Below are 72089 nucleotides of genomic sequence, written 5' to 3' on the forward strand. Positions count from 1 at the left end.
GCAAACTAACACAAACCTCTCTATTATTTTTTTTTCCTTTGAATCAATTTTAAAATACTTGTTTTATATTCCTTGGCTGATAATTCAATATCTGAAACTTTTTGAAAGCTGCATCCCTTGTCTGTTTTTTCAGCTGTATTATGCTTATGGACCTGCTATCTTTGTGAATTTTGTGATCTGTGCTGATGAGCTCATATTTTTTGAAAGTTTTATGTATGGCAATTCTTTGAGGCAAATCTGAGAGGATTTGCTTTTCCATGAGCCTAGGACTACTTCCAGCCCAGCAGCACTCTATACTAATTCTGTACTTCAGTTTTTGGGGACTACCCAGATAGTGTGGATTGAAGTTGGAAAATTATACGATAGCCTTGTGTTTATGAATAATCAAGGCAGAGATTTTGTTCCTCTACCCAAGTACTAAGGTTGGAGAAAGGCAGTTTGCCTTGATGTCTGGGTGGTCGTGGGGAGGGACAGCATATATCCAATTCATGTGCACACCGAAAATATAACCTATTGGGGTCTCTTCACTGTGTGAAGATCTTCTACCAGACCCTGTGCTTTGTGAGGTCCCAAGCCTTTTTCTTTTTTTGTGTGTGGCTGCACTGCCGAGCGGCTTGTAGGATCTTAGTTTCCAGACCAGGGATCAAATCCGTGCCCCCTGAAGTGGAGACTCTGAGTTCTAACCACTGGACCACCAGGGGATTCCTGGAGGCTTTTTCCTCATGTGGCCCGACCACTGGAGTTTGACAGACGCCCTCAGGATGAAAGTCAGCTTTAGGGTTCCAAAGATAGTTCTAGAAGGAGAGGTCATTTTTAGCCCAGAGCCTCTGTCGGTTCTCCAGAAGGGTTAGGCTGGCCTGTGATGCGAAACATTCAATGCTGCCATCACCTCTATTCTGCTACTTTCCTGACCAGCTCAGTGAATCTTGCCTCTTATGAGAGCTGGGTCCAGAAGGAAAGCATCTTCTGGAAGCCAGCTCTAGATCGCCCAGCCTTTTGTGTCAAGTCCTTATCCATGCACGACTGTCCTGTGCTTCAGCCCTCCCCCCCACACAATCACAGAGTGCCTCAGAGACCATGGATTCCCACCACCATCTCTCTGGTCACTTCTTCTCCATTTCCCACCCACTCCTTTGAAAAAATAAGTAGAAGAGTCATCTGTCTTGAAAGATATCTTGGTGACACTGTCCTCTTTCAGAAAGGGCTAGCAAGAGAGGCTAAATTCAAAGATACTACATCCCCCAAAACTGTATGGAGACAGGGCATCTGCCACGTCCCCTCAAGGAGAGCCTGCCAACTCTTATTGCAGGAGGATTTTTTTTTTTTTTTTTTTTTAATTTTAAAAGCCTGAGCCAGTGTATGGAGTGGGTATCTGGCTTGAAGCCATTTTGAAGCATCATAACACAAGGCAGGTGGCTAAAAAGTGTCTACACACTCACCTGGCACTGCCTTTGGTTTCCCCAAGAGGGGAGTTGGATTGGTCTCCAAGCTCTCTCTGGAAGCTCAGGGCATCCAGCACAGGATGAGGGAGGCCAGCAACACAGAGCAAAAGTCTGCCTGAGAGACGCTGTACTCCGTCTGACAATTTTCCGGCTGTATGTAAAACCTCCAGTGTGATGTATGATTAGCTTCTTTTTTATGAAAAACATATTTTATTCCTTAAAAAGAAAGCATTTTATTAAATAGGTAGTGGGGTAATATCTATAAACTTCCTCCACATCTTACTTAATGCATTTGTGTTTCATCCTTACTGCTGGTCAGACTTCCATAACCACCTTTCACTCAGGGATCAAGAAAGGGCATTGCTATTACACTAGAGGAAATAATTTATGAATTTTTAAGTGTGTATGACTTATTAATTTGTTCCCTAAATACTAAAATACCATTTTTTTAATGATTAGGTTTTGAATCTCTTTCTTTGGGGTTGGTCTTGTCCAGGGGAGCCATAGGAACTGTGTGACCTGAGGACTGAGGATCCCTCTTACTGGGTCTCACTGTGGACCAATTTGTGCAGGTTGAAGAAAAAAAAAGTTCTGACAATGGGCTTACTGACACACCTCTGACCTTCCTCATTAGCTGTTGTTGCCAGGCTCCCCCCTACCCCAGTAGACAGCCTCGGGCAGTGACAAGAGAAGCTAAGCACATTTTCAAATTCAAAGTCAGGTCTGCAAAGAGCTGGGAGTTTGGGCTTTCTCCTTGGACAAGGGCAGGACTCAGCCCTCTCACATTGTTACCAGCCGGGCCTCGTGTTTTCAGCAGGATAGATCAGGCCAATAAATTCTGCTGCTTGATGGAAGGTAAAAGGCATAAAGGTGAATATTATTTAGGAGACGAAAGATCAGTTAGTGCTTGGGAAATGCTTAAGTCAAGAGAATTCTTTTTCTATTCCTGAAGGTGGTCACTTGGAAATTAAGCTTAAGCTGACTATGAGTCCCATAGGTCTAAAAAACGTTTCAAGTATTGGTCAACAAATTAACTACTGACATATTTGACAAAAGATGGTGGAATAAAATGCTATCTGTCTCTTTCTTTTTCTGGAACATACAGAAAATAATATCTATAATCCCCAAACCATTCTGAAGAATATTTGGCACTAATTGAACTAGAGTAGCAGGAGCAAGGGGTGCCAGCAACCAGACCAGTGCCTGACACGCGACAAACGTTGATTGAATGTATAATGAAGCATCCCCTCTTTAGATCTAAAGCAGGATGCTAACATCTCTGAAAGTAAGTGAAAGAATTCTATAAAACCCAACCTGGGGTGCTATACTTGGAACAATTAAGTTTAAATTCCTGGAGAGGACACAGGAGAAAGAAGGGCCGTTTCTGTAGTGGGATTCTAAAGTTTGTCGTTTCAGAATGGCGGGGGATGTGTGGATGGCATAGGATGGAGTCCTAGAATCAGCCCTCTGTGTGTTCTAAGACCCCTGCTCCCCCAGCCTTTCTCACTGCAAAAGAGAGGAAAGCCCCAAACTTAAAGTAGGTAGATATTCAGAGCAGAGAGCCCAGCCCATTTAAGCAGAAAACCTAGATAATAATAATTATGAATAAATTTAAAAGCTGTGCTTCATAACCTAAGACTATGATTAAAGCAATGCTCGAGGAAAATTGTTAGGTTTAAGCACTTAACATTAATAAATAAAAAATAATCAAAATAATGCATTGATTATTCAACTCAAGAAGTCTGAAAAAGAACCCAAGCTAATTACAGAAAGCAAAAGGAAGACATAATGTTGAGAGTTGAAATGAATAAATTTAAAAAAATAGATATTTGGCAGAAAAAAAATGAATCCAAAGTCTAATGCTTTTAAATGAAAGAGATAAACCATTAATATCCCACCCCCCCAAAAACTGAGGGACAAAATACAAGTCCATAAAATTAGAAAGGAGAATGGGGAAATAACACAAAGATGGATGAAATTTTGAAAAAACTTTATGCTCAATTCTAAGCAAACACATGGGAAAACCTAAGGAATTACCATATATGATGTTGGGAAGTTGTCTAGATGGCAGACCCAGATAATTTCACAAATGAATTATTTTAAATCTTTAAGAAATAGGTCACTCTAACACTTTAAGAACCTGTCTAGAGTAAGGAAAAAAAATGCTTCCAACGTCGTCTTAAACAGCCAGCATAACGCTGATGCCAAAATTTGACACTGATGGTATATCATGCACACACAGAACTCACAAACAGAAGACCAGTTTTGCTAATAAATCTAATGCAAAAATCTTAAATAAAATATTGATACATTAGTTAGCATTTTCCTTTTTGCAACTGACACACTTTCTAATAGCTCCTTGACCAGAGAGGAAAATATAGCTCTATTAGAAAAGAAAAGAATTTAAATATTTCAATGCTACAGAAGGGCACTGTGGGAAAACCGACTTTTGATCATGACCTTTGGCTCCAGGGTCGGTGTTAGAACCAACAGAGGAAAGAACATTAGATCAGAATCGAGAGGTGGCCTGCGGGTCGAGGTTGCTCACGAACACAGACTTTCACCCTGCTTTCTCCAGTCAGAAGTTTCTTTTGATTTTGCTACGCTTAAGGGCGGTGGCATGGGCGCTTAAGGTTGTGGATGTCAGCAAGGCCACGTTCAGTTCCAGCGCGAAGATCATGAAGCCCAACAGCGAGAAGCTGGACGAGTATGAGTTGGGCATCTCCCAGGCCCTCCTGCAGCTGGAGATGAACCCGGACCTCAAGGCCCAGCTGCGGGAGCTGAACATCACGGCCGCCAAGGAAATTGCATTTGGTGGTCGTCGGAGAGCTATCATAATCTTTGTTCCCGTTCCGCAACTGAGATCTTTCCAGAAACTCCAGGTCCAGCTAGTGCGTGAGTTGGAGAAGAAGTTCAGCAGGAAGCACGTTGTCTTTATCGCTCAGAGGAGAATTCTGCCTAAGCCAACTCGAAAAAGCCACACAAACAATAAGCAAAAGCGTCCCAGGAGCCGCATTCTGACTGCCGTGCACGACGCCATCCTGGAGGACTTGGTTTTCCCTAGTGAGATTGTGGGCAAGAGAGTGGATGGCAGCCAACTCATAAAGGTTCATTTGGATAAAGCACAGCAGAACGATGTGGAACACGAGGTTGAAACATTTTCTGGTGTCTGTAAGAAGCTCACCGGCAAGGACGTTAATTTTGAATTCCTAGAGTTTCAGTTGTAAACAAAAATGACTAAATAAAATATTATTCACAATTAAACAAAAAAGTTTCTTTTGAAAAAAGTGAATGTTCTGGGCTTCCCTGCTGGCGCAGTGGTTAAGAATCCGCCTGCCAATGCAGGGGACACGGGTTCGAGCCCTGGTCCAGGAAGAGCCCACATGCCATGGAGCAAGTAAGCCCGTGCGCCACAACTACTGAGCCCACATGCCACAACTACTGAAGCCCATGCGCCTAGAGCCCATGCTCTGCAACAAGAGAAGCCACTGCAATGAGAAGCCCGCGCACCGCAACGAAGAGCAGCCCCTGCTCACCGCAACTAGAGAAAGCCTGCACAGCAACGAAAACCCAACGCAGCCAAAAATAAATAAATAAAATAAATTAATTAAAAAAGAAAAGTGAATGTTCTGTTTAGGTAAGTTCTTCGGAAAGGAGGATGTGAGCCTGTGACTACCGTTCCTCTTCCTGTTCAGTGAGATGGGCAGCCTGGTGTGTGAGAGAAACGGGGTGAGGAGAGGGAGGGAGATGGGGCCATTCTTTGGAAGAATAAAAATGGAGTTTGTAGAGGAGAAGTAAAGGCGACAGCAAAGAGATGGGCTGTGACATTCTTGGAGTGGCGTCGACGAGCAACACCAGCCATAAAGAGAGGCCGTGGCGGCTGGTCGTTGCTGGCAAGACCCTCACTAGTAAGAGGTTAGAGCTGAAGTCCTTTAGCCGGCTCCGTGGAAGCTTAGCCGACTGCGCTCTGTTTAATCCTCTCAGGCAAACAAGCCCTTCTCACCAGGCCTTGGACGGCGGCTCGTGCCAATTTTGGCCTGAAGTGCCGGCCAGCTTTGGAAATTAGACCATTCTTCTGCGAGCCCTGGGGGGAAGTACATGAATCGGTTTCTGAAGTGTGGAAAGCCAGTCTGCAAATGGCACAAGGCTTCAGGATAATGCAGCCAAGCACAGAGTGGTAATAACAATCTCCAAGGTAAGTATTCAGTGTGGAGCCAGGAAAGAACAAGGCTGCAACCCAACCTTGGCTCTGACTCTCCCAGACTGGCCAGGCCCCTGAGGGGACATGGGGAGAAGTGGTTCTAGTACAGGACCTGCGGGATCGGAGATTGAAACTGGCCTTTTGAAAATTAAAACTAGAGCTACCATATGATCCAGCAATCCCATTCCTGGGCATAAGTCGGGAGAAAACCACAATTCGAAAAGATACATGCACCCCAATGTTCATTGCAGCACTATTTACAAGAGCCAGGACATGGAAGAAACCTAAATGTCCATCAACAGAGGAATGGATAAAGAAGATGTGATACATATATACAATGGAATATTACTCAGCCATAAAAAAGGACGAAATAATGCCCTTTGCAGTACCATGGATGGACCTAGAGATTGTCATACTGAGTGAAGTAAGTCAGACAGAGAAAGACAAATATCATATGATATCACATGTGGAATCTAAAAAAAGGCAACAAGTGAATTTATCTACAAAACAGAAGTAGAGTTTCAGATATAGAAAATAAACTTATGGTTACCAGGGGCGGGAGGGGGGTAAGAGAGGGGGAATAAATTGGAAGATTGGGATTGACATAGACACACTACTGTATATAAAATAGATAACTAATAAGGACCTACTGTATAGCACGGGGAACTCTACTCAATACTCTGTATTGGCCTATATGGGAAAAGAATCTAAAACAGAGTGGATATATCTATATGTATAACAGTTTCACTTTGCTATACACCTGAAACTAACACAAAATATTGTGTGTTACACAGCATTTTTAAAAAAAAAAGAAAGAAAGAAAGAAACTGGCCTTTTGAGAGAACAGCACCAGAAGCTAGAAACCCCCAGAAACACTTGAAACATTTTCCCAGAGGGATGCCCATCTCAGCTCCCCGAGCCACAGCAAGCTGCTGCTGATTGTCAAATTCCAAGAGTGGGTAGAAAGTGAGTCTGGCTCTGAGACAAGACTTTCAGTTGACAGAGTACTATAAATGAAGATCTTCCTCTAAGTAATTTCTTTCCTAACTGGCTAGAAAAAGAAGGGACAAAGGTTAGCTTTTAATCGGGTTAAGATCTCAAAGTCTGGATCAGTCTATTTTGTATAAGTATGTGTTTATCATCCAAAGTATTTAAGGGTCTTTGTTTTGGATTGCCACCAGGAAAGGTATAAAGCAGTGCTCCCCCAAATAAATATAATGCCTCAAATGGAGTTTTAAATTTTTGAGTAACCACATTAAGGAGTTAGAGGATGTGAACTTTGGGTGATAACAGTATGTCACTGTAGGTTCATCAATGGTAATAAATGTTTTGTCCAGCTGCGGGGTGTTGACAGTGGGGCAGCGTCGGGTGTGGGACGGAGAGGGTAGACGGGAACTCTCTCTCCTTTCTGCTCAGCTTTGCTGTGACGCTAAATCTGCTCTAAAAAATAAAGCCTATTTTTTTTTTAAATAAAAGGAAATAGAAGAAATTAATTTTAATAATATGTTTTATGTAACCAAATTATTATCACTTCAACAGATAATTAAAAACATAATAATGAGCTCATTTACCTTCTATTTTCATGTTAAGCCTTGGAATTCAGCTCATCTCAATTCAGAGTAGCCACTTTGAAGTGCTCAGTAGTCACATGGGGGCTGGTGGCTACCGTATTAGACAATGAACGTAAAGGGTTATATCACATGGTCCCTGGGAGCTTATAAACATGCACCCTTATCCTGTATTCAGTGCAGTGCAGCAGGGGAGGATGGAGAGATTTACCTGTTCAGACCCCACTGGAAAGAGATGGGAACTTCGCTAGAGTTTGGTGCCAGCTACTAGTACTAGGTGGGTTTTACAAAGCTCTCGCCTCTTTTCAGGTTCCGGTTAACTAACAACTTGGCTACCCAACCAGACCGTTCAGAGCTAATCCCTGATGGCTCACAAAACAGATCCCACAGGACCAGTTGGGCCAACCCAAATTCACATAGCTCCTCTTAGAGTATTTGCAAGGTCTCCATTCAGCCCAGATTTAGGGGGATGACACAAGGTAGGGGCAGAATGAAACTGACCCTCTGGATGATCCCTGTAGATTTCCTTAGCTTAAGGATTCATGTGAATGCTTAGCCAGGACCAAGGCCAGTAGCAGGTCTGGTTCAGACACACCACTCTTGCCACTCCTGGAGGGAAGTTTGGCCTAAACATCCACAGTTTAGGGGTGCAGTTCCTAAAGCGCCTCCGCCCTTCACATGCAGCTAGCGCCTCACCCCGCCACCCCCTTCCCGGAGGCAGCTGCAGCCGGCACACCTCAGGCCGCACTGGCTCGGATGCCTGCTCTGTATATTCATCTAGCCCTGGCCTCCCACTCATCCTCCAGACCTCTGATCCCCAGGCTCTGATCCCTGGCTTAAAATCCACATCTAGATCCCTTCAGAGATTCCTGTCTGGTTCTCTGACCTTTAACTTCTTGCTCAACTCTGCTTTCCTGATCCTGCCGTCTCTTAAGTGTGGGCAGAAGTTCTTCTCTGCCGCAGGGACCCTGGGGAGCCCTCACCAGCCAGGCTGGCCCAGGCTTTCCCTGCCTCCCCTCCCCACTCATTGGCATTAGAGAGCCATTTGGGTGCAGTGAAGTCCAAGGCTAACCCCTGTCGCCAAGGTCCCGGGAAGCCCCTGATAGAAGGGCCAAGGGTGGGTCTCACAGCCCGACCCTCGTCAAGGCCTCTCCGCTCCCACCATCTGCCCCACCTCCGTGTTGGAGCTACTGTGCTCATTTCAGAATGCTCAACTTCTACATCGGCAGAGTCTCAAAATTCAGCGCCTAGAACGCATTGATGTTAACGTCCATTCTTTCTGTCAGTATTGACACTGCACAAACCCATGCAACACAAGAATTTTTCTCTCTATGGGAGCTGAATACTACATCAGATCGCTATGTGATGACTTCTTTTGCAACTTTGGGTCTCTTTGGAGGTGAGGGCTTGAGAGAGACTCAATACATGCACAGGCGTGAATGGGATTGTTCAGATAAACCTGTACTTTCCATTATTTCTATGAAGATTTCCAGAGCATACACTTCAGGGGAGGGTAAGGAGTTCTACTATTACCTGCATTCCCTAAAAATCCACTGGTTTTGGTCTCCGTTTTTGCTCAGCCCCAAGTAAAGAAATACTTAAAAATAGAAACCCTGAGACATTTCCGTTGTTCCGAACCAGATGATCACCGACGCTGAAATGTCCCAGCTTTCCACTAGGGGGAGACTCTAACGCAGTCCGGGCGCCAGGAGGAGCGGTCATGGAAGGTACTGAACTGGTGGCGCAGTGGTTAAGAGTCCGCCTGCCAATTCAGGGAACACAGGTTCGAGCCCCGGTCCGGGAAGATCCCACATGCCGCGGAGCAACTAAGCTCGTGCGCCACAACTACTGAAGCCCGCGTGCCTAGAGCCCGTGCTCTGCAACAAGAGAAGCCACCGCAGTGAGAAGCCCACGCACCACTCGAAGAGTAGCCCCCGCTCACCACAACTAGAGAAAGCCCGTGTGCAGCAACAAAGACCCCGCGCAGACAAAAATAATAAATAAATTTATAAAAAAAAAAAAAGAAAAGAAATGGGATTATCGGGTGTGTGTCTTCTAACTGGAAACACAACTCTTTTCTGTATATTGGCTTTGATATGACTTTGTGGTTAGTTTTAATTTGGCTGCTGTCAGAGTGGACGTCCAGCCCCTATTTTTTTGTAATTTAAAAAGCTTAAACACTTTCTCTGCAGCCCAGGGCTTTTTTCCCCCTCACTCTCTATTACCAAATAATACATATAATTGTCCCTTCTCTCTGGCTGAGCTGGGTACACACATAGTCAAACGAGTGGGTGGGCCCATTCCTCTTAGTGTTGGCCAACTGAGTGTCAACCTCACAAGAGCCCAGTGTCCGCCAGGCCTCTCTGGAAACTGTGACCTTCTCATTCAGTCTGACCAGCCGTGTACTGCAAAGCCTACTCAATGCCAAGTCTACTCGGTACATTTATCACTTTGCCTGTATTAAAAATGCTTAAGAAGAAATGGGGTCATCCTTGCATTTTGAATTTTTTCTTTTCTTTTTACTTACTGTTTGAAAACCAGTGAGTAAAATGTATTTGCTTCTAGGGCAGTGACGTGGAGATGCTCTATTCCGACGGTAGGAGGTGCTGGGGTGGTGGGAAGAGCATCACTCTGGAGCCAGAAGCTGTGTTTGAATCCCTGCAAAGCCTTACTTAGTGGTCCAAGGTTCTCGGTCTAACATAACCTCTCAGGCTTCAATTTCCATCAGTTAAATAAGGATAATAATGCTCACGTCCTAGGATGTTTAGCAGTATGGAGAAAGATATGCAGGTGAAAAGACACAGCACAGCAGCCAGCACATAGTAGATGCTCAGCCCATTACTTCTCCCCTTTGGTCATGAAGTCTCTTTGCTATCTCATCAGTTTTAAAGACTATCACTCTCTAATGTCATTTTTCCTCATATTACTGAATGGCCTGTTGTCTCGATCCCTGTGAGAGAAGGATGGTCTTGTGTGGAGAGATGGGGAGTGGGCAAATCAGAAAGAGAAAGCCATTTGTTAGGAACAGAGAACAGGATGTTTTTGTAATCGAAATGGATTAAAACTTCTTCCCAAACCAGGTGGCCAACGGCCCGCTGCCTCTGCCAGAGCCCCAGGTGCGTTTCTGCCCATCTCTTGCTCGCCTAGGTGTGCTACAGAACCTAGTGCCACCCCACCAGGAGGGCCTTCGTGCTCTCTTGATTTAGGATCTTCAGCTTCATCCCAAAATGACAGACGTCACAGTGCTTTGGTAGATGGTATTAAATTGAGGCTCTACTTCCATAGAACTAAATTTTAATCTTACACATTTCTTTGGAAACTCCTGAGATTTGATAACTCCTGAGATGTAGATTTGAGCATCTACATCCAACATTTATCTACCCTCGGGGGCCTGGTTTACTGGTACCTGGCTGCAAAATCCCAACAACAACATAGCTTTAAGTTCAAGATTTATTTCCCTCTGCCTTCTTGGCTTCCCAGTTGGTACAGGACATGCATTCCAATGGAAATACAATGCCAAGCGTGGTTAGGCTGCCTATGGCTTTATTGCCTCGGTTCAGCTACGTTTTGGATAAGTAGGCTTTTGCGGGCTGGCCTGGGGACTTTGCCATTATGTATCATTTTCTGGCTATGGGAGGTGAGGCCCAAATTCTAAATGACTGGCTTACCAACTTACTTTCAGAATTTACATTGGGAAAAGCCAGTTCTTTTGTGAATGGCTGGAACTGGAAGCATGATTCAGATTAAAGAAGGGAATTTCTAAATGACAAGAGGGCCCACAGGAAATCTGTTTGCAAGAGGAGCTGACGTGCTTAGGAAGACAAGCAGGGCACACTTAGGTTCTTAGAGCAAGAGTCAAGGTCAGAGAGCCTGGTGACTCTGAGTAGAGAGCACTGTCCTTCAGGCCAGCCCATGGACCATTGCCCATGTCTCAGAGCAAAGAGAGGCAAAAACAGAGAGCCTATAATCGTTTCAAAATAAAAAGTTTTTTTAAAAAAAGGATTTAGAATATCCAAGGAAGGGTTTTCACCATGAGACCCTGTGTTCCTGCGGCATTGGGCAGGATTAGTGTTCTATAGCACACACGCTGGGAGATGCACATCAAAGAAGCTGGATTCTGGACCAACAATCTTTTTCCCCATTGCCCTGACATCCCAGTCCCAGACCTGACCTGCCCGGCTTTGCCTCCATCTGTGGCCAAGCTTGCCCTGAAGTCGTATCTCACAGAGTTGGTTGTATTTGAGAAGGTTTTCTAGAAAAGTTATGTCTTGGTTTATTTCTAATTTTTGCTTTTCTTAGCCTGTCCTGTCAAACTTCTGTCAGTCTGTGACAAGTGCCATGCCTCATCCACAGCACCTAATGGGATGTGACACAGGTGGCAGGTCAGGATAATGATAACCAAGAGTCTGGAGGAAACAGATTCATTGTTGTAACAATAACTGAATACTCTCAAAAGGTATCATGACATGAACAGAATAGATCTGGAAGAAAGAAGTAATTGTTTCTGGTGCAGCTGACCTGCAGTGTGTGCACACTTGGGTTGATATCTGTATCTCTAGTGACGCACAGCCTAGATCAATGGTTCTTAAATTTCCGTGGCCATAAGAATCACCCGAGGAAGCCCTGTTAATGCTGAGTTACATTAGCATCTAGGGGAAGGGCCTCACCAGGTGATACTGAGGCAGGAGATTCTAGGAGCACACTTTCTACTATGATATCACTTTTAAAAAAATCATGTTAGTTGAGAGTCTTGTTACTTGCAATTCATATTACATGAAATATTTAAAACAGATAACCTCTACCCACTCACACTAGCTCATACATTTATCAAATGATTTTTTAATTCCCTTGCACATCATTCAGAAACAAACCAATGTAGGGGTGTGTGTGTGTGTGTGTGTGTGTGTGTATGTATTGAAAAATAAAGGGTAATAATCATTTCCAACTTTCTGGAACCTCAACATAATTTGTGATATTCCTAGGGCTCTGGGAAACCGATTTTTGTTTTGTTTTGTTTATTTTGCATAGTCATAGTCAAGGAATCAAGAGAGAGAGTGTGAATATTACCTTTATGAGCCCTGTAAAAGCCTCTATGAGTGCTTTGAAAAGCTTTTTTTTTTTTTAATTGACCAAAAAGAAATCCTAACAAATGAATCTGATAGACTTGGGAACTTGTTTGCTATTGGATATTCTGGCTGATCTTTAGAAGCCCCAGCTGGAGCCATAACCCAAGGACAAAACAGTTTTAGGAAAATACAATAAGACTCAGTGATTCGAGGGTATATAACAGATATAGTCTCAGTAATACACAATCCCGGACGTAACCCAGATGCCTTGCTGTGAGTTTCTTTGACTGGACAATGGTGATCCACATCACCCTGGTGTCTCCCAAAACTATTGTAAGCAACATGGCAGACTCTAATAAAAAGTATCAAAGGATTTTATAGCCCTTCCAACAAGGAGGTTTCTAAGTTTCTCTGAGTCCTGTGATTTTGTTGTACTGATGTAGTTCAGTGATCTCCAAAGTGGGGTGTCCAGAATTGACCCACTGGGTATAGAAGAAAATGTTGGAGCTTTTCATATCAGTTTTATCTAAAATTAAAGAAGTTTAACATAACTAACACTAATACATCTGTTGGAGTTTGGTATCCTCACAGGCAATATGTCCCAAATACAATCATGGGACCCCTGTAGTATTCCCAGGATCTTAAGAAAAGAGTAGAGACTTTTTAATCAAGGAGGTTGGTGACAGCCCCTCATTCAGCAATGAGCTGTCGGTTATTGGAAGATATTGCAGTGGACATGTTCCTGGCTATTATGGATCATGTTATTTAGATTTCACTAAACTAATCCTCACAGAATGAACATGTGGCTTAAAACAATTCCTACAAGGAACTGCCCATGCCTTTACTACAGAAAACCCAGAAAATGTCCAAATAACCTAAATAATCAGTTGATGATAATAATAATTCAAACACAAGAGAATGCCAAGAAAGTGAAAAAGCTGATATTTTTTCTACTCCCCAAGTGGACTCTTTATCTGCCCACATCATGGGCTATTTTAAAAATAGGAGATAGCCTATTGGATTTGGAAAGAAGTTGGCCAATCTGTGAGAAAGTGCTTTTTGAAGAGTTGCATGCTATGAAAAGAACAATTTGAAAGTGGATATTTGGAAACATTTCTATGTTTATGTGATTTTTTTTTACATGAAAAAAAATCTCTGTGTCACTTATAAAAACTCTCATATCAGTACACTTAAAGAAAGTATCAAAAATCTGTTGAAAATTCTTCCAAAATGAGTTTTGGTGAGTTTTGACCCTATTTATTAACTGTACAAAAGTGAAAATCATTAGTTAGAAAAAGTAACTGAGTGATGTCAGGGAAGATGAAATGTACTAGCAGAATTTAAACAAAAACCTTTGCATAATCAATAGGATGAAATGAAAATGTGCACTTGGGATGTGAAAAGGGACACTTCTTCCATCTGGTTCTGTGCATTTTTGCAAGGGAACTTTTTCAGCTGTAATAAGCAATAAACCCAAGTATCAAAGAAAAGGAAGGAAGGGAGGAAGGAAGGATGAAAGGAAGGAAGGGGAGCAAACCCATAACCTGAATTAGAACCACTGTATCACAAGTATTAAACCAATGCATTCTAATATAACAAAGTATATTCAATCATACTGCTCTCACTAAAAATTATTAATAGGTTTCATAGTGAGAGCAAAGTTTTAACTTAATAAATAACAAATTACTTTTAAATATATATATATAGAGAGAGAGATACAAATATGAACTCTGTCTCAAACTTTAAAATTTTCTTCTATGTACATTTTATAATGAATAAAATATATACATTGATAGTACCTGAATATTTTAAATCTCTCTCTCTCACTCTCTCTGTGTCTGTCTCTCCCTCTCGTTTTTTTTTACGGCTCAGATAAACAGTCAAAAAAGTTTGAAGACCATTGATTTAAATAGGAGTGAAAATGACATCTGGAAACATCCAAGAGAGGTGGAATTAATTTCGTGGATAATAATGTCGGCCTGAGAGCAGTGGCTAAGAGAGGGATCCATGGGGGTGAGTTGCTGGGAATGGGGAAGAGAGGCAGACTGGACTTGTTCTTTGTCAGTTTGTCTGTGTGTCAGGCTGCGTGAGAGAGATGAAGAAGAGAAGGAAAGCACTGCTGTGGGGAGAACTTTCTACTGTGTTACTCTATGACATTCAGTGTATTGTACTTTCCACTTTGATGCCTTTTCAAGAGCCTTAAACAAAGGTCTGAATGACTTTTCCATGCTTTTAGGATAACTGACTTGTGATTCTGTTTGTGACACTGAGCCAAGATTGTCATGATGAGACCTAGCTGTCTATGGGCAATAGAGGCATCACCCATGTCTTTACCATAGAAAACTCTGGTCCAAAAATCCCAAATAGTCAAAGAGTATGGCTCACCAGACTGATCACAAGAACAAATCTTTTAGTTCCAACATTGCCAACTTAGTGAATATGTGTAAATATAGAAATACAAATTTATCAAAATAAAATGTTTAATTTGCTCAACATAAAAATAATTTGGGAAAGAAATGATACTTCAAAGGTGCATGGGGTCAGACTGTGAGGGTAAAATGCAAAAACATCCAAACTTAGAATGCACTTGCTATTTGAGACTTGGAAATGGGCCAGCAAAAGGAAATCTATGGCTCCCTTAAAAGCAAACGTGATACGTAAACAGAAAAGCATGGGGTGCCTATTGACCTGTCATCTCACTAGAGTCCCCAGACCCCTTCCGACAACTGGGACCATGCAAGTGATAAGACCACATCCAGCTCCCTACGGAAATCACATGGACCTTTCCATTATAAACCCAAAGACATACAGACTTCTAGAAACAGCGGAAGTGTGTAAGGAGCTCTTCAAGATAGGCAGAAAGGTGAGCGGATATGGAAACCAAGGTGAGGCATGTAATAAGGAATCCGGGATGTGATATTTTAAGGTGATAGAACTGAGATGCCAAGATTCTTAAGCCTTTGGAGAAGTTTCCCAAGGCTGAGTATAGGAATCCCAAATATAAGGAATCAGGAAATAGAGAAAGACGCTATGAATCATATACAAATCTACACGTGTACATGAGGAGTATATGTGAGCAATAGTGTAGAAATCATGATATTAAGAAACATTTCTAATCATAAATGCTTTGAAAATAAAATTGCCCCTTTAGATATTACAGCTTCTACGACTATGCAAAACAATGCAGGGTGCTGGATGCTTGCAATATGACCATTTTATTAGTCAGGTCAAGCTGCCACAACAAAGCTCCACAAACTGGGTGGCTTCAACAACAGAAATTTATTTTCTCAAAGTTCTGGTGGCTAGAAGTTCGATATTAAGGTGTCCATAGGGTTGGTTCCTTCTGAGGGCTGTGAGGTGTTAAAAAACAAAATCTCCTAGTAAATTTTAAAGATCTTATCGGCTTTATTCAACAACTCGTGAATTGGGCAGCACCCAATCTAGCAGATAGAAAGGAGCTCCAAGGAGCTGTACAACATGATACAAGCGGAAGGGAAAAGGAACAAGGAAGTTGTACTAGGCAAAAAAGCAGGCTGGTTATTGCAAGGTTACTTTCCTTTAGGGGACAGTAGGGGTCTACCAGGCAGATCACCTAACTAGTGCTGATCAAGTGATTCCTCATTGACTGGTTTAAGATTCCATTTCTGGGACAGCTAAAACCGTTAACTAAGTTAAGTCTTGGTTTGGTGATGTAGGGATTAGCATAAGCGACTCCATATTGGGCGTGTTGTCTTGTTTTCAACACAGGGAAAGAGCTGTTCCATGTTTCTTTCCTAGCTTCTGATGGTTTGTTGGCAATCTTTGGTGTTCCTTGTAACTGGCTGACTTCTCCCTGTGTCTTCACATCATTTTCCCTCTCTGTGTCTCTCTCTGTGTCCAAATTTCCTCTCTTAGTCACATTGGATTAGGGGCCCATTCTATTCCAGTATGACCTCATCTTAACTAATTACATTTGCAATGACCTTATTTCCAAATAAAGTCACATTTTGAGGTACTGGGGGTTAGGACTTCAACATATGAATTTGGGAGGGACACAATTCAATCCATACCAACCATGATTATGTAAAAACACTGTGGTTTGGGTCAAGGGCTGGAACTTGCCAAGCTTGCAGTTCTGCATGACTATCACGCATCACATCTGCCCTCAATTGCCCCATATGCAGCCTCCATCCTGTACCCAGTGTGTGGTACCCCAGAGATAGAAACCAACCAGAAATATTTTGAGGCAAGAATCAGTTCTATAATTTACATTCCTGTCCCTGTCGCTAGCCATGCCTTCCCACGGCTGTTTGCTCCTTTCCATATGTCATACCCTTTGCTCTTCTAAAGCTGCAGATAAAAGATTTCAGACCAGGCAACATTTCAGGGTGTCTGTACCATCTGTGAAATCTCTTCCCAAATGAACAGTGAAAGGAAACACTTTAAAGGTCTTATTTCAATAAACTTTTCATTCTGAACATACTGAAAGTGGGATTTAAAAAAAAAATTCTTGCCCTTTACTTGCTTTCATTTTCAATATGAATAAAGAATTTGTCCTTACCTCAGGGCAGGATGCTTTCCTTCAGAATACAGCGGCTAGAAATACAACACTTAGATAGTCATAAATCCTTAGTGTAAGTGATAAACAGAAACTATTCACGACCTGTGAGGATAAAAATCTTCCACAGCCATGAAGTGTTGCTTTTGGTATTCCTGTGGCCATTATTCATGGTGTGAATAACGAGGAAGGCCTTGGAAACAGCCAGCAGGCTCCAGGAGCGAGGTGAGGTGGGTGACTCAGCTGCCATAGGTAATTTCCAGCTAGAAATTACAAGTAGAAAATCTGAATTGAACTGAAGTTTCTCAACCGAAAAACATCTTCCTGGAATATTAAAATAACCCAATCTGAACCCAATACAGAAAACTATAAGTCTCTGGATTGGTGGAAGATACTTTATTTATTTATTTGATGTGGACCATTTTTAAAGTCTTCACTGAATTTGTTACAGTACTGCTTCTGTTTTATGTTTTGGTTTTTTGGCCTTGAGGCATGTGGGATCTTAGTTCCCCGACCAGGGATCGAACCCGCACCCCCTGCATTGGAAGTGAAGTCTTAACCACTGGACTGCCAGGGAAGTCCCAGAAAATACCTTAAAAATGTGTCTATGTCTGCAATTTTAAGGGGCTCTCTGAGAAGAAAGGGTGAGTAATGGTTACAGGGTACGACCTTTCTCAAAGATAGAAGCCACACCTGTGTGTGATCATTTGACAGGGGACCTTTTGAGCCTCTTCCAACCATGGGTAGTAAACAGGGGACCTTTTGAGCCTCTTCCAACCTTGTGATTCTATTAGTCTTTGAACTCTGGGTGGTGAAGACATTCATAAGCCCAAATAGGGCAGAGTGAAGTGAGTTTGGGCCACAAATCCAAAAACCTTTACCTATTCCAGCTCTGAACTAAAGTATTCAGTCCTGGAAGTGAGAGAAAAAGGGGGAGCCGGCAACAGCATTCCAAAAAATGTACTGAGTACCTATACTCAATGATAATCGTTATCATTTCCATAGGAAATGAAGGACAGTCTACCCCAGAGACAAACTCTTAGGTCCATCTTTTGGGGGATAAAAGGCATTCAAGCCATTCCAATACTTAAGTGTTTAAGTCTTAGGAGTTAGGGAAGCTCCATTTGCTCTCAGATGCACCAGGATTAGACTGAGCATAAGCATCTGCATGGTTCCTACAACAAGAGGCAGCTTTGGTCACTGCTCCCAGGATAAGTCAACGCTACAGAAGGGACAGAGGTCATTGAGCCAGCTGAAATCAAGAGGGAACAAGATGGCAGCTGTTTGTTAATTACCCCCCTCCCTATGATAATCTATGGATAAGCCCAGCCCACTTCCTTAAAAAAAAACTGTGGTAAAATATACATACCATAAAATTTACCCCCCAAATTTTAACTATTTTAAGTGTATAATTCAGTGGCATTAAGTACATTCAACAATACTGTGCACCCATCACCACTACCCATATCCAAAACTTTGTCATCATCCCAAATAGAAACTCTCCACTTCCTCTTTAATCCAAAAGAAATAAATGTGCAAATTGTCTTCTCTCTCCTCTTCGACTCCAAGCACTGCTTCAGTCTTGCAGTGCCTTCTATGGAGAAACAGTAATGCTGAGAATAGGCCATGACCACCATAACTGCACAACTGTCCTCGCTAAGATTCCATGCCCTGCATGGGACCAGAGACTGGGCTGCACCACGCTGATGAAGAGAACACACTCAGACCCTCCACCAGTATTTTTCCAGGAAAACTGCGTCCCCCACATGGTCTGCTCGTTATGTGCCGAGATAAGCACTCAATTAATTTAAAAAATGCCATAAACTCGATAATCGGAAAATGAAGTGGACCAGTCTGCTTTCACTCTTAGGGGCTAATGACAAAGGACACACGATAAACAAATAGTGTTAAGGCTGAAAAATGACTCCTTTCTCTTGGTCATCTGTCTGGACTGGGCTCTTAAAGCTCCCATAGTTTTGTTTATTTAGGAGGTAGCAGTAAATCTCTGGAATTAAAATGGCCAGAGCACGAGGGCCAGGGCATAGAGCTGCCCAGCCTTGCTTTCCTCTACTCCTCAAGCTGTTCCACCCCAATCACTGGGAACGGCTGACACCAATTCTGCCCCTGGGGTGAGGAAAGGTTACGGGCAACAAAGCTTCTTTGAGTCATTCAGGTCTCCTTCTAGAATACAGGATCAGCTTTGATGAGATATCAGTTCTATCTGTGCCACCGCCTCCTGGGATCTTCTCCCCTTCAGGTACTCAAGGCCACCTGATAACACGTGCATATTTTGTCTCTGGTGGCTTCTCTGCTGTGATAATATTCTAAGTCTGTTTCTTTCATCTCTAGGAGATAAATTGAGTGGCTGGGGCTTGTGAGTTACAGCCCTCATTACGAATGGCGAAACTCTAAAAGAACCATTAGCTAAAACCCCAAAACTTACCTGTTGGCCAATTTCTAGGTGCTCCCTTTCCCAGAGGAAGAGCATCAGAAGACCAGAACTTGGGGCTGACGATGGTAAGAACCAGCAGAGGCAGTAAGCTGGGAGCTTGAGACCATGGAACCAGACACTGGACTCAATACTCTGAATAATAGAATTCCATAAGTGGAAACAACTGTAAGGATATTTTTAGACCAGTGAGCCTCAAACAATTCATACTGGTTAAAATATAGGTCCCAAGGCTCTTTCCTAACCTATTCATACAGAGTTTCTTGGAGGTGGCATCCAGAAATCTGTATCTTTTAACAGTGTGCCAGGTTATTCTGGTGTTGTGTCAATTCTAGGAAACAGTGGTTGCATTGATCAAACCTCCCACAGAAGATGCATCTGGAAGACCCATGAGACAATCCCTTCTTTGTTCTGGACTTGCACTCCTGTTAATGCAGCCTGAGATGGCATTGAATCATAGTGGAGAATCATTACTGAGCTTAGGGTCAGCGAATATTCTCAAGTCCTCTACCCCTGAATCACCATCATATTTATTCTTGAATCTCGAAAGGCACAAGGCAAGGATGAGATGTGACAAATTGGAAGCATAATTTAAGCCTAGTTAGTTTACTCTGCCCTTCTTTCCTATGTCCATCTTTCATTGTTAAAATCGATGGTTTCCATCCCATCATGGGTATCAAATTATAACACAAATAGAGAGTAGACCTCATTCTATAGCATGGTTCACATTTCAATTCAATTCCACAGATATTTAATGAGCAAATAACTCAGCAAAGTATTAAAGTGCTAGGCAGTTCATATATAAATCTATAACTCAGATACAAGATAGAATTGATGTCTGCCCCAAGAGAGATGCGAAATGTTATGCATGTTCAAAAAAGGCAAAGATCACATCTCATTGAGAGTGGGCTGAAGACACAGAGGGGCCTTTTGGGGAGAGGTCCTATTTGAGCTGGAGCTTAAAGTACCATCTGCATAGAGGTGCTAAGGAAGGCCTATCATACATAGAAAATCTTGTGAGTCAAGTAATGAATGTAGAAAACATGTGTGTTGAGGGTGGGAGTGATCATAGAATAGTCAACTTTAAGGCTAAAAAAAAGTGGGTTAGGCTAGTGCATGGAGGGCCTTTGCACTAAAGAATTTGGATTTCATTTCCAAAAGTGGGGAGTCAAGGAGTGGCCATAGGGGGCAGAGTGAAGCCAGGTCAGATTGGAGTCAAGGGTTCCTGTCAAGAGGTAAGAGGTACTAAAATGTTTACAAGTCCAAAAATTTGGAAACAACCTGTATTAGTCTCCTATGGCTGCTGTAACAAATTACCACAAATTTCATGGCTTAAAAAAACAGACATTTATTCTCTTTGAGTTCTGGAGGTCAGACATCCAAAAATCTGTTTCTCTAGGCCAAAATCAAGGTGGCTCTAGAGGAGAATTTGTTTGCTTGCCTTTTCCAGCTTCTAGAGCTGCATTCCTTGCATTTCTTGGCTCTTGGCTTCTTCTGAAACAAGCATGTGACATTTTTGTAATTAAAATAAAGACAAGGGGAGTGAATGAGGGCCAGAAATAGTCCAGTGAAGATGAAAAGGGAAGAACTGATGCAGAGATGAAGTCTCTAAGATTCACCAACCCATCAGATCTCAGAGACAATGGAGGAAAGACCGCTCTCAGGCAGTAAGCCTGGGTGACAGAATGGCTAGGCTGCCAGCAGACATCTGTGCAGGAGGAGATAGTTTGGGGAAGAGGAGGCATCTTTCAGATTCGTTTGTCCTTTGGGTCTCATTGTAAATCTACAAAATCAGACTTTTTACTGGAGGGATCTGGCAATTAGTATTTTAAAAAGTGTTCCATGTGGATCATAGCATCCTAGACCTAGAGCAGTGGCTCTAAAAGTGTGGTGCTGGAACCAGCATCACCTACAACGTCTGCGAACTTGTTGGAAATGCAAAGTCTCAGGCTTCCTCCCAGACCTACAGGATCAGAAACTCTAGGGTTGGGGTCCCGAGATCTGAGATTGAACAAGCCCTCCAGAGGATTCTGATGCATGCTCAGTTGGAAAAACCACTGACCTAGAGAGCTTCTAAGGATCCAGATGACACTGATAATTTCAGTCTAAATCTTGCATGGGCAATTTTATTCCCTCTCTCCTGTGGACCCAATAAAAGATAAAACCCTGTGGTCAATCCTGAGACCTTACTCTCCACTGAGACTGACTGGGTAACTCATGCACACTGTCCCCAAGCCAAAAGTCAGGATGGTAACCCTTTCCACTATTAACTGCAAAAAACCCAGCTTTCCAGAAGAAAAATATCCACTCTCTTGATGGGACCTCCTCATTGTAGAAGCTGCTTGGGCACTATATTATTCGCTAGACAGGTAAAAATACTTTCGGACTTATCTGATCTGAGTCTTATAGACTCTTTAAAGCTCATAGACTCATGTTATTGGAAGAGAATGGAACGGAGCATCTAGTCTAATCCCATTTTACCAATTAAGAAATGGAGGGGCCCAGAGCTAGTTGGTACCTTTGTATTGTAACCGAGATCATAACACAGTTTGTGACAAACCTGGACTCAGACTTTCAGACTCATTTCACTGACCCCATTGCTTCAGCTTGGAAGGGACAGGTGCCTCATCTTCTAACCCTAAGACGCTGCAAGCCCAGTGTAGCTGCCAGGGCCATCCATACATGTTCAGGGAATTCAGGGTCTCCAGGAACGGTGTGGATTTGGATTCCTATTGGCACAGAGGAGGCAAATAAAGGGAACAAGGAGAAATGTTTTTTCTAGGCGTGCTACATTAATAACAGCTCTTGCTACAGAGGTTCCCCCATGTACCAGGTAGATCTTTACCTCAAAACAACTTTGTAAAATGGGCACAACTATCCCAATTTTACCCATGAGGAAATGAGGCACAGAGAGGCCAAGTACATGATCAAGTCCAAACAGTGGGCAATGAGTGGAGGTAGTATTAAAACCTCAACTCTGAATCCTGGGCTTTCCCCATGTAGCCATACTGCTTTCCGGTGAGTTGCTTTTGAACTGGGGGTGTGATTTCTTTCAGCCTCTAAAGCAGTGAATCCTAAGCCCGACTGCAGGGTAAAATCGTGGGGATCTTTAAAAAGTACTAATAGCTGCTGCCCTTCCTCCCACTCCCATTAAAACAGAACCTCTGGGTTCTGATACCAAAATACCAGGATTATTGGTATTCTTTTTTAAAGCTCCCCAGATAATGCTAATTGCTGATGGGATGCAAACCACTTTTCTAAATGTTTAATTTGCTTCAATATAATTTAGCTAACCAGGAATAGACACCGTTCTTTAGGCAAGTGGTGGATAGTTAATTCATTAAATTACTCAAACCGATGATTGAATTATATTTAGAAGTTAGATAAAGAAAGGAAATGGGGGAAAGGAGAGTTGAGTTTTTAGGAAATAGTTTATTTGTGGGCAGGCATGCAAGACTGTTGCTGGACGTCAGAAATATCAGCTCATCTCGGGGACCCCCACTGGTACCCCCGGCCCCCAAGATTCCGTGGAACACAGCGTTATCCTGGTGTTTGAAAATGTATATGTGTTTAAAAGTAATTAAAGCATATTGGAAGTTAATTATTCTGAACATTACTTTACCAAGAGAAAGTCCTTTTTAAATTTAACAAGCTTTCTATTTAAAGCATTTTGGGTCATGTTCCTAGGTTAAACGTAGAAGACAGTAATCTCATGGTAATTCCTTGGGTCTTATCCAATAGAATTTTTAATTAATAGCATATTCATTAAGGTTAAAAATACATCTTGAACAGAGGTCTTTCTTTAAGGAAATCTATACCTCCCACTCTTTTTTTTTTTTTTAATTAATAGCTACTTATTTATTTATTTATAGCTGTGTTGGGTCTTCGTTTCGTGCGAGGGCTTTCTCTAGTTGCAGCAAGCGGGGGCCACTCTTCATCGCGGTGCGCGGGCCTCTCACCATTGCATCCCCTCCCGCCGCGGGGCACAGGCTCCAGACGCGCAGGCTCAGCAGCTGTGGCTCACGGGCCCAGCCGCTCCGCATGTGGGATCCTCCCAGACCAGGGCTCGAACCCGTGTCCCCTGCACCAGCAGGCAGACTCTCAACCACTGCGCCACCAGGGAAGCCCCCTCCCACTCTTTAATTAAAGCTTCCTGGTAGGAGCCATGCTCCCAGAAATTCTAGTCCTTTTGATTTTTTAAAAGCTTATATCCCCTGAGACTCGGAGTAACCAAGCTTCTATTTTTGAGTGTTAATACTCAGGCAGTGACGAATCCCAGAAAGCCTCCACGTGTAGCCATCAATGCCTCCCTCACCTCCTTCTTCACATGGACAAGACATCAACCCGGATGGCAAAACCCAACCACGAACTGCATCCCCAGAAAACTGCCATCTGCTTTTAAACTCTTTTAAAACTGAACCCAAAACTGGTTTATAGACTACATATTTACTTTTATTTTCCTGCCTGAAAATTTTCATACCTTATTTACTTATACATTTATTTAATCTTGAAACTTCAGTAATAGAATTTCTTATGATTGGAGTAAATTTTTTTTCAATAAAGACCTCTACAAGTTTCTGGAGCATTCCTCCACCTCTCCAGGTCAGATGAAAACGTCCAAAATTCTGGAATTTAGAGAGAAAGGTGCTGGGAAAAAATCTTTGCAATAGACTTAAGTTAGTAGGATTTCTTAGCCTGGAGGAAACTGGCTTCAAGGTAACCCATTAATTGTCTAAATGTATACAAAGATGGCTCTACCATCTTTGCATGGTAGAAGGGGTAACCAGCTATTTCGCACATTCACTGAGAAAAGAACAAAGGAAGCCTAGTTAAACTGCCAGGGGAGGGATTTAGAGGGATCGTAAGAGGAGGACTTTTGCACTGAAAGAGATGAAAGAGCAAGGACTCTTTTTTTAAAGCCTCAAAGAAAAAGCAACATACTCCCTTGTATTGACTGGAGTTTAGCTATTCTTGAAGGGAGGAGAATTCATTGAGAACTTTTCACTGAACTGTAACAGAAATCCAACAACTAGCTCCTTTTTAAAAGACGAAATCGTTGGTTCACGTACATACAAGTCCAAGGGGTGGACTCCAGGCACTGCTGGATTCAGGGGTTTGAACAATAAGATGGGCACTCTGTCTCTTTTCATCTCCCACTCTGCTTGGCTTTATGCGCTGAAAGAATTTCTTCTTGTGACAGCCAGATTGCTGCAGGCAGCTTTGGGCTTATTCTGCCCTTAAAGCTCCTTTTCCAATATCTATATCAGTAAAGGATTCTGATTAGCCTTGACTCTGTCCCTAGGCCATTCACTGGTTCCAGAATAATTGAATCCGTCAGACTGGGTTGCCTGCCCATCCTCACGGCAGAGGCAGTGAGACCCCTCAGGTGGCAGAACCCACAGATCATATGGAGTGCAGGAAAGAGAGTTCCAAAAGGCAAAGAGGCAAGACGGGCAGAGAAATAACGTGGTTACTGCAGAGATAATTTGGGAAGAATTCTTGTTTTCCTGCAATCACAGGATGACTACTGTGAACTGAGATTTTAACAGACTACCCTGATGTCCCAAACTCCAAAGCTAAACACTAATTTTTTTTTTGGCTAAACTTTAAGCTTGGAGTATCTTTCATTGTTTTTGTATTTTGGTTTTGGCTTTTTTGAGGGGGAGGGGGTGGGTGGAGGCAAAATAATAAGCTCCTGATGAACTAGTTAGAATAGGAAGCCATGTAACTTCCCTTAATCTTTGGATCACTATTACCCAATCTGAATTTGATTTGGTTTGAGTTCATCGGCCATGACCTTCCACTATCACCATGTCACAGGGGCCAGATAACTGCCCACCAATGGAACCCTGGCCCTCTTTCTCAGAGTCTAGACCGCAAACTTTCCCTGGCTTCAGAGTACAGGGAGTCCAAAGCGATTGATAGTGACCTTGCTCCCAGGGCACAGGGAAGACAATTGCTGACAGTACATTTACCAAAGTTTGGGCTGTTTGGTCTTTATTAAAACCCTGTATATCATTCAGGGTCCTGGGAGGATACAGAATTCATCTCAGGTGGCTTGAATGAAGAGATTTTATGAAGAACTATCTACAGATGGATGAGCAGGATTAAGGAAACAAACCAGAGAACAAAGATATCCAGAGACTAGTAGTGTTGGAAGCCATTATCACCCTTAAGGCAGAGAGACAAGGAGGAAATAGAGGTACCAGGGCTGGGTGAGAGCTAAAGGTAGAGACAGGACCACCTGGCAGGAACAGAAGTCATGGAGGGGGTTAGCCATTTGCTGCCTCTCTGATACCCTGGCACTATCCCCCTGGACCAAATCCGCTTGCAGCCAGTCAGCAAAGGGCCAGGGATTCAGTCCACAGGGATCGGTGTCTCAGGGCATGGAGTGGGGCAGAGAAGGGAGAGAATGGATTGGAAAAACTAGGTCTGGCTTCCCAACAAGGGAAGTGACACCTAAGAAAACTCAAGGAAGAGGAGGATGCATTGGTCAAGTCTATCTCCTAAAAATCTAGAGAAAGTATAGCTCTAATCCCATGATGCGACGAGTCTCTCAGTGGCCCTAAGGAATTTTGTTCTCAAAGCTTTGAGATTTGTTTCTTCCAAATTTTATCCCAGGTAGGCAGGCAGTGACATCCATAATAGACTACTGCAACCATTACACCTGGGCTTCCCTGAGAATTAGTACTCAGGAACAAATTCAAATTAATTATCTGGCTACACAATGGCAGGATTAACCTTTAAAGTGGATGCAACGACCATGATTTACATAATCTGTTTAATCATTTTTCAATAGAGTTAATATTTAGAACGCAAGAGGGGAGAAATAAATTACATTTTATAGCTTTTTGTGAACACCACGTTCAGCTCACAAAGAATAAAATTAACATTATCTAAGGTATAGAACATATCAGGTGCCCGGAGCAATAAATTAGATTACAGGGATCATTAACAACCCTTCCAGAATCTCCTTGTAATATGAATTCATCCAGAAAGTAAACAGTGACACACAAAAGGAGCAGATTTTATTCATCACTTTTCTTTCGGATCCAAACAGAGATAGTCTGATCTGATAGGACCTTATGAGATATTTGACAGGTGTGTGTAATAAACATCAACAACATTTATTTAAGGATCTATTGGAAATATATCTAGAATAGAAGGAACAGGCTGAAAATGAGGCAAATAAAATTTAATTTGAATCTGGATTCATTTCTTATCTGATCATTTTCTTCATTTAAGTTCCATTCTGGGTGGAACATGTGTGTTTTATTCTTTCTAAAGAAACAAAGGCCTAAGAACTGAGCACTGGAATGGTCAGTTCTCTGGTCCTAAGGAACCTGGTGCTTGAGAGCTATTCTTTGAGGAATCCAGAGAGTTCTTGGGGAAAGTGTTTAGGGAGAGATGCCTTATTTAAAGTGAACTTCCTACAGAGAAAGACAAATACTGAATGATATCACTTATATGTGGAATCTAAAAAATACAACAAACCAGTGAATATAACAAAAAAGAAGCAGACTCACAGACACAGAGAACAAACCAGTGGTTACCAGTGGGGACGGGGGGGAGCAAGATGGGGGAGGGGAGTGGGAGGTACAAACTATTGGGTATGAGATAGGCTATAAGGATGTATTACACAATATGGGGAATAGAGCCAATCTTTTGTAATAACTGTAAATGGAAAGTAACCTTTATAAATTGTATTAAAAATTGTTTTAATCTTAAAAACAAAGTGAACTTCCTGAATCTAAAACTTCTAAAAATTTAAATTGCCCCAAGAGAATGAGACTGGAAGAAGAGTCATGGAAAAACAGAAACCGTGTCAATTTAAAAGGGACTTTACATAAAAAATTAATTTTCAATTAAAGTACTCACTGTGAATTTTGAGAACACAGGAATAAAAGGAGAGTTCCAAATGGATCCAGGAGCTCTCCCTCTTGGTAGAATATGAGAGGTAGAATCAAGTATACACTAGAGGAAGCAGGGGCCTGGGGGCCAAAGAAGCAGGTTCCAGCCCAGCCTGTCACTAACTAGATGGTTCTGAGCAAGCTCACATTACTCCTCTGGTGTCCAGGATCCTCATCTGAAATATAAGACCCATATCACATACTAGTAAGTGTGGGTATAGACTCAGTCCAGCCTGCGTTTGAGTTTAAGCCCTACTAGCTGCATAGCTCTGAGCAAGACATTTACATCTTCAGCCTCAGTTTCCTCATTTGCAAAATAGAGAGATTAGTAGAACCTACCTCATAGGATTATTGGGATGATTAAATAAAATAAATGCATAAAGCACTTAGCACACAGAGCCTGGCACATAGTAAGGGTGTGATAAAAATTGGTTCTTATTACATATAATATAGCTCTAAAATCTCTCCAGCTATATTATTCTATAATTCTAGTTTTATAGCACAAAGAGAGAAAACCCATAGTTGAACACCATTACAAATGATGAGTCTGTAAGCTATGTCAGTTCATGAAAACATACATATACCATCATCTTAAGTAGAAGAAGGAAGTTGGGAATAGTTGTCCCCAGTGTAGATTTGCTGGTAAAAAACAAGGGGAATATTGAGAAGCAATGGAAGGAAATCATCATTGAAACAGTTGAAATGTCATATTATCCTTTTTTCTAAAGTTGTTCAGGAGTTCAGTACAGAGTTAATAAGGAGCTGAAGCTCTATGAAAAGTGGTTTTGCTTGTCTTCTTTTTCTATGAAATTGTCCTAGATACGTAGAGATTACCATTTAGGGTTACAGTCAGTGCTCGAGGGCCCTTGGATAACCATCCTGCCAAGGTGATGGATCTAGTTGTTTTGTGGCTCGTCTGTAGCTTCTCACAAAAAGCTTTTCAAAATAGAAAGATGGTCCAATCTCTTTTAGTGAAGCTGGCTGAACATCTCTCCTCAGAAAACGTTCTTATTAGCTTTTCTCCAACTCAGCCTCCAGGCTAATCCATAAATTACGCAGACACACTCTTCATCAAACTTGGACTTTTTACTTCTTGAACTTTAGTGGGAAGAGAGGATTTAATTAACTTTGGAGCGTGAGAAATCACAAGCGAACTCCTGAAGGTCTCTGGGTTACTTGGATAGTTATAAAAATAACAACAACAGGAGCTCAATTATTGAGTGTTATCTAGATGCCAGGTGCCATGCGAAGCACCACACACATCATTTGATTCTTACAACAGCTCTATGAAGTAAGTAGTAATATCATCTCCAGTTTACAGATGAAGACATGGAGGCTTAGAAAATTTAAGTAACTTGTTCATGGTTACAGCGTTAGTAAACAACAGAGATAGGATTCGAATTGTCTTTGACGTGGTTCCAAAGCTCATGATCTGAACAGTTACTCCATAAGGGCTGTCCGCTGACTGAGTCATTGCTCATCCTTAACCGTCTTTCCCAAATTACTGTGGTGTCTCTTCTTCTTTAAGAATAAGACATCTTACTGTACGTGGCTTCAAGAGAGTTTTCCCCAGAGTGGGTGCCCAATTAGCCAATAGTTGGTCTGTTTTATGCCCAGCATTGTGCTAAGCTAAAAAAAGCCTTTGAACTTCCAGCTTAATCATTTTCTAAAGAAAATGTATTGGAGGAGAATTAATAGACAGATGAGATTGTAAAAAATTAAAAGTCCAGCCTTAAGAGACTCCTTCAAAAGTAAGCTAGAGGGCAAAAAAATTCTAAACCAGAATCTGTGTGTGTGTGTCTTTTTGTGTGTCTTTGTGTGTGTCTGCATAAGGGGAGTTGAAGAGAAATGTTGTCCATTTATTCCACAAAATGCCAACAGAAAAGATGAGCTAGACCAAGGCAAGAGAAAACTATAGCTATTTATTCTCCCAAAGAAGAGCATTCGAAGAGATTCATCGGCTTGACATTAGCAATCCTCCCAAACATTTACACATGAATTCTTGAAGACAAGAAAAGGACAAATCAATCAGGAGCCCACCATTTGAAACTATCACACTATCCAGTTCTGTAATAAGACATCGACTGTGGATACAGGGTCACTCGCCTCCCCTCCACTTGGCTTCCTCATCTTTCACCTCCAAGTATGAAAATACAGCTGGGAATCAGCCAAATCAAGGCAACTGTACTACACATGGGCTCTTTCCAGTCAATGAGCAGGAAACAAAATGGAAAAAGCCCACTTTTAAATCAACATAGTCATTCGTAAAGAGAGAGCTCCATCTCTTCCTGTATATGGCTACAGCACCCCTCAGAGAAGGGCGAGGGCTGATTTCTCTTTCTCTTTTCAAGGGTTAATTCTCCTGTTGTCATTCACAGAATAGAACATAATATCAAATTGGAGGAAAGATCCTTTTGTTTCTCTGTGTCAGTAATAGATGTTTCTTTCAGATCAGGGAGCTGCAGGGAGGAAGAAATTTCGTCTTGTGCAAACTTAAAATGAGCTACCCAACACTGCAGAGTTATGTCTCTGCCAGGTTCTTTGGGAAGATTCCTGACCTTAAGATCAGCTCTGTTGGAGCCATAAAAAAGTGTTCCTTCTCTTTATAGGAAGCAACTTATTCACATCGATTTGGAACACACCAGTTCTTGGGCTAAAAGCCCTGTCTCCCACAGCACCGTGTGAGGCCGTGGAGTTTGGCTCTATGATCCTGAACTCTGAAGATGTGCAGACCTGAATTCAAGCCCTCAATTTCTTCTCAGCATCAATATCTACTGCGATTCGGGGAGAGAGAATAGAGGCGTCAAGTCCAGAACTATTGTTTACAGGATAAATTATAGATCTTTGGGAACTGTTGTCAAGGTTTGAGGAAAGAGAAGAGGATTCTCACATCAATCTTTTAAAGGCTTTATTATATATTTGAGAGAGAGAAATTCACCAAGTTTTTCTGAAATTTGGTTTCTTCTTTTGTAAAATGGAAATAACCTCTTCTGCTTACTGCATAAGAACAATCTACTACAGGAAGAGTTTCTTGTGCGTAAGGACAGTGTCCCCTAAAACTTTGCTCTCCAATTTTTGAGCAGTGCCTGGCATAGAGAAAATGCAGAAAAATGTCATCGTTGAGTGAATGAGTAAATGAAAGAATGAGTACATCAATGGATTGACAGTAATAAAATATGAAAATTTATGAAGTCCTCTACACTAGTTGTAAGCACTCTTCTCCAAATGAAATAAACTACTGGCACTTCTTTGGCATAGTTCAAAGTCTCTAAAGCATCTCAACCTTTGATTCGGAGCTCTTTGAATTATCGGTCTTTTAAATTCTGTTTTATCTTTGGCAAGCCAATGGGAATACAAACATGGCTTTTCCTCTAAAGACTGTGTGATTCATCAAATAGCCTTCACCTGAGCTCTGTCTAATCTGACTGGTCTCCAGGTAGCCAGAGGTGTTTTCATTTGTGACAGCTCAGTGGGAGGTTTTAGGAAGTCACTTCCTCCCCTAAGCTGCATTTCTAGAAAGCAATTCCCCTCCAAATATGAGTGGGAAATGGTGCTTTTAGTGGAAAATATTAATGAAATTTGAGGTCCTAGTCTCAGGTGTGGTTTCCCCACAAGGCAGGCAGCAAGATCCGCCGGGTTCCTCACATTCAAGACATGCCAGCTGGGTTCATGCTCTTTGTCACATCCCTAGAGGAGGTGTTAGCCATCAACCTGTTCTGACAATGGTCCAGGCCCACGCGAGGCTCTGTGGGGAAACCCAGGTATGTTGCATCCACCTCTTCCAGAGAGACAGACATGAACACATAAAAGCTATCCAGTAATCCAAGCCAGCCCATCTTAAGGGCCACCTGAGTGAGCTAGAGTCACCAAAAACAAGAAAGCCTTAGGGCCAGAGTATTCAGGAAGATTTCATGGAGAAGTGGGCCTTGAATCAGGAAGACTCCGCATCTGCACTGACCTGGCATGGAGCCAGTAGGACTCTGCATGGGTCCTGGGAAAAGTCAGCAGGCCGCCGGGACTCCGGGTTTTCCTTTCTTGACAACATTTTCTCCCTCATACGGTCCTTGGAAGGACCAAATTAAATAGTGGATGTGAAAGTTACATGAAAATTCTAAACTGCTACTATCATTGTTATTTAGGAAAAATATGGCCTGAAAAGCAGGTCAGGCACAGATCAGGAAGGACATTAAAAGTTTGGCTAAGGGGCTCCCCTGGTGGTGCAGTGGTTGAGAATCTGCCTGCCAATGCAGGGGACATGGGTTCGAGCCCTGGTCTGGGAAGATCCCCCATGCCGCGGAGCAACTGGGCCCGTGAGCCACAACTACTGAGCCTGCGCGTCTGGAGCCTGTGCTCCGCAACAAGAGAGGCCGCGACAGTGAGAGGCCCGCGCACCGCGATGAAGAGTGGCCCCCGCTTGCCGCAACTAGAGAAAGCCCTCGCACGGAAACGAAGACCCAACACAGCCAAAAATAAATTAATTAATTAATTTAAAAAAAAAAAAAAAGTTTGGCTAAGGAGCCGTGTTGGTTAAAATTGAACTTCATAAGCAAGAAAGGGCAACAAAAAACCCTGGGCAGGCCCTTGGGCTCCTCTCTCCCTGCAGCAGCCTCCTTCTCTCCCCTCACTGGGTACGGCCCACTGCAGCACAAACGTCTGCCACAAACTTGGTGGGAATGAAAGCTTATCTCTAAGAGTGTTGATGAAGTGTTAACTCACCCATTTCAGCTCTCCCCTCTCCCCTCCACAAAGCTAAAAATGAGCAAATCAATTAACGTGGTCTATTTTAGAATTTCGGCAAACTTTGAATGTTGGAGGCAGCGCTGCGTAGCAACAAGAGAGGATGTAGGGATCACCTGAGATCTGATGCTCTGATTCGGAGTGTCCCACAGGCTAGCTGCTTAACTTTGGCTTAACTTTCCTTGTCTGAACCTCATTTTCTTCCTCTGTGAAATGGGTGGTGTGGGGGGGGGGGCGTCTTCCACGTTCCCTAAGGACTTGTCAAATCCTCTTTGAGATGTTTCTGTACCTGCGGACAGGGGAGGGGAGAAGCTCCAGGGAGAGTGTTAGGGGCTCTAGGAAAAGCAGGTAAACCATGTGAAGGATACACTGTCAACCACATATCCTGTCTAGAGCCAGGCTGACATGGTCTATTCTTCCAACAGACACTGCGGATGTGCCCAGTAGGTCTGTGGATGAGTGACACAGAGCTTCTGACATCACGAAGCTCACAATCTAGTGGCAAAATCAGACAAATAAGCACACCATTACTCGGAAGCATGGTAAGTGTCAGGATGCAGCAGTGCTGGGAACTATGGGAGACAGAGGAGGGACCACTGCACCAGACTGATTTCCCAATATTTTTGTCCTGTGCTCCCTGCCATGCTTTCTCGGTCTGTTTCCTGAACAGCTTCACCAATCAAGAAGACTTGGATACATTTGATCTGTGTTTTAAGAATTACAACGATATTAAGTATATCAAATATGCCCAACGATCAGTTTTGGATCCTCCCCCATCCTCCATGGTGAATCATAAATTACCTAAGGACCTTTTCCTGTGCCATCATCCCATGATTCCCTATCTTGGTCTCTGCCGGCTGTTTCTGTATGGCATTTTTTGAACTCACTTCGAGAAGCATGCCCTTCCTTTTCCTTGCTCTGTACCTGCCACTTGGCTGTGTTACGCCTTTCACTGGGTGTCGGAATTTTGTTGGGCAAATTCCCTATATCCTAGGGCAGATACCAGGATACAGACTCAGCACTGACAGAGAAACAAATTATTAACCACCTGCTTGGATTTAATCAGGAGAGTTCATGCCCAAAGCCAATGAGAGTCAATGGGGTCGTGATTAGTGGTGTTTAGCAAACATGTACAAGTTTCCACTAGAAAAATTCATGCTTTATTTCTTTTTTCCTAAAATGGCCTTTCTAAACCCTAGAGGGTTTGATATCCAAGAATCTTGTGACCACACACATAATCTCCATCCTTACCCTTCCCCCGTTTCAGAGATCCGTCTCCCGCCCCACCACCCGCTTTGCCTCTGCCCCTTTGGACTGAAGATCCCAGCGTTTCCCTTCTGCCCAGTCCTCCAACCCCTTGATCACTTCACTGGCCCATCCTTGAGTCTTCTCCTCTTCCATTAGGGTTTTCTTGAAGTGCAGAGATGAGAATACGCATAGCATCCCTCAAGTAAAAGCAAGTGTTTGTTATTTCCAAAGAGTTTCCAAAACTCTTCCTGGAGCCCCCAGTCTCATGCTGGCCATTGTGGCCACATCAACCTGTGTCAGCAGATAAGCCAAAAGATAACCTCTCGGCTTTCTTTCCTCCTCTATTCTCAGGGACAGACTCTTTCCAAGGCTCTCTGAAAATGACCCCCTGGCCAGACAATAGCAATTTCTCCTTGCTGTATGGCTGCTCTCTGCCACAGGTAAGAATAGGTAAGAAGCAAAACCCATTTTGCAGCCAGGAGAATTCTAACCCTGGGCTAAGCGTGTTCGCATCCCACACGCATGCAGGGCACGGATTCTGACAAACAGAACTGACGCAGCCACAGTTGTGGAAACAGAGCTGTTCAGAATCTGCCAGCTTCCTCCTGGAGCGGTGGGAGAAGCTCTCCATCAATGCCAGTCCCTCTGATTACACCCCTAAAGCACAGCCGCGGTGTGAACTCTCCTTCCAAACAGTGTGAGCCTAAATCCATGTGAAATGAGCTGGACCGTGTTCATCAAAATAGCTTCAGCAGCGATGTGAGCCATTCCATTTCTTATGTTCGGATACAGGACTCTTCTCTGTTTTGACTAAAAAGTCTAACCTAGGATTTACTTTTGTTCCCCTAGAGACACACACGTGTGTGTGTTTGTGTACCCGCCTCCTCTTCCCCTCTCTGGTACTGTTTCCATATTTCTATTTTCTTCTCTTTTTATATATTTAAGTATCTCCTTTATTTCCTTCCTCCATCCCTTCTCCTCGTCCTTCTCCTCCTCCTTCTTTCTTTCCTTCTCTCCTCTCTCTCTCCCTTCCTTCCTCTCTCCCTCCTTCTCTCTTTATCTCCCCTCCCCTCATTCCCTTCCTCCCCCCCTTTCTCTTCTCCCATCTTCTCCCCCTGTGCTTCTCTCCCCACAATTCTGCTAATTCTCCTAATGCCTTTAACTGCACAAGCAAAAGAGTTCAGCCCGCTCTCCTGAAATTGCAAACTGTTGCGTGGCTTTGTGACGGTAGTATCATCTACTCAGTCCCTCTCACTATATCCCGGTGTCTAAAGATTTTCTTTAATACGTACTCGATAAGCACCAACATAAAAAATAAAGTAGAAAAAAGCCGTAAAAATCAGACTGTACTGAGCTTAACTTTTCTGCATTCATTAAAACTTGTTGATACCATGGATTCTATTAGGCTAATCCCAGCTACAGCGTGACATGATCTTTATTATGCCAATGCAGAGCCCTGAAGTGCTTTCTAAAATATAAAAGATAAAATGAACAGGAATAGGGGGGTGGTGTTTGAAGGGGTATTATATTACACCTTGATTTTTAGAAAACTGGTAATTTGTCTATGGTATAATTTATATACTAACTTATAACCAACCAGCACATGTGATGGACCTAAACTCTTTCTTCCCTAATGGTGTCACATGGCAGAGAAGCACCATGGAAATAGCTATACAAATTCTTTGTGTAACATATTGGAAGATAATACAGAAATGTGTGTAAATGTCTCAGAGTATACTGGAGTATGATCCAGAAGTGTGTATAAATGTCAACAGACCTCGAATATCATTCATTCCTATCCTTGGAGTTCCAATGGCAATAGCAGCTGCTTCTGACAAATCCTGATTGTGAATCTGTCCCTGCTGACCCACACCTTTTGATGCCTTTGCTCTGGGAAGGTCACCCACTCCTGTTGGCTTTATCTCCCTGGCCTCTCAGCCTTAGTGCTGTCAGGTCTCAGCCTCTAAGCTGCATGTGTTTGTCATTTCAGCTTCCCTGAGAGTAGGTGATGTCTAAACAACTCTGTCCTGCACGCATTTGGAATGAAAACATATTTTGTACTTGTCCCAGCAGTCATGAATTATAGACTCATAACTCTGAAAGGAACCTCAGAGTTGTCTACTCCAATCTCTCATTTGACTAATGAGTAGGGTGACTGGTTTGTCTGGACAGTTTCAATTTATGCCTCTTGTCCCGACATAGTTATTAATAGCTCCCTCTTTTACTCTCAGATGTATCCTGATGTGGACGATAAATTGTATGGTATCCCTACTAATGAGAGAAGCAATGTAACTGAGGCCAGAACCCACACCCAGGTATCCAGAGTTTCTATTTTTTAAAAATAATTATTACTGTGCTGCCTCTTTCACCTTAGAGATATTCCTTTAGAGCAATGCTTCTTAATCAAAATCACCTGGAGAGCTCTTCCAAAACACAAATGCTTTAGCTCTAATAAACTCTCAGGGTAGGGGTTGGACATACATCTTATGGCAGAATTCCCACGGCAATCCTGATGTACATCTCTGATTCAGAGCCACTGCTTAGAGAAAAGAGGTGGTTAAGAGAGATTGCTACACCCCCCAAACCACGTGGCAAGATGTACTATTTCAGCACTAACAAATCTGACGAACAATTCACCAGACTCTAAGGCTTCATCATTGATCGCTCCATTTTGTTTTTGTATATGCCGTGTGACTTTGAAATTAGGCTAAACAAGAAGCTAAAAAGCCCGAAGGTGACTTCTCTCTTGGGTCCAACTCTAGGAGACATACAGAAAGACTTCTTTGATCCATAGAGGTTTCCGTTAGTTTGACTTTCTGCTTCGTATTGACCACGCCATGAAATCAGAGGTCAAAGAGCTGGACAAGGATAGATTTTCTTCATGCCATAACAGATGAAGTTTATAGCCTAAGGGTGGCTGTAAGCTAAAAAGCAATGCCAACCACCAGCAATGTGGAGCTGATGACCAAAGAGATTTAGTAAAAGACAGGAGTACTTCTCACATTTGGCCAGGAAGAAAAGAAACCAGCAGAAATGACTCCATGCCAGCAAGGAGAAGTGAATCACAGCTGGAAATCTGAGTGAAGGAAGAGCAGTGATTAATCAGTGTTTGAAAGCCATCTGCTTTCTTTGGCTCTGGAATTCAGGCCAGCAGCACTGGCTATACAGATGCTTGAAAGTGGGCTGGGTGCCAGAGAAGGGACAGTGTTTTCCTGTTCAGTGAAGGTGTAAAGGTTTATCTTCTGCAAGACTGGAGCTGTGAAAGGGCATGTTCATTTGGGGCAACACGGGTCGGTCCCACCCACCAGCCCATCTGGTTGACTTTCTTTTATTTCAAGTTTTTGTGTTATGATTTTACTGATTTAGTAGGGCTGTTTGAGAATGAAATGAGATAATGCATGGGGAGGGCTTTCCACAGTGACTGGAACATAGTAACCACTCAATAAATGAGAGCTCTTGCAATCAGCTTTTAAATTCCTCCCAATCCTGAAATTTCTTGATCTAGTCTATTTTAGTCTCGAAGGTCTAGGTAGGAACACCTTACAAAGAGAAGAGACAATAGCACACAGCCACCTGAGCTTTTGAGGAGGGCATATTTTGCACATGTGTCTGGTGTGGACTTGAAGATTATTATTGTTCACTCCATTCAAACCCTGTACAGGAACTATGAGATACATAAATGCTTAAAATTCACATTTCTACATGTTGGTAGCTTATTTTCTCCTTAGTTGATTAGAGCAAGGGTATGAGTCAACAAGTAATGAGATTTGTTGTAATTGCTTTTATTCTATCCCTATCTGAGAAAATGTATACTTGGATCCCATTTCCTATTCTATGAACTCTAACAAGCCAACATTTAATTGACTTATCCTTCAAAAAGAACAGTTTTCTTTTCTTTTTTTTTTTTCCGGTTTTCTTTTCTGACATAGTATTTTACTTGAAAAATAAATTTGGATGACTCACTGTAACTAATAACATATTTTGGCTGAAATAAGAACTTCCACAAATAACCTAGAAAACACGTGGGCAGGATATATCAAAGAGAAACAGTTTTTGGTGTGACTTTACCTCAAACAATAAATCCTAAACTGCTATTACAGACATATACTATTTTCCTTTAAATTGTGAAATTTAAAAAAATTTTCCCATGGATTTACTCAAAAAGATTTTCTTAAGCATAATCTGCTCAGACTAAAGGGATTTGTTTTTAAAGATTAACTTTTAAGGCGCTCTTGAGATTTGCATAAATCTTCTTTAATCATAAATTCCTGTTCAGCTATTCTGCTTCCCTCTATAATATTTGGAGCCATTCTCCTCTTTAATACCTTTTGTCTTTTCAGTCATTTTTACAGAGGGTTAAGTAATAAAACCACAAAGAACTTATTCCATTGAAATTTCGCTGAAACATTTGCCATTCTCATAACAGATTGTTTTATGAGTATATTTTATCCACTTGCATGAAACAGCAAGATAGATTTTCCTTCAAAAAGAAAATAGGTTGCACGCATCTTTAACTTTTGCAATTCAATTAGAATAAGCAATAGCATGCTTTCAAAATACTAGACGGATAGCCCAGTGTGCTGCTTGTTTCATATTGATTATTTAATTGTGCCTAATATATGGACTTATATTGATGTGTCTGTCCATTCAATATGCGTTGATACCTACCTGTGCCAAGCTCGGTGCTCGTCCTAAAGAGCTCAGACAAGGTTAGGAGGACACTGTCTCTGCCCCAAAGAGCTCACAGTTGGTCAAGGAGATAGAAGAGGCTTCAGAAGAGGGGACGCCACTTGAGCTGAGCCTTAAAGGAAAAGTAGAAGGTTGCCAGGTAGAAGAGTGATGAAGTGCTATTCCAAGCAGTGGAACAGTCTTTTCAAAGATTCTAAGGTGCAAAATTGCACGAGAGTTTCAGGAAATGATGAAGTCAGTACATATAACAAGAGGGCAGTTGTCTGTCTTTGAACAAAGGTGTGATTTTACTTGCAAATTGGTAAAAGCATTGATTGCAGATGCACTTTTCCTAATCCTATATTGTTGGCCGCTTGATCCCCGATCTCCTGGACCTTCAGCACCGGGTGGCTTGCTCCGATCACCATCCACTAGACTCCCTGGGGTCACCTTCTTCCCAAAGTTTCCTATACACATAAATATCGTGCCCACTCTAGTCAGTGAGAGCAGGATAACTCAATGATGAACGGCGTGTACTCTGAAGTCAGTTCTGCCACTTCCTGTGTGACCTCTAGCAATTGACAACCTCTTTTGCCTCAATTTCCTCACTTGTAAAACGAAGATGAAAAGCACCAACCTCATAAAGTCACAGCAAGGATTAAATGTGATAAGGTATATCTTGATTTACATAAGTGCTTGGCACATAGTAAATTTTAGCTCTTGTTTATTGATAATACTTCCCCCAAATTCCTCACTGTCTGTAAAATATAAGATTCTATTAACAGTTCCCTTTTCAGCTTCATCTATGCTTAAGGAAGGTCAAAAGCTTGTGGTATCTGCTGCTTTCAGCCTAATGAGGAACCTCCATGTCCTGGGAGGTAAAGTTCCCCTTTCCTCTACCCACCCCCATTATTATCTGTATTATTATCTGACATTTGCTGAAATTGACACAATACCTTTTTTCATCTAATCATGCGACATAAAGAAAACTCAAATAACAATATCATCTTGAGTCTCTCTTCTTTGATCTCTTCCCACAGGTTCTGTGCAAGCTTCCCTGGGTTTGTGGCTCCCCCAGTAGGTAAACATTGCTCCATACATAGGGCCACATCCCCTTCTCATATACTGGTTTCCTTTGAAAAAGGCATATTTATCCCATCCCCATACTAAAATTCTGAGTTCCATCACATAGGTCGAGGCAATCACCTCCTGAGATTATATTTTTATGTTCTAGCCACTTAATTCCAAGGCTCTGCATGGTGACACAAACATGTCAAAAGCTCTGAGTACTGTTTCTGTCTCTCCCCAGGCCCCCACTTCAGTGTTTCTCCCTGTGAATTTCCTGACCAAGCCCCTTATTCCTCTGTAGCTGGGAACTTTATCTCCTCCTGCTGTATATTCAATTCAAACTCTTCTTTACCTGGCAATTCTCCAGGCAAATAGGCTCTCCCCATTCTTCATGAGGTACAACGCATGCCTACGCAAAGGATCACTAACATAGATCGAACTATGCTTCATAAATCACATTTGGATTTTGCACAACCTTTGTAGAGCCGACCTTCTTCTCACCTCTAAAATCCCAATAGGAAAATATTTCCTGTATTTCCAGGTCCTTTCCTGTTTTATCACTATAACAATAATAAGGGTAACAGATAACATATATTGGCCCCCGCTTTATGTCAACAACTAAAATAAGCTTTTAATGAACATCAGTTCACATGATATTAATGAGTCCTGTGAGATAGGCAAAATTATTGGTCTCATTTTACAAATATAGGAAACAATGCTTGCGGGTTAAGTAATTTACCTGAGATCACACGTGTAGGAAGTGTTAGAACAAGGATTCAAGCCCCAAACTTTCTTAACACAAGACCTATGCTATTAACCATTAGATTCTACTGTCTTTCCTAAAGATACCTCAGAATATAAAGTTTTCTTATATATTCTACATCTTATGTGTAGTAGATTAAATGATTATCCCCATTTCCACCTCTCCCAATATCTACACTCTTGCCATGGCCTCACAATGGTTCAGCATGTTCTTGCTGCCCCTTGATTTGGGGTTTAGACCAGGAAATGTGGGCAGAAGTGAGAAGCTGGGGCCTTGTATTAGTTTCCTGGGGCTGCCGTAACAAATTACTACAAACGTGGTGGCTCAAAATTTAAATAATAGAAATGTATTCCCTCACGGTCCTGGAGGCCCGAAGTCCAAAATCAAGGTGAGGGCAGGGCTGGTTCCTTCTTGGCAGCTCAGAGAATGTGTTCCATGCTTCTGTCTGAGCTTCCGGAGGTTGCTGGCAATCCTTGGAGTTCCTTGGTTGTGTCAACATAACTCCAATCTCTGCCTCCATTGTCACATGACCTTCTCCTTGTGTGTCTGTGTCCAAATTTGTCTCATCTTATAAGGATGCCAGTCATTGGATTAGAGCCACCCTAACCCAGTTTGACCTCATCTTAACTTGATTACATCCCCAAAGACCTTACTTCCAAATAAGGGCATATTCACAGGTAGCAGGGGGTAGATTAGGACTTCAACATATCTTTTGGGGGCACAAATCAACACACAGTAGCCTTAAAAAGCACTTGGTTTTTCTGCTTGGTACCTAGTACTACTGCCATCACCCTGGGCCTAAATGAAGATCTACAGAGTAAGAGCTGCCCCAGCCAGACAGATCCATAGTTCAAAGCAGAGCTGCTGGGCTGAGTCCAGACTATGTGAGCCACCCCCGTCTGACCCCCAAACCATGAGAAAATATGATTGTCATTGTAATCCACAGTGTTTTCAGGTGGTTTGTTATACAGCATTTTTGTGGCAACATCTAATCAGTGCAATAGGTCTCCTACCCACTAAAAATAACTGATTAAAAGATACCGTGTGAGGGAAAAACCCATTTGCAATAGCAACAAAAGCCATAAAACACCTCAGTATACCACTCTTCAGCAGATATTGGTCATGTGAACTTAAATTTTGTATTATTCATGGAAGGCTATTTTCTAATAAAAAAATTATTGGGGACCCCACTGGAGATTCATTCAAGAAACAATGTGAACCTATCTGTGGATAGTAAGGAGGGATGAGGAGGAGAAAAAAAGGAGCTAAAGACATTAAAAGAAAATATCCCTGCCCTCAAGTTGCCCACAATTAGATGAGTGTACAAACTTCTGTAGGTGAATGGGGTAAACAATATGCCATTATAACTATGTCTAGCTATTTATTTCTTGCCCCTCAAAGGCATTTCTGAAAAAGAACAGCAGCTGCAAAGGAGCCTAACCATTTCGCCAGGAAGAAAAGCAAGCATAGGTGCCCGTAAAAGCCAGACATGTTTCTAGGCTTTTCTTTTCTATGGGCCACAGGATTTCAAGCTGCCCATTATGCTTTCCAGCTAAAGTCACTCTCAGACTTTCTCATCTCATTCAGCCCTTTCCTCCTGTCACATGTTTCCCAGTCCTGACCATACCCAAGCATCTCCAAGGAAGATTTTTTCATGCTGCTAATTAGAGTTGATGTATTCATGGGGCTCTATTTTCCCATCAGATCATCCCGTCTGAGGCCAACATTCCTTCTGAAGTCTGGAGACTCTGAAGCTTGGAGGAGCTGAAGAGCTCTCAGAGAACAGAGCCTCCGGGAATAAAACTTTAGAAAGATCTTAAGATCATTAGCACTCTTTTTCTTCCCTGCTCAAAGAGTATCTCTTTGGAAAATCTTCGGTGGTGAAAGTCATTAAGGATCACATATAAAACCCTAATTAATCAAAGTGTGAATCCAATTCTTGACGAGCTGTTTTCATCTCCATTAGATTTGGGGTTTGTAGAAATCTGGACTACTCTAGCCCATAACAAAAGGTGGTGGCCCTACAATGTTGAAGTCTAAGTCACTCGAGCTATCTTTTCATTGCGTCAAATTCCTGGTGACCTCGGATGAGTCATTGTTCAACACTGAGGATTTCTAATTCAGTCAACAAAGAGCAACGGAATGTTCATCTTTTGCTACCCATTCCTCAGTTTGAAAACGACATTTACCTGCAGTATTCAGTATTCAATTTGTTCTCTTAAATGAGCTAGAAAAGTTACCTTATACCAGGCACAATCTTCCTGTTTCTCTGGCAGACAGCTGTCTAGGAAATGCACTCTGTACTGTTGTTTATTACTTGAGAATCTGCTGCTGTAGAAGCACAGGCACATTTACAACACCATAGAGGGATGGATGGAAATGAAGCAGGGTGTAGAAATGAACTCTATGGTTTTAGCTTATTTATTAAGGCTCTCTAAGCATCAGTGTCTTCATCTGTATAATGAAGATAATAATATTTCCTGCCCATCTTACAGGATGATTATGAAAATCAGTTCATCAATGTATAAGCAGTACCTACGATATCCGACACTGTGATAGCTGTTTCTGAAAACATAAAGGCATTACTTCTTGACTCCATGGTTTTTTAATGGAAAAATAAAGTAATTTATGTAAATGGTTAACAGTCCTACAAATACAAGGTAGTAGCAGAGGTCATGGTAGTCAACTCAGAAAGTCAATATTGGAAGAGAAGTTAAAGATTCTGCAGTCTAGCCCTCTCATTTTAAACAAACTGAGTTCCAGAGGGATAAAGGACTTATGCAAGGATGTACAACTAGTAGAATCAAATATTTGTTGTTAAAATATCCCAATTTTTAAGCAGATTCCTGGAAATTCAGTATGAGCTAGTCTAGTCTGCTAAAATTTAAACACTTCTATGGGGAGAGCTGAGAACATTTAGAGAAACCATTTAGCTTCGTTGGACACTGCAGCTAAAAGGACAGGCTCAGGAGTCAGACTGATGGGTTTTGGATTCTGGCTCTGCCACCTATTAACTAGTGACCTTGGGCAAGTTACTTAGCTTTTCTGTCTAATTTCTTCATCTGTAACATGAAGATAATAATAGTACCAAACTCCACAGGATCGTTATGAAGAGTCAGTGAATTAATATATAACGGGCTTAGAATAGAGTCTGGCAAATGACAAGCCTCAGTAACTGTTATCTATTAATATATTTAAGTCAAGTAGAGGCTCACATGGGTCATTCTGTTGGGAAGAGAGGTACCTATGGAAGGGATGACTGGGAAAGACAGTCACATTAGACCAAAGGGCAGCGCCCAAAGCAGTGAATGCCCTGAACGCCACTTTCCCCGTAAACCAACCCAGAGCTGTTACGTTTAGGCTATTTCCTTCCTTTCATAAAAGTGTCAGTTAACATCCTGAGCATTTCAAATATTATGCACGAGGGCTGAGGCAGAGCATGAGCCCGTAATTCTAGAACTGTAGCACGGCTCTCTCATCAACTCGACTCCCAGCAGCAGCTCACTCTGGGTTCAATTCGGGCAGCCAGTGGTTTGCAGAGAAGAGGCAGCCCGTGTTCTGGGATAAAGGCATTGATCACCCATCATTAACAATTCATTAGCCTCCTCTGCCTGGCTGGAACTTGCCTAGATGTTGACAGGCAAAGCCTGGAGGGGTTGTTTGGTCTACACACTGATCACACGTGATTATATAAGGCTTCCTAACCTCAGCAGAGCGCGACAGGCACTGCAGACCCTTGGTTAGGGTCACTCTGGGACAACTGTCCATTTTCCAGCCTCACTAGGTAATGGGGCTGTAAGCTAGTCAGTGAAATTGGCGCAGCTGGAGAATGAACGTGTCAGCCCAGAGGTGTGGCCAGCTCGGACAAAGCAGTGTCCACGGGCTAGAGGGAGTTGGGAACGCCCAGGTCGGTGCTGGAGCAGTGTGACCTGCCACGAGAATTCAGGCGTCTGATCCCCTCTAGGTAAATCCTTTTGATAGACAGCGAAGCATCCGGCTTCCTTTAACATTCCAATCAGACAGCCACCTCCCTCTTCCCCCTCGGATTGCAGGCCGCCTGGCTGTCTGCTGATGATAATTTGACTTCCCACGTAGACTTCACGGCAGGGAGAGAAGGTGCTCGAAACAGAGTATGTGTCTGATCTCCTGGCTGATTCCACTTGTCGTTGTAAATTAATAAAATGGTGTTTTGATTTACACATCTGTCTCTTGTGAACTTGGTTAGTATGACTGAGGGCCCAGTAAACTGATCTTACCTCAGTGTGCTGACAAAACCAATTTGCTCAGTTTTTGCACCTGAAAAACAAAGGGCCAGACCCTGGGCTGTGTGGTTAAATCACCAAGGTAAATTCCTCTTTGAAGCATCTGGCAGCGGGACAGCCAGCCTTCCCTCTATTGCTTATTAAACACATTTATCTCCTGGACTTTAATGTTTCAAGGTGAACGCTCCATGCTCAAGGCCCACTAAATGATTGATTCCATGGTGATAAACACAGGAAATGGGAAGTTTGCCCCTACCCTGAGCTACCCAATCAACGTTTTGATAAATCTACAAAAGCACCTAATCACAACATAATTCTAACGAGCATGCGATTTTTAGTGTTTTACACGTCTTCTATTCAAAACTATTAAGTTATTATTCATTTATAAGCCAAACTTTCCTAAGACTTCTCAGACAGTACAGATTAGGTTATGTTATCTTTAAACCCAGCGGTGCTGGCTGGTGGCCCTCAGCCCCTTCCCCCAAGTCCCCAGTCTGCTCTGGAGTTGTCTGAGGGCATCTCACCTGTGCTCACAGCCCTCTCCTCCAGCCTCTTTTTGAATGTTGGCTGCCCACAGGTCGCTTTCAGGAGAGCCTGACCTTTGCCACCACCCCTGCTTCTGGTGTTGCAGTCATTCAGAAGATTTCGTCTTCCAAGCATACTATTTCTGGGAGTCTGCAGAGATATTTTTGCAAGTCAAGCCCATCTACAGAAAGTATGCATTTTCCATCTTCCTTTTCAAGTCAGACAAGGCAGTCTTGCATCCCATCATCAGCCTCTGGTCTTGACACATCTGTACCTCTGCTCAAGGGAAGTTTGATCTTACAGCACATCTAAACGGCAGGAAAATTCATGTATCTGAAGTATTCAGATCCCTGTTAACAGATCAACAACAGCTATATCAAAATGTCTCATATTTCCAATGGCCAAAACTGTTGGTACTCATGACCCGTCAGATAGGAAGATACTAGAGGATACAAGCTCTTTCCTACAGGCAGCCCACCAGCTACTTGCCAAGGAGCTGCAGAGTCTTTAGGAGTAGAATGGCACCTCTCAAGCCCAGACCCTATACCTGTTCTATATCTTAGTCCATTAACAGCAGGGAAGAAACTTGAAAGCTTATTAGAAAAGAAGGCAATCATGCAATAACAGTGGCAGACTTTGTAGATCATCATCCAGTTGCGTTTTGGAAACTGGTGTGGTATTTTAGGCATCTTGACTTGCCCAGTAATTACCTGGGTTGATTCTGTTTTCTGAGCATTGTAACAGATATTCAAAGATACTCCACCCCTGTAGTCTGAAGATGGTAAATATGTTTTAACACAAATGTTATGGGACATTATGAAAACACATCAGGACGCAAAGCCTCCTTTGTACATCCCCACACCCCAAAGTATACAATGGTCTCATTTTTGCAAAAAAGTGATAACTCATTTAACCAGGAGCTATCGAAAAGTATGGTGAAAAACATTAAAATGAATATCTATCGACCAATGAATCGGATTTTAGAGACACTAAGTGTCCACATTTTAAAAGACAGCAGCATTTACACTGAGAAATACTATTTCTTTCACTTGTCATATAAAGATGGCATATGATCATCTCACACAAAACTGTGACAGATCACAAGTACAAGGGTGATGGATGGGATGTGGAATAACCTTTGGATGTGTGTGCGTGTGTGTGTTCTTTTGATGTGTATTGTATAGTCAGTGTGTAAAATAGCACTTCTATAAAAAACACAAGGAAAAACTAAAGCCATAATAATAACAAACTGTCATGTATCCAAGAAAACAGCAACAAAAGACCTGGAGCAAAAACCATTAGTATGAAAAGCCACGTCAGTCTATGACAGAGCAAAGAGATGCCCCCCAAATTTAATAATGTATTTGAGCAATGTAAACTTAAAAATGATATTTTATATATTTATGTAAATGTATATGTATGTGTGTATATATGTGCATATCTATGCATGTGCATATATATATATATATATTATATATAAATGTAGATGTTTATAATCTTTCCAGGGATGGGATCCTGGGTGTAGTTTTGTACTAGCTGGTCCCTGTGTTTTCAGGAAAAAAGCAGTAGAGCATAAAGGGTAGGGTGCTCTGGGCACACACCTTACACACTTCAGTTCTCAGCTCTTCGATTCACTTAAGAGGAATGCTTCCATATGAGATGCTCAGAAGAGGCAAATCCACTGAGACTGAAAGTATATTAGTGGTTGCCAGGGTGACAAGGGAATGGGGGTGACTGCTCATGGGTATGGGATTTCTTGAGGTGATGAAAATGTTCTAAAATTGCATAGTCATTATGGCTGCATATCCTTATGAATAGCTACCCAAACCACTAAATTGTATACTTTAAAAGGGTGAGTCTAGTATGTGGATTATATCTTAAGAAAGCTATTATTAAAGAAATAGTTTAGGGAAAAAAAAAGAGGAATGCTTCATCTTCCTGAGCCTCAGCTTCCCCAGCTGTGAAATGGGATGATGATGATAGTTGACTATGACGATGCATGTAAAGTGCTGAGCACAGAGTCTGCTCCAGTCACTTCAGCAATATCATCCTGTCCTTGCCTTCCTCTGCCAGTGGCTGGTACTCAGGCCTCTCCCCTGACAGAGGAGGGGAGTTGCCTCCCGTACAATTCATACCATTATATAACTTCACTGGTATCTGTAACTTACGTTTCTGCCCTGTTGTAGCACTGATCCACCCTAGAGGTGCCCTTTCTATAGAGGAGGGAGAGAGAAAAGAAAACAGCAACATTTCCTGGGCTCTGGTGACAATTTTTCCACTTCCTAGGCTATGGAGTTATAGAGGGAGCTCCCAGGAAGGTTATTTAAACTCCAGGGCACATCGGTGTTGCTAGGTGCCTGTACCTGGTAGCACAGCCTTGCTCCAAGATCAGTTCCCCCATCAGAGAGTATGATGAGAGTCCAACCCACATGCCTGATGCTGTTCTCTCTTATGGTACCTTTATTTAACCGTCTAATTCCACCCAGCAACCTGAATGGACCCGCCAGCACCCCAATCCACTAAATGTGCATATATATGCCTAAATCCCAGTTTGGACAGATTTCAAGTTGTTGCCTATAGGGCTTCTTGCCACATATGGCATGTGGCTGGTATTGCCCAGCTTCGTGCTCTGGAATAATTGAACCTGAATTTTAATCTAGTTGGGACCCCTGAGTCTGCTCTCTTCTGCAGAAAATAGACCTTCTCTTTTTGAGAGAGCCATAGAATGTTTACCAAATGTTAATCATATGAAGATAATCTCAATAAATTCAAAGAATAGAAATTCAATAGGCCACATTCTCTAGCCATAATGCAATAAAACTAAAAACAATTTATTTAAATTATAACCAAAAAAAACAAAAAACAAAACCCTAACCATTTGGAATTCTTTTAAGTCTTCTAATAACCATTAGGCCAAAAAGGAAATCAATAATACAAGGATATATCATTTAGAAAATAATGGAAAGAATGAATACATATCAAATCATGAAATGAGGCCAAGCATAATTGAGAAATAAATTTATAAACTTCAATTGTTTAAATAAAAATGAAAAACACATGCTAAGCTGTAAAGTTAAGATTTTTGAGGAAAAAAAATAAAGGTCCCAAGGAAGGAAATAATCAAGTTAAGAGCAAAAAGAATACCATCTTTCTTATAATGAGTGCCTACGATGTGTCGGGTTCTTTTATATACATTTTCTAATCCTTCCAAAATTAGAAATTGGGTACAGTCTTCCCTTGGTATCCTCAGGGGATTGATTCCAGGATGTGGGTACCAAAATCCTCCAGTGCTCAAGTCCCTTATACAAAATGGCTCAGTATTTGCATATAACCTATACACACTCTCCCATATAATTTAAACCATTTCTATTTTACTTATAATACCTAACACAATATAAATGCTATGTAAGTAGTTGCTGGCACACAGCAGATTCAAGTTTTGCTTTTTGGAATCTCTGAAATTCTTTTTAATATTTTTGATCTGAGGTTGGTTGAATCCACAGATGTGGAACCCACAGATACAGAGGGCAGATTTTACTATTATTTCATTTTGCAAATGAGATTACTGAGTATCAGAGAAGATGAGGAACTTGTTCAAGGCTTCACAGCTCTTAAGTTATGAAAGGAATTTGAGCTCAAGTCTGACTCCAAACATTGCCCTATTTCTACTATATTCCATCCACTGATATGTGCTCTTTCTAATATATCTCATTCATACAAACATACATTAAAAATTGACATGCTGGGTCATTGAGAAGGATTATACTGGGTTGGCCAAAAAGTTTGTTTGGGTTTGTCCATAAGATGGTATGGAAAAACCTGAACGAACTTTTTAGTCAAATATAATGGATAAGCCTCAGAAAGACTTAATGAACTAAAAAGATAACAATAAATATTATATCAGATGCAGAGATTTAAAAATAAAAGTTATACTCTATACAAATACATAATACTAGGCTTTCTATCAGATAGACAAAAATTCAAAGTTTAACAATATACCCTTTTGGCGAAGACTGAGGAAGAAGGTGCTCACTCTCTCTCTCTCTCTCACTCCTACATTGCTGGAAAAAATGCAAAATGGTAAACCAATGGAGGGAAATTTAGCAATACATACCAAAACTCCACATGCATTTACCTTTCAACCAGTCCAGCAATCTCACTTCTATAAACTTATCCTGAAGAGACACCAACAACAACACAAAAATACCCAAGCATAATGTTATTCATTGTAATTTCAAATTATTGGCAATTACCTAAATGCCTAAGCATAGAAAGTTGGTTAAATACTATGGAACATGCACAAAGAGGAGTACTATGTAGCTGGAAAAAAGAATAGGGACGATCTTTATAAACTTACATGGAGTGATTTCCAGGATATACTGTTAAATGAAGAAAACAAAATGCAAAAGATTTTGTATAATACAGTACCTTTTGTGTAAGAAACAAGGGAAAATCAGAAAACATACATAAATCTGCTGTTTTAGGGAAACAAATGCAAAAAGGATGAATCATAAAACAGTGAAATTTGTTACCTACAAGGGATAATGGAATGGAGTAGAAAGGCTAAGGGAAGGACAAACATCACTGAGTATCAGTATAAACTTTTATTTCAAAAATAAAAATACATATATTTCCTAGTACTATCTGCTAAAAGGACCTAGTGGCCAGATACTGGTTTCTAAATACCAAGGCTGCTCTGAAGGGGTTCTCATTGGCTAAATCTGGGATAATTTGAGCATCAGAATAAATAAGAACTATACTGGATTACATTCTGCTATTTAATATAGGAATCATGAGTCCATACTGATGGTAGATAACTAGAGAGGTAGTAGATATTAGGTAAGTAGGTAGATTGATAGATAAATAGATAGATAGATACATACACATGTACATATGAAGGGAGAGTTCATCCATGTAGCCCATTTATTTTTAAAAAATAGTGATTTGCAACTGCATCACCGCTTGCCAACTGATAAATGTGTAGGGAGTGATGGAGTTGAAAACCACTGTTTTGCAATGATCACAATGAAGATTATTTCAGGCAAGAATCATCAATAGATGTTAAATTTGAGGGAAGAAATGGGAGTAGGATATTTACTTGGTATAATGTGTCTCCCCACAGAATGTTTATTAGTTGCAAGGGGAAAATAGTAATTATACAGTGAAGAAACTGGGTAGCACCTTGATTGGGTGATCAAAATTAACATCAGTAATGAGGGGCAGATGGGCCTCCTGTGCCTCCAGATATGATACCCTGAGGACACAGTATCAGCTTTGTGGTATTCTGGCCCCCAGTGGATAACTGATGCATTTCATCATGAAGAAACACCAGACAAACCCATATTGAGGAACATTCTGTAAAATAACTGGCATGTTTTCTTCAAAAATGCCAATGCTATGAAAGATAAAGAAAGGTTGAGAAACAATCCAGATTAAAGGAGAATAAAGAGACATGACAATTTAACATGATACCTGATTCTGGATTGTATCCTAACTTGGAGGAAAAAAATATGGTCTAAAGTTCATTATTGGAACAATTGACAAAATTGGAATATGCATTTGATAAAGTATTAGTCAATGTTAAATTTCCAAATTTTATAACTGCACTGTGGTTACATAAAAGAATAAGTTTTTTCTCAGGAAACACATTGAAGTTTTAAGCACAGTGATACAGTCAACCTGCTCTAAACAATGTTTGTCTGGTGTATGTAGGTACTTGCGTGGAGAGAGAGAGAACAAATGAGGCAAAAAGTTTAAAAATTGGTGAATTTGGGTAAAGGGTATATGAGAATTCTCAGAATTATTCTTGAACTCTGGTAGATTTGAAATTATATCAAAATAATAAGTTAAATTATATATATATATAATTTATTTAAATCATATTTAAATATATAAAATTTTATTTTTAACAAAATTATACATATATATTCCTGAATGGATTAAGGGCTTTCCTGTCTTTTTTCTCATTCTCATTCACTTTGGACAATTCTCTTAAATGAAAGACAACATTTTATATTCTTATTCTCATCTTCATCTTTGACCAGATAAATCTCTTCCCCTGCTGATACCTTTATATGATGTTTCATTACACAGTTTTATTTTGAGGTAGGTAAGAAATGAGAATTTTTCTTCCCAGTTGATAAGTGAAAAAAAGAGAAAACTAGAAGTGCTAGGAAGAGAACATCCTTGCCAGGGATTAGGCAGGGGAGAGGGCAGCCCGATGTGGATTTTGCACTAGGACGCTCGGTGGCTCCCTGGAGACCTCTGGACTTAAGTGGTGGCTTGTAGTAGGATGTGAGCCCAAGGCTAGAGGAGGCCCCGTGTCCTTATGAGCAGCCCTGATGTAGTCAGCGTTTACCACTTCCTGGACTGTACCCAGGAGCACCAAGGGTCCCGTTAAAGCGGCAGAGCCCAGAGCTCAGTCTTTCAGCTCTTATTCTCACCCAGAGACCATCCTCTCTCTTCTCCCTAACAAGGCCATACAGTGATAATTATAATGATTTTTTCCCATTCTTCCTAGACTCATTTCCATTTAGTTAAAAATGCACTTCCCCAATGATTCATTTATCAGCCTGCCCCTGTATTTAATCATGCCTTCCCCAGCGCCCTTCCCAATGACGCGAAATTGTTATCCAACAAGACCCAAACCTCTCATACTCCCATATGATTGCATGGCACTCGCTCCATTTCCTTAAGTTATAGCAATAATTAAACTGTGCTTTAATTAAGTAAGCCCTACCCTCCTCTTATAACAGCCCCATTCAGGCAATTTCCTTCAGGTAATTTCCTTCATTTTGATATTATTACTCACGCCTACTGGGGTTAGAGGAATATATGTGCCGGCACAGGATGAGATTTTATGTTGTCTTTGAATGTTGATTAATTACCTTGGCAACATGTGTAATTTCTACAGCTCTATAAAATCTAGCTCCTTATTTTCTCTCTCCAAAACCTCTTCTTCTGGGGAAGTAGAAAAGCAAGCCCTTCTGCCGTTTTCCACCTGAACTGTAATCTGCATACAAATCTCCAGACCCAGGAAAGAATTGATATTTATAGCTCTTGCTATTATGCACATCAGAAAACATGACAGACTGGACAGTTCTGAGTGCATACATGAAGCACCATATTGTGGAATTCCTCAGATCCCTATTAAGTTACAGAAAACGTGAGGCAATCGGTATAATTCTGCTCTGTGTCAGCCTTGCAAACAGGAAGTGCTAGTATATTTTTCAGACCTGAGTGTCCTAAACCAACACAGTCAGGGGGTCTCTCAGTCTGAGCTTCCTACCTCAGAAGGTTAGTAAGTATGGCTGAGCCCAGGCCCCAGTTAAGCCCGTGTCTCACAACTGGGAGTCCAGCTGGGCGTTTCTGCCCAGTCTACCGGAGACCCAACCCAGTAACTATAGGGCACAAGAGGACCAACCTTTCTGGTTTACCGAGGACTGAGCGGTTTCCTAGGACCTGGCACTGATGCAGGGAGCGGGAATACCTCTGGGATCTGGGGACATCTTCAACCCAACAGGAATGCAGGTGCCCATGGCTCACAGCAGAGATTCTGGGTTTACAGCAGCAGTTCTAATCTGGACCTCACAGCTGATCTGCCCACTCTGGCAATGGACTCTTTACCCCCTTCAAGCCTGACGTGTGCAGGGGGAAGGACTGAGAGTGAATTATCTCAGCTAGGGCTGGCAGAGGCAGGGCTAACCTCTTCATTCAGCAGGCCAGTGAATTCGCTTGGAGAGAAGAAATTGCAAGGCCAGTGCGCTAAGGTGCACAGTTGAGCGTGAGCTGCCTAACTGCCTGATGTGACCCAGGACCATGACTTTCAACCCTTGGAGAGAACGTGGTTGTCTGAGTCGAAAAGTGGTGGCGGCACATGTGAACTGTCTGAAACCTGAGAAAGAAATGTTGGCACGCCTAGCATGGTTTTCAGTCAAACACAGAACCAGCCCCAAAGCTAGCCAGTTAGGCCAGATATGTGGTCTGAACAGTCCTACCTGGAAAAAACACAAAACTGTGAACCGTTCGTTCTGTCTTCCCGGGAAGATCTGAGGTTCTCAGGAAAATGGTCGCTCTGCCTCTTGCTTTAAACAAAGAATTCTCATTCCCTGGCTCTTCCCCAACATTTGGCGTTTGCGTTGCATGAAGAGCGATCAGGACCACTGTGGTTTTAGCAATGGATCCTGCTCCTCTGGCCCTGTGTGTGTGTGTGTGTGTGTGTGTGTGTGTGAGAGAGAGAGAGAGAGAGAGAGAGAGAGAAAGAGACACAGACAGACAGAGAAGTACCTTAGCTTGGGCAAAGGCCTCCTTTGCTATGGATGTTGATGCAAGTACAGCTCGAAGCCTGTTTTCTTCCCAGAAGTCATCACAGTACACATTTCAGCTTCTTTTTAATGTGCCTGTGTTCTAGAAGCTGAATGTCTCCAGTTGAGGCGAGCAGAGCCTGTTATTTTGCCCCAATCTACTGTCGAGCTCTTTGCCTTGGAGAATTGATGGAAATCATATTGGCTTTTGTTTCTTTTCTCCTACCCTCGCTGGTGGAGAGTTTTAGAGAATATGGCCACCCCGACTGACTGCTGTTCCTGATCAAAACTCCCCGGATTCTCTGGGCAGAGGGCTCACCCGCCAGCCAGCCGTTTGTAGAGGGTGAGAAAATGAAGCAAAATTAGCACCATATCCACACTCTTTCTTCTCCTAACAGGCCAGCAGCTGGCTCTTCCCACTGGGCAATTTTTCCCTTTTTCTTTGTGATTTGCCAAAGAAAAAAAAAAGGAAAGGAAGAACAATTAGGAACATCATTTAAGGTGTGTGCACCTGGTGGAGCCCTTTCAAGTGACATTCAGAAGCACTGGATCCCCGCAATTCCTGTGCCCCAGGCCAGTCTGGCCCAGATTTCTTCTTTCAATGACATCCATTCTTCAGCTTCCTCATTGTGTTCTGGTCTCTTCTCAAATGACGGTACCCAGGGGATAAAACATTGCCCTTCTTTTTTCTTTTTGTCTTTATTTTAAGGGCAATTCCCCTAGTCCTTTTTTTTTCAACCACGGAAAGGAATTCCTGTTATCAATGGCTCTGCTGGGCTAAGGCTAACCACGGGTAGATATGTGGACAGATCTTAAAGCTGGTGGCCTGAAACCTTTTACCCATTATAGGTGAGCCCCCATCTAAAAATACTCATTCTGGGGAAACCTGAACTTTCAAACAGATTATGAAAGCACTTAAGAGATTCTTTACAAAAAGAATCCTCCCAAGATTGATTCCTGTAGGTAATTGCTTACAGATCATTCACTATAATTAAAGATTGGTAGAAGATTCACTGGAGAGGAAAAATTAATTTGGAGAGAAATTTAAAGTCAACCTGTCAGAACCATCAAAAATTAAAATCTCTCAGAAATGTAACTAAACCCTTGGGTTATAATAAAAACCTATGCTGAAACAGCATTTTGTATACAATAATTTAAGCCATATTTTTGTTTTCTAAAAGCTAGATTCTAATGGAATTTGATTAATCAAATGATTAAATCAAAGGCTCATCTGTAAGTACAAGGAACAAACTAGTGTGACCATCTTATTACTTTCAAATGAAGACGTAAATGCAAATTAGCTCATTATCAGGCAGAAGGAGAAAAGAATGCTTCTTTCTGTTTGGAAAATGGCAGCCACAAAAAGAACCATGCAAGAGTTCCACACTTTTTTCTCTTAAACTCCTTGGTAATATAATAAATGAAAAATAGTGTCTTACTGTTCTAATATGTATTTCTCCATCCATAATAGAAAAATGTATTTTCACATGTTTATAGTCCTTCAGATTTTCTCCTTTGTGAATGGTCTTAAATTATTATTATGGTTCTTTTTAAACTTGTTTATAGGAGTAATTTCTATATTGTAGGTCTATGCTATCCACTACTGTACCTACCAACCACATGTGACTGTTGAACACCTGTGGTTAGTCTGAATTGAGATATTCTATAAGTGTAAAACAGACACTGGCTTTCAAAAACCTAGTACAAAAAACCCGAGTCTGGATGAATTAAAAAAACACCCAAACATAGAAAAAGATCCAATTATACACTGTCTATAAGAGATTCACTTTAGATTTAAGGACACACGTAGGCTGAAAGTGAAAGGATGGAAAAAGGTATTGCATACAAATGTTAACCAAAAGAGAGCAGGGGTAGTCATACTTAGACAAAATAGACTTTACATCAGAAACTGTCACAAGAGACAAAGAAGGACATTATATAATGATAAAAGGGTCAATTCACCAGGAAGAGATAACAATTATAAATATATATTCACCCTATATCAGAGCAATCAAATATAGGAAGCAAACATTGACGGAATTGAAGGGAGAAATAGACAAAAACACAATAATAGTAGGGGATTTCAACACCCCACTCTCCATAATGTACAGAACATTCATACAGAAGATCAATAAGGAAACAGAGAACAACACTATATACCTGATGAACCTAACAGACATATAGAGAAAAAGCAATCCTAAAATTCATATGGAATCACAAAAGACCTCAAATAGCCAAAACAATCTCGAAAAAGAAGGACAAAGCTGGAGGCCTCATGCTTCCTGACTTCAAAATATATTACAAAGCTACAGTAATCAAAACAATATGGTATTAACATAAGATAGATGTATAGACCAATGCAATAGAATAGAGAGCCCAGAGATAAACACATATATGATCAAATGATTGTCAACAAGGATACCGAGACTATATCATAGGGAAAGGATAGTCTCTTCAGCAAATGGTGTTCAGAAAATTGAATATACACATGCAGAAGAATGAAACTGGACCCTTATCTTATACCGTACACAAAAATCAACTCAAAATGGATTAAAGACAAACATAAGACCTGAAACTATAAAACTCCTAAAAGAAAACATAGGGGTAAATTTTCATAATATTGTTCTTGGGAATGATTTCTTTGCTATGACATCAAAAGCACAAGCAACAAAACCAGAGAGAGAGAGACTACATCAAACTGAAAACTTCTGCACAGCAAAGGAAAAAAATCGACAGAGTGAAAATGCAAGGCAACCCAGAGAATGGGAAAAAATACTTGCAAACCATATATCTGATAACGGGTTAACAGCCAAAATATAAAAGGAACTCCTTCAGCTCAATAGTAAAAAAACAAAAAAACCAAAAAACCCAAATAACCTGATTTTAAAATGGGCAAAAGACCTGATTAGACAGTTTTTCAAAGAAGATATACAAATGACCAACAGGTACGTGAAAAGATGTTTAATATCACTTATCATCAGGGAAATGTAAATCAAAACCACAATGAGATATCGGTTAGGATGTCCATTATCCAAAACAAACAAACAAACAAAAAACCCAACCATAAAATAACAAGTGTTTGGAAATTGGAACTCTTGTGCACTGTTGCTGGGAATGTAAATTGCTACAGCCACCAGGGAAAACAATGTGGAGGTTCCTCAAAATATTAAGTATAGAACTTCCAGTCGATCCAGCAATCCCACCTCTGGGTATTTATCCAAAAGAATTGAAAACGAGATCTCAAAGAGATAGGTATTTCTACTCCAGTGCTCATTGCAGAGTTATTTACAATAGTTGAGATGTGGGAACAACCTAAATGTCCATTGATAGAAGCAAACTGTGGTGTATACATTCAATTAAATGTTATTCAGCCTTTTAAAAAAGGGAGGTCCTGCCATACTACAGCATGGATGAATCGTGAAGATATTATGCTAAGTGAAGTAAGCCAGTCACAGGAGGACAAATACTGCATGATTCTATTTATATGAGGTATCTAAAGTAGTCAAATTCACAGAAGCAGAAAGTGGAATGGAAGTTGCCAGGGGCTGGGAGAGAGGGAAATGGGGAGTTACTGCTCAATGAGCATAGAGTTTCCATCATGCAAGATAAAATTTTTGATTGATGTAGTCAAATTTTTAAAGTTCCCTTTAGGGCTTATGCTTTTAATATTATTCCTTGTATTAATCTTTATAACAATATTCTATATTTTATTCCAGTTGCCTTAAATTTATTTTTTTTCTTTTGTTTAAATTTTATTCCATCTGGAATTGTGTGTGTGTGTGTGTGTGTGTGTGTGTTGTGAGGTTTGGATAAACTTTTTTTTTTTTTGTAGTTTTGAAAACCAGTTGTCCCTATATCATTTATTAAACAATGTATCCGTTCCTCCACTAATTTGTTAAGCCACCTCTATCCTAAATCAGGTTTCCATGGTGTGCAGGGATGTGTTTCTGAGCTCTTTATTCTCTATCATTGATCTATTTGATCTATCTTTTACCCCCATTCCACACTGTTTCAATTGCTATGGCTTTATAATACATCTTATCCCTGGTCAGAAGCTCCTTGCCAACCCTCCTTGTTCTTTATTTTCACTTGCTGTTAGAACTTTTCAATTTCAGGATTGGCTCCCCTGCAGCCCTACAAAAAGTACGTGCTGAGCAGTCAGGCAGCAGACTCTCCTCTGGACCCTCCCCTGAGAGATGGTACACTGCCAAGCCCTAGACCTAAAGTCACATGATCTGGTTCCTATCTAGAGAGAGAATCTTTTTCCTCTCCTGGCCTCTGGCAACTGGTCCATTGCAAGCTGTAACTGGAGGCTATGTTACATCCTCCATCCTCTAGTATAAAGCATGACCTTCACACAGCATTCTAGGAGTGGCTTCCCTGGGTACGTGGTATATATTTGCAGCTCCCACTGGACCACAAAGTGTTGGCCTCCCTTTACTGCAACTTACTCCCCATCCATCTCTGAATGCTTGGGGCTCCCTTGGTTGCTGTTCACCATGATTCCCTTTCCTATTTTCAAAAACAGCTATACAGTTTTAATATCCTTTTGTTATTTTATCCATAATTTCTCTGTATATTAGTGCAGAAGAGAAAGTTTTCTGTGCACATTGGAGCCATCATTAAAAATTATAGAAGTATATTTATTAATATGGGAAGATATTTTGATATATGTAAGGGGAAAAGAAATTAACAAACAGGACAAATGGATACTCTCATTTAAAATACTGACAAACATGGGACTTCCCTGGCGGTCCAGTGGTTAAGACTCCGTGCTTCCAACGCAGGAGGCACGGGTTCGATCCCTGGTCGGGGAACTAAGATCCCACATGCCGCGGAAGGTGCAGCGCCCCCCAAAATAAAATAAAATAAAATACTGACAAACAAAATAGGCTCCCATGTACATATATAAGTAGAAACTATATTAAGGTTTTTGGGGCTGATTGGAAAAGACATAGGTTTAGGTTACATCTGATAATATATAAGAATAAATTCAAGAGGAAAAATGAAAGGGAAACTTTTAATGCTGCTCATTTAGTCCTTATGGAACTGCAGGGTCCTCATCACTGTTCGGAACAGAGCAGTGACTCTATGCTCCAATCTGGCAAACCTGGAAGAGATGTGACAACTCATGTGACAATCATGTGGCAACTTGCCTTGTCATTCCCCTCAGAGAGTTCTGCTTTGTTCTTTCTGTTATTCACAGGACCCGGTTCCCTTCTGTCTTGTACTTACTTCTGCCACTGCCTACTGCTGCAACCACATCTCTCTTTGCTCCCTTCTCTCACTCATAGTTTCTGCTTACCCACTGCTCCTACGGCCTCCTGGCTTCTGGTCACTACTTTCCCTCCTTGTTTTTCTTCACCACTGAGCTTCTCTACCATCCACATCCATCTCTGTTTTGTTTTGTTTTGTTTTGTTTTGTTTTTTCTAGCTCCAAAAGAAGGATCTGATTCATTTTGTTCTTCATGATCCAGTATAGGGCATCCTTTTGGCTCAAAGTTCTGACAAGAAATCACCTTAGACTATCACAACATTGTAAATCAACTGTACTCCAATAAACATTTTTTAAGAAAGAAATACGTGAATTATAAATAAATAAAGGAATAAATGAATGAAAAGAGCAAAAAAAGAAAAAGAAAAAGAAATCATCTTAGAAACCTCTGGCTTCCTGGTATCCGATCTGCATATTGCTGCCTTTGGGACAGTCACAGATGCCTGGTTCCATGAGCAATGGTCAGGGCTGCAGAACCAGATGACCCAAAGCATGAACACCCTTATGTAGAGGCTGCCTGTAACCACGTGACTTGAGAGGATAAGGTGAACCTGCCTGGCAGCCACCTGGACCTCCAGTACATCCATTAAACCTTTAGGAGTTGTTACTATGAATGGGTGGGATTTTAGCTTTCCTTTAATAAGAATAAAAATATTTTCTCATGTAAAATTTTAACATTTGGCAGAGTTAAATATATGTTCTTGCTTATATTTCTTTAAACCTTGCCTTAACATATACATTCTATTTAAATGGTGTCCTCTAGCATAATAACTTGACTAACAGAGTTGAAATGAGAATAGTAATGGATTGTTTTTGCTTAATATGATACAGTGCAGAAACATACCAATGTTTGTCTCCACTAGCCATGTGTATGGAAACCCAAGATATTTAAACCCCAAAGCATCGACATCTATCATGTGGTAGATTACCCACTCGGGAGAGGCTACCTAAGTGGAAATCAACCAAGGATTTGTCTTCAAGTCAAAATGATAAAATGACAATGATGATCACATCTGTTTTGTAAAATGTGGAATGATATGATTATGATGATGTTGATGGCATCTCTCATTTGCATAGGAAATATAGTATAAAATGGAATTTTATACATTTCATCTTATTTGATTTCTATAGCAATTCTGTGTAGACAAGACATGAGTTATTATCCCCATTTCATAGTTGAGAAAACGGAACTGGGAGAGACTGAATAAAATTGTGGAGTACAAATAGGATTCAGAAATGTTGACTAAGGTCCATTGCTTTTCCCAGTATACTTTAAAATCCAGTAATAAAAATGTAAATTATTTCCATTGGGAAGCACCATTATAACCCTCTTCAGGCACTTGAATAATATGACATACATACACTTCAACTCACAACTATATTCCCGTATGTTCAATTAGATTCAATTAAATCCAGCAAAGATTTGTTTTCTTCTCTTCTCCCAGTTACATCATTTTCTTATAGAAGTGATACCTTGGAGATGTCCAGTCCCGACACTTTTACGTTCTTATTATCTGACACTCTTTTTGGCTTCCTGAAGCACCTCTGGGGCAATGGCAGCACCTACTTTATCCAAATATGCTTGATGTACCTAAATCTCCACCAGCTGGGGAAGGAAGGAATGTTTCACGTAAAATAGCCTTAAAGTATTAATGTTAAATTCACTACACTATACTGCTGCCCAAATTTCCAAGACCTCCAGAGTTATATGTTCAATTGAGCATAAAACATATGTCAGGTTTGTATTTGACTGTAAATAACAGAAAATTTTACTACAATGACTTAGGCAAATAGAGGTTGATTTTTTTCTTTGCATTCCAAGACATCCTGAGTAGGGCAGGCAGGTCTAGACAGGCACTGAAAGATACCGTCAAGGAACCAGGCTATTTACATCATTCTGTTCTGCCTACTGGTCACAAGATGGCTGCTGCATCTCCAGGCATCATGTCCACACTCAAGTGGAAATACAAAGCATCACCAACTGCCTCCTTTTGTTTGTTTTTGATTTTTTTTTCCCCAGATAAAAAGAATCTTTCCTAGAAATCCCTACAAAAGAGTTCCCCTTAGGCCTCAAGATTTCATAAGCTAGAGCTAGTTAAACATGGCAGCTCTTCTCTGCAAGAAAGGTAAAAATTGGGGAAATTGGGGCACAGGTTTGTCATGACTGATCGTGATCAGGCACAATCCATCACCTGAGGCTGGACTCATGGCTTCTCCAAACAAAATCTAGGTTTGTTTATGGTAATAGTGTTGGCCCCTCATGAATCAAACCTTATGTGGTGATGATAATGAATACCCAAATCCACAGAAAATGAGGAAATGAGGCCAGGTAGCCCTACTCCCAAATGTGGGATGAGAAGGTTGCTTTACCTATTCTTGAACTGAGTGGAAAGGGGAAAGATTTTAAAACTTTGATTTGGTCAATAAGAACATTTTTATGTATGCCCATATTTTTAAAATAGATTGTACTGTCTGCAAAAAAGTTTTGGAACCCTATAGTCTCACAAGGCACAGAAGGCTACAGTTGGGCCTGTCCCAGAGGGGATGCATTCTGAACAGCAATAGAACTGGTCTAGGATGGCAGCGCCAGGCAGCATCATGCTACCAAGAGGCTTATGATGATTCAAATTACCAAAATGTCTGGGAGTCACTTTCATTATCCTTATTGACAATTAACTTAAATGGCAAAATGAAATAATTAAGCAAAAGTAATTCTGGAGCACATAGCACTCCCTTTACTGTTATGAAAGGAATTCAGTGGTGCAAAGGCAAGTTTACCAAGTCTAGGGCTCTTTAATATGAACCAAGGTGGTATGGAGCTAAGATTATGGTGAGAATTATGGTGAGTCACTGAACTCATTAGCAAAATTAACTTTCCGTTTGGCATTCAAGCTATTGCTTTACAAATTATTTAAGATAATTAATAGAAAATGTGCTACAATAATGAATGGTATTTTAGTAACTTCTTTGCCAGTATGCATTGCAAAGAGCACTCGTATTTAATACTCCCATTTTTTTGTTTGTTTGTTTCTGCTCCTTGGAAGGCATTTTGCCAGGATCTTGCCTATATTTAACATCCTCGCTTTTTGACTTTGTCAAAGTTAACAGAACTCTAATTTGCCTTTCAGTCACTGTCTTAGAGGACATTAAAACTGGGATTTAGGATTTTGGATTTCAGTGTTTTCCAATTGAGAAATGGTTACAATCTTGGTGAGAATATGCATTCTTGTGGTGGGGGACTGACACCCATTGCAGGGAATTTATCATCCCTGGTCTCTGGGCACTAAATGCCAGTAGCATCCCTCAATAATTTGATGACCGCAAACACTCCCACCCATTCCCAAATATCCCTTAAGAACAAAGTTAAGCCACAAACTGAGATCCAGAGAATGTCTTAAATTTACAGAGGTCCAAAGTAAGATGCTCAGTAACCCAGATTATATATTGACTGGTGGCAGAGGCAGTACTGGAACCCAGGGCTAGAACTCTGAGTCAGGGGAACTTCACAGAACAACAGGCTTTTTCTGTCACCTAATAGAAAGTTAATAATGTCCTCTCTTGTGCATAATAGCTATTTAATCAATATTTGTTGAATAACTGAGAATCTAATTCCATCAACAAAGGCAATGTTATTCATTAGGAGGTGGCCATCTATGAAAAATGGCATCCTTAATAAATAAATAAGGAAAGGTATTTTGCATTTGGGCTCCAACCAAATATTAACTGAAGAGGCTTTGCATTGCCTACAGGGTCAGACAAAGGGCTAGAATAAGGTTGTTGAATATAGGTGTTTGGGGCCAAGGCAAAGTCAGTAATTCCATAAATGAAGCATCTGGGTGTCCAGAGAAGCATTTTGTACAATGCCATGCTTTTGGACTCTGAGCAAAGGACTCAGAAATATTTTCAGCAATACTTTCTCTACTTCCTTTTGCCAAATAAACTTTTATTTGGTAATATTTCACTCCCTTGGCCCGGCCTTCTACCTTTATCATTAAAATGAGCACTAAATACTTTCCTTCACTAAATACTTACAGTATTCTTTTGCCTCCTTGCTAGCCACTAAAGTACACATTCTATTTATCACTTAGTCATTCCACACAAGTGGGCACAAGAGTACCCACAATGTGACAGGCATGATGCTCAGTGTTGGAATACAGCTGAAATATATAGCTCACAGAAATGTTACAACAGATGTGTGGCTCTGGAGAACCAGGTTCAAATTCCAACTCAGCCTCTTGAAAGCTCTTTAACTTGGTCATATTCCAACTCTGAGCCTCGGTTTTCTCATTTCTAAAAGTGAGGGAAACACCTATGTTCTAGAGTTATTATAGAAATTAAATATAAATTATGTGAAAATTCCAAGCACAGTGCCGGGCACATATATTTCCTTTTGCTTCCAAAAGTTTTGTGTTCTGTGATAACTTTGCCACTGCCCTCAGCTAAGACTTTGAGTGAACTACAAAACCACACGGTTTCCTCATCTGTCAAGTGAAGGTGCTACCTGCCATATCAACAGGAAACAAGGGGATTCATTCACAGGGGTATTATGAGATTTGAGTGATTTGACAGAAAAAAAGAGATTCACATGGATCTTAATCCAAATTTTTATACTTAATTGAAACTTTAAGTGCACCTACTAATATGTTTAACTTATTTCAGATTCATAGCACTGAGTATAGAATTGGAATAACACAAGCTCAATTCTGATAATAGCATATGCTTTGCATTAATTTTTTAAAAGTAAATTTATAAATTTATTTTATTTTTGGCTGCATTGGGTCTTCGTTGCTGTGCGTGGGCTTTCTCTAGTTGCGGCGAGCGGGGGCTACTCTTCCTTGGGGTGCGCAGGTTTCTCATTGCAGTAGCTTCTCTTGTTGCAGAGCATGGGCTCTAGGCGCACGGGCTTCAGTAGTTATGGCACGTGGGCTCAGTAGTTGTGGCTCGAGGGCTATAGAGCGCAGGCTCAGTAGTTGTGGCACACCGGTTTGGTTGCCCCGCGGCATGTGGGATCTTCCCGGACCAGGCCTCGAACCCATGTCCCTGCATTGGCAGGCAGATTCTTAACCACTGTGCCACCAGGGAAGTCCCCTGCATTAATTTTAAAGAACTAATTCTTACATGCTTTTGGCCAAAATAATCATATTCTCATTAATGCCACCTTTAATCACACATAGAAAGATTTCTCTCTTGTTCTTTTAAAATAAGCCCCCAAATATACATATATATATTATATCTCAATCCAGTTTTAAGACCCTATGATGTCACAGTGATCAATATAATTGTCCTGTGGTGAATGCAAATATTACTGGGAACTTTGTAAAATTAGATTGGCACAATAAAAATCCAAATATTTTAGAGGCTGACCTGGATTCAAATTCCAACCTCTCCACTGACTAGCAATGAAAACTTTACAGAGGTTATTCAAAATCTCTGTTTCCTCATGTCTAAAAGATTAGTGTGAAGATTAAATTAAATACTGTCTAGGAAACTCATAACAGGATTAAGTACTCACTAAAGATTTGATCCCATCCAATAGCAGGTGTGATTCTTAGGCTAAGAAGGACCATTTCTTCCCTCTTAGTCTGGCTAACTCTTACTCATCTGCCAAGACTTTGACCCTGGCATATCTTCTCTGGGCAGCTCCTGGCCACTACCAACCCACTCTGATTCCCAGCTGGGCCAGGCATCTCTTCTTGTGTTCCCCTGACACTTTGTGTGTATCTATCTCAAATCACCAAACACTCCAAATGAGTTGCCATATTTTACCTGTTTGCCTCTGCCGCTAGACCTAGAAGAGCTTAGAAAAGTCCAGGGACCGTTCTCACCCTTATACTCTAATTCCTCACATGCCATAGGTGTTATAAACATACATTTGATTTCAGAAAGTTGAATGAAATAAAGACACACACCAAGTTCTATAAAACCATGCCCTCAAAGTGTTAAAACACTTTTTCTTCCCCATCTTTTCACCAGCCATGAGAGCTGCAGTCTTATCACTGAAGCCCAGAGCTTTGAAGTCACTTGATAACGGTGTTAGTGGTGCCAAAAAAGCAAATCAAAAGACTCTCTAAGGGGTTGTTCTTCTCCTGAATTTGAAAGCCAGTGTCCAAGCAGTGAGATCCTGTGGCAAGAAATGACAGTCCCTTTAGGACAAGCGAGAGAAATTTCCAGTTACTTCCTTCTTTCTGTAGTACTCTATGAGGCCATTTCTTCCCCAAAATGAAGAAATGGGAGATAAAAGCAATGGTATGGCATATTTAAGATCATTATTCATTTGAGATCCTCATGTAAGTGGCATGCGCTGTGGATAATTCTGTCTAAAACTGCCATCTTGTTGGTTACTTATCTCTCTAGCCCCTGCTTGGTTTCCTCTCTGGTCAAGGCAACAAGATAGGCATCCGAGGACAGACGGTGTGTTGTCTTCATGGAATAGGCAGTGAGGGAGAAGGAAAGAGAAAGTATCCGTTACTAACTTATTCTGCCAGCCTTTATGTATTTTGCATACATTATTTCATTTAATCCTCTCAAAAGCCCTGTGAGGTAGTTAAGCAGTTCATTATCTTGGTTTTACAGATGTAAGCCCACAGACTCAGAGACAGTCAGTAACTTGCCCAAGGTCACACAGACTGGAAGAAGCCCTCAGTGCCATGTGGAGCTCCCACACAAGGAAATTTCTCAAGAAGTCACTAAGTTGCACACAGTTCTTTCATTCGCTCACGGGCTTCGAAGCCACACAGAGGGGCTGAGTCCCAGGCACAGAATACGCTGAGTGAATGTACAATCTGTGGGCACATTTGTTACTTAATCTTTTTCAGGCTCGATTTGCTTATCTGAAAATGAAGATTATAAAAATGCCTGCCCCGAGGATTGTTTGGAAGATGGAATGAAATAAAGCATGACGTGCTCAAGACAGTGCAACTGTGCTGGTACAGGACATTTAAATGTGTTTCTACCGATGAAGCAGTCCGAGTCCAGTGCGAGAGCCAGTGTCATAATCAACCCGCTAAGAAACAGCGAGCACTCTTTTCGTAATGATATAAACTAAGTTCTACAGGAATACTAATGAGGAAGTGAAGGATTCTGCCTGAGGGACTAGAGGGGGCTCCCAGAGGGGATGACATTTCAGCTGAGCCTTACAGGATCTGTTCTATTTCCCTGATTTGGCAGAGAGAAGTTGTACGGGGTTGTATCACAGGTGTGGGGAACGCTATAAACAAGGCTTGGGATGCTAGATAGGGGTCGATCATGGGATGCATGGAGGGGGATGGCAGGAGATTCAGCTCAAGTCGTAGGTTAGAGTCAGTGGGAAGAATCTGACATGTTGGGCTCCAGGGTTTGGGTTCATGCTGTAGGCAGTGGAGAACCGTGAGAACTTCCCAAGCAGAGGAGCCACGTGTTCTCATTTGCATACTGGAAAAAGAACTGGGGAGGCTATCTGGACCACAGATTAGAAGGGAGACAGCCGGAGGCAAGAAGACCATAGTGACTCTCCAGAACATATAGGTTGAGTAAGCGCATGGGAAGGGGATGGAAAGTAGGGCTCCCATCTGACGGGATGGATTACAAGTGTCAGTGATGCAAGCCTGTCCCTCATTTCTCTAGGGCAAAGCTGTTTAGTGTTCCATCTTCTTTTTCAGAATCAGAAAGTCTTATAGGTTTAAGGCAGTTCTTAAGAGTTTGAGAAGTGAGGGGACGCTATAAGAAACAAACAAAAATAAGGGTAGCTTTGTGGGGTGTGCAGCAATGTGACGTGCTTGATCTGGATGGCCTTCTGACCTACTCTACGGATACCCCCAATAAGCCTTTAAAGTATAAAGAGTTACTGGAGTTGCCATTCTGTAAACAGACTGTGAATATCATATTCCCATTTTCCCAGGCTCTGCATTCTAGCATTCTTCTGGAGAACGTATGTTGGTCAAAATCAGGTCATTAGGAAAAAGAATACCGACAGAGGGGTTTTCTTCAAGAGTCATTTTACCAACTTGGCCCCCAAAACACAAATGGTAAGATTAGCATGAATGTCCCAATACTGGGTGCAACCAAACTCTGCAAGATGCTTAATGTTCAAGGATACGTCTGGATTTTAAAGGTAGAAAACATTTGTTTTCAGATTTTTATATAAACCGAGAGATAGAATGCTAAGTGTACAAAATTTTTTTTGAAGGTTGTGAACTGAAAATTTTAGTCCAGGACTGGTTAAGAGCTTTCAGGGAAAGATGTGAATACATAATAAATAAACATTCAAAGGGCAACTTCGGGTATTTCAAAACATAGAAAAAAAAAACAAACTATAATATTTGATGAATGATGTCAGAACATTAAGCTGTAGACAAAACAAAAATCCAGATTCCTACATACTCATTAATCCAAAATAGACTCCAGATGGGAAATAAAACTATTAAAACAAAACATTTAAAAATGTGTTATGATTTTGGAATAAGGAAGACATTCCTAAGTAGAAAATATACCTAAAAGCCATAAAGGAAAAAGATGGATAATTTTGACAATATTAAAAGTAAAAACCTCTGTAAACATATATTAATAAAGTCAATATTAATATAATATATTTATGTTAATATACATTAATGAAGTCAATATATTTATGTATTATTAACATTATAGATATTCTTGTGATAAAGTAAGAAACAAACAACAATCTGAGAAAAAAGGCATTTGCAACACATATGACCACCCCTCACCTGGCCTCCATACCTCTATCTGCAAGTGTTAAAAACCTCCCTAAAACCCTATATGCTCATGGCAAGTCTCCTTCCTCTCCCACCTTCAGTTCCCCAGCCCCCTCACCTCTACCCTCACAGCCTCACCCCCATTTACCTCTTTGAGATCATCAGCACTAATCTCCATCGTGACCTTTATCCTGGTTCATATCAATCACCTCAAGAAGCCCAGATTTCCCTCATTATTTGGACCCTTATTCCCATTCGGCGTACATTCCTCTTCTGACCGCACACCTCTAATTCCTAAAACTGTTCCACTGTGCTGTCACTCAAAAGCAGGTCTCCTATATGCTGAACTTCTTCTCTAAACATTCCCATCAGCTTCCTTTTTCTTTTCGGCCCCGTGGCTTGTGGGATCTTAGTTCCCCGACCAGGGACGGAACCTGCACCCCCTGTGTTGGAAGCGCGGAGTCTTAACTGCTGGACCACAGGGAAGGCCCTGCTGTCAACTTCTTACTCTACTGCCCGGCTGCCCCTGAGCATAGGGCTTCCTCACAGCCCCAAAGCAGTCTGTAAAGTGTGTGTGTCCATTAAACATCTCTGGAAGGACATATAAGAAGCAGTTAACAGTTATTGTTTCTGGGGAGCAGTTCCAGGAGGTTGAAGAAAGGGAGATTTTGTTATTGTTATATTCTTTTCTATAGTGTTTACTTTTCATGACATGTATGACATTTTCTTTTTTTTCAAAGGAGAGAGAAGCACCTTAAAAGACAATGGTCAAGTTCTTTTCTCTTTTATAATTTCAATATTGTGTGTGTGAATCTATTCACATGCACACGCGCACACCCACATCACCTTTCATGCAGTGCATGGAGTTAAAGCAATTTCATATCAGTTAATGGATCCAGTTTTTTTGTTTAAAAACTGTTTTCAGAGAGTGAAAACAACCTGTCAGGATAGTTGATTAAGTGCTCCCTACCCCCCACATACATATACATAAATTCAATAATAGAAAAATATCATTCAGACCATTTGTTTGGCATTTTGAAGACAAAGCAACTAACTAATCAATAAACAGCTTCTCATTTGTGTGTGTGTGTGTGTGTGTGTGTGTGTGTCTATGTGTTATTTTTTAGACAAATACTATATTTCGGGATTTAGATAGGTAAGTCTATTTTATCTGCCTTGTACCTACAATTGTCCAACACTGGATTAGGTCCTACAAGTAAACAAACTAAGCCTTTGTCTCAAGATGCTCATACTCTGAAAAGGTGGAAAGAACAATATAAACACAAAGGAAACTGTCAGGAAAGATTTAATGGAAGAGTGAAGACTTGAGAGGCCACAGCAGAAATCAAACCACATAACCAACAATCAATGGCTTTCTTCTAACAGTTGGCCTTTGAAATCACAGTTTTAATAGTCCATGTACTCCAGTAAATTTTGACAAATCAGAATACTACATTAAAGTGGACCCCTGGGGCAAAACTCCTTACCAAACCAATTTGAATTCAAATGGGCAGCAGGATATACAAAGAGAAGAAAATAGCGGATACCATTTCCAACATTGCTTTATAAAGATAATCAACTTTTATTTATTCAGATATAAGAAGATATTGCATAGTGGAAAATGGTAACTATTTGGGGATGTTGCTAAGGATGCAAGACTTTCAGGAGATTCCCTCCCCTCCGTTCACCTTTCCTGAATTATTATGCCCATTACCAACTCCATGTCTAAATCAGAAAATTACTCAAATGCAAATTGAACAGAGCAATTTATCTGTGACTGAAAATATCTCCGAGTTAACAGAGCTCCACTGATGAGATCTAAACAAGCCCAGGGAATCATGGTACCTAATTTACAACAGTATTATTTATCAATATAAATTTAACCACAAGCAATGTATATTGTGAAAGTCATAATAAACACCAGAGAAGAATGGAGGAAAAATAAGAAGTTACACAAAATGTGTTCCATTAAAAGAGAAAGGGATCACAGGACTATCACATTAGTACTTGACACACGGTCAAATTTCAAACTGGTTAAAGTAATGAAACCAGCAAATTAAAAATTGTGATTCCATTCCTTTCCCCACTGCAGATTTACAAATAAGTAAATCAACTTTTTTGTGCGATTTAAGGTCTCTTGAAAGATTTCCACAGAAAACTATTTCTCCATCAACCGGTCATGGTGGTGAAAGTATCATTGTTAAAAATATAAGGATTTAAAAGTCTTTGGGTTTCCAAGATTTCTCTATTAAATCTCAGAGAAAACTGACTCTTCATCAGCTAATGTATCATCAGAAATGATGTATCCTAAAACTGTTGAAATTTGTAGACAAAAGAGAGCTTAGTAATGCAATTATTCCTTTTCCTCCGAATTTAGAGATGAGTAAATTGAAACTCAAAGATATTATCCAAGGTCATGAAGCCAACTGTTGGCTGAAATGGAACTAAAATTTAATGTTCTAAATTTCCAATCTAGTACCTTTTCCTTACTCTGTGTCTGTTTCTTTCCAAGGCTCTACAACAGTGAGACATGAGAGAGATACCCAGGGCAAGAAACAGGAATTGTAGGTGTGTCCCAGAAAGAAAAAGGGAAAGCACCGTAAAGTAACATCACTAACTTCACAATTTTGCCTAGATAGGCTCTATTAAAAACAACTGAGGGCTGCCCTGGTGGCGCAGTGGTTAAGAATCCGCCTGCCAATGCAGGGGGACACGGGTTCGAGCCCTGGTCCGGGAAGACCCCACATGCCGTGGAGCAACTAAGCCCATGTGCCACAACTACTGAGCCTGCGCTCTACAGCCTGTGAGCCACAACTACTGAGCCTGCGTGCCACAACTACTAGAGCCCACGTGCATAGAGCCCATGCTCCGCAACAGGAGAAGCCACTGCAAGGAGAAGTCTGCACACTGTGATGAAGAGTAGCGCCTGCTCGCCACAACTAGAGAAAGCCCTCACGCAGCAACGAAGACCCAATGCAGCCAAAAATAAAAATAAATAAATTTATTTTTTTAAAAAAAGTATAAAAGTTGCCTGCTAAAAAAATAAGTACATAAATTAAAAAAAATAAAAACGAGTCTGGGAATTCCCTGGTGGTCCAGCTGTTAGGACTCTGCACTTCCACTGCAGAGGGCATGGCTTCCTTCGGTCCCTGGTTGGGGAACTAAAATTCCGCAAGCCGTGTGGTATGGCCAATAAGTAAATTAATTAATAAAATAAAATGGACCATACTACCTTTAAAAAAAACACAAAAACCTGACTTTGGGTTTTTTTTTTTCCCCATCAAATTCAAAGCTGACCAAAGTTGAAGCTTGGTGTTGGAAAAGTTGACACTGTGTACAATGTTTAATAATATTATTGGTTGTAGGTGATCTTAGCTGACAGTCCCTACAGGGTAAAATCCCTAAATTAACACTATTTATTGTTCTCCTGGCCAGAGTCGCTACTGCTCAACTGGATCACTCACCACTTGCATGACTAGGTTATTATACAAGGTCTATATGTACTTACTCCCTTGTGGTAGTGAGATTACCTAGTAGGCACACCTAGTAGGTTACCTGGGTTACCTAGTAGGCAAACTATATAAATGGTTGGGAAACTAGCAAAACAGAGGCAGCAAGGAAAACGGAAAGAATTTGATAGTTGATATTTTAAAAAAATCAAAGTAGACTTCATTTAAGAAAGTCAGAACATTGTTAGATGGCTTTATACCTCTTTTATAGCTTGGTGTTTCATTTTAAATTCATATGGCTGAAAGGTTCCATAATCGTTTTTAGAGCTCAATGCCACTAAAGCATTTAAACTAGAACTTCTGGTCAGGATGACACAGCGTCTTCATGCTTTGCTGCATTCCCTATGCCTCACTCTCAACCCCTCATTAAAATCAACAATGATAGACAAATAAATGGGTGGGTATAGTCAGTGTAAGAAACCCAGATAAATATCTCTGCAGACCAGAAGCAGAACAGGACCTCAGAACGGTGAAAGAGACAGAAGCCCCAGCCCCACTGGGATCTGGGTCAGGAAGCCAGCAATGGCACCTGAGGAGTCACAACTTCAGAATGACAAGGATAAACAGTGCTTCTCCCGAGATGGACCTGGAGTCACATGCATGGAGAGCCCAGGGACTAGGATGGGGTCCTCTGTTCTTGAAAAGATGCTGAACACAAATGCTGCCACCATCTGCGTGGAGCCATGACTTTATGGAAACTCAGGGCTCTGGGAGAAGGGAGAACAAACCAGTCCTCAACTGGAGACTTAAGTTGTCCTCTTGGCTCAGTGGAAGGATCTTCAATATCCCCGAGGTCACCGTGTGCCACTCTTCCCCAAATTTCATTATGATAGATCTGGTTTGTTAGAGAATAGTGAACACTTTCTCAGTCCAATCAGCAAAAGTCCACCAGGGACAAACCTATAGTCCAACAAAACCAGGTTTATTTACTCATTGCTACGAGCAAGACAGCACCCCCAGAGAAACTGTGAGTGTCTCACCAAAGGGGGAAAATAGGGTTAGCATAGGATTTGGAGAAGAATGGCGTTTAGGTGAAATTTAAATGAAGAGGGTGTTTATTTAAGCCATCCTAACCATTTTGAAGTGTATAGTTCAGTGGCATTAAGTACACTCACATTGTTGTGTTACCATCACCACCCTCCATCTACAGGACACTTATCATTTTGCACAACTGAAACTCTGTAGCCATGAACCATTAATTCCTCATTCGTGTTCCCCCCTGCACCCCTGGCAGTTACTCCTACTTTCTGTCTCTATGAATTTGCCTACTTAGGTACCTCAAGTAAGTGGAACCATACAATATCTCTCCTCTTGTGACTGCCTTGTTTCACTTAGCATAATGTCCTCAAGGTTTATCCACACTGTACCATGTTTCAGAATTTCCTTCCTTTTTGAGGCTGAATAATATTCCATTGTATGTATAGACCACATTCTGTTTTTCCATTCATCATCGACAGATATTGGGTTGTTTCCATATTTTGGTTATCAGGAATAATTCTGCAATGAACATTGTTTGAGTCTCTGTTTCCAAAGCTTTGGGGCATATATCCAGAAGTGGGAATTGCTGGGCCATCTGGTAATTCTGTGTTTAGGTTTTTGAAGAACCACCAAATTGTCTTCCACAGCAGCTGCCCCATTTTACATTCCCACCAGCAATGCATGAGGGTTACAATTTCTCCACATCCTCACCCACACTTGTTATTTCCATGGTTTTGATTATAGGCATCCTAGTAGGTATGAAGTGGTGTCTCGTTATGGAATGAAGTGGTGTTTTGATAGACTCAACACTAAGCAGGCCTGTGAATAAAAGGGTCAACACCAGGCTAGGACTGTGAAGTGGACTCAGGGTCTCATTTCCCCCTTTAAAAATG

The sequence above is a fragment of the Eubalaena glacialis genome, chromosome 20, assembly GCF_028564815.1.
Source record: "Eubalaena glacialis isolate mEubGla1 chromosome 20, mEubGla1.1.hap2.+ XY, whole genome shotgun sequence".
NCBI lineage: Eukaryota > Metazoa > Chordata > Mammalia > Artiodactyla > Balaenidae > Eubalaena > Eubalaena glacialis.